Here is a 72,089-nt window from a genome sequence, read left to right as displayed (position 1 = left end):
TGTAAAGGGCCCCGATATTAAAATTTGAGGTAAGGTTCTCAAAAGACCATGAAATTAAAATTAAAATTAAACTTATCAATACCATTTCTTTCTTTATATATATAAACTACCGCTTAGAGTTTCTTTTATCACAGCTTTAAACTTTCATTTTATAGACTTTTAAGAAGTCCACTGGCGTGTAGAAATGCAACTATATTTTCTTCATTTTCATTATCCAGATCAGCACTAATATTATTTGTAAGACGCAACCTCTTTCTGAGGTCCTCATATATAGTACACTCTTCTATTAGATGCTTGATTGTCAGTGTTTTATTACAAACACCGCACATTGGTCTCACTTCGCCGGTTAACAAATATAAATTTGTTAATCGCGTGTGACCGATTCTAAGTCTGGTCACCGCTACTTGTTCACGGCGAGTCAACTTAAAGTCGCTTTTCCATTTATAAGGAGAAGGTTTTACTGAGTTTAATTTTGTATTTAAACTCCTCCATTCAGCGTTCCACTTGTTTCTTACTATGTTTGTTAGACGAATTTTAACATCTGCCACTCTTACAGGAAATGCATCCAAATCATCACAGACTGTTGCCTTTCTGGCAGCTTCGTCTGCGATTTCATTACCTGTAATACCAGCATGCCCCGGAGTCCATACAAATATGCATCGCTGTCCTCGTTGTTTTAGAACGTATAAAATGGACAGGATGTTTGCAATTAGGACATCCTTAATGTTCTTGTTCCAAATTGCGACAAGTGCACTTAAAGAATCGGAACATATTAGCACTCTCTCTTCGCAATAGTGTTCAGTGTAGCGAAGAGCTTGCTGAATTGCAGTGAGTTCTGCCGTGTAGACACTGGCCACATCTGGCAGTTTCCAAAAGTGGGCTTCTTCATTTACATATATTGAGCATCCAACACCATGTTCGGTTTTAGAACCGTCAGTATAAATTCTAATATGTTCTTCGTAGCTACTGACGGTTGCCAAAATTTCCTGCTGGATGATCACTGCTGGTTTCTTTTTTATTTCTCCTTGAGGAAGATCCAAACTTGTATTAACCGCTGGCAAGAGCCATGGCGGTATTTCTCTAGTAGAAATTGCCAATATATCTGGAATGGCAATTTCATATTTATTTCTTAATTCGTGGTACCTAATTCCGGCTGGTCTGGAATAGGTAGCACGACGTTCGTATAATGCAGTCATGGGATGATTCGTAAACAATTTATTATTTATATGAGCAAGGAAAGCCCATATATTTGCTGCATATCTTAACAAGAGGATCTCTCTTCTATAATGTAGTGGCATTATTCCGGCTTCAGACATCAGACTAGCCGCCGGACTTGTGCGGAAAACACCTGTTGCGTATCTTATTCCGCTATTATGAACTACGTCTAACTTTTTTAAATGCGAATTTCTAGCGGATGAATATACGATACATCCGTAGTCTAGTTTAGATTGAACCAATGTTTTATACAATCTCAATAATGTCTCTTTGTCTGAGCCCCAATTTAAGTTCGATAAACATTTTATAATCTTTAGGGCTCTTTTGCATCTATCACTCAAGTCCTGTATATGTAATCCCCATGTAAGGGATTTATCCAATACTAGTCCTAAATATCTTACATTGTCTTTATATTGTATTGGTTTATCATCAATTGTCAACGCAGGACTTTGATGAGGAATTCTCTTCCTACCAAAGTGTACACAGCACGTTTTTTCTGGTGAGAATTGGAATCCGTTATTTTTTGCAACTTCATTTAGAGCATTGATCGATCGTTGCAATTTGTACCTCACCATAGCAGTCTTGTTGCTGGCATATACAATTGCCAGATCATCAACATAGACGCTTTTGCTGATTTCTGCTGGAATGGCTAATATCAATTTATTAATGGCAATGGTAAACAAGGTACCGCTCAACGGCGAACCTTGTGGTATGCCATTTTCCAAATTTCTTACAGATGAATATTCGCTACTGACTCGTACTTGGAAAGTACGGTCATTCATATAGTTGCTCAGTAAGACTGGCAGGTTGCCACGAATGCCCCATTCATGTATCTGGAGCATTATACCATGACGCCAGGTCATATCGAAAGCCTTTTGAAGATCAAAGAAGACTCCAACACAATGTTTCCTTGTAATGAAGCTGTTATATATAACGTCCTCTAAGCTGATCATTTGATCAGTGGTAGAATTGTATTGCCGAAAACATCCTTGATACGATGATATCAGGTTTTCTTTTTCCAAAACCCAGACGAGTCGATTATTAATCATTTTTCCAGTATTTTTCCCATAGCACACGTCAAAGAAATAGGACGATAGCTATTAGGGTCTGTTAAATTTTTATTTTTCTTTGGTACTGGAACAACATGAGCTTTTTTCCACTGCTGCGGGTACGTTCCATCCCGCCATATTTTATTATAAAGTTCTAATAATCTACGCTTTGCAGTGGTATTCAGCTGCCTGATCATATTATAATGGATTTCATCCGGATCAGCAGCTGTGTTACCTGCTTTTTCCAACGCTTTCGCGAATTCTTCCATTTTAAAAGGTACATTATATGAGTAATTATACTCAGTTCTGAAGTTTAGTAGACCTTCAAGTTGTTCTTTTTTAGTACGAAAATCTTCTTCGTAGTTGGCCGTTCTGCTGGCCTTTTCGAAGGGATTGGATAACAGCTCTGCAATTTCATATGGAGTGTCTTTTATTTCATCTTCATCTTGAAGGCTAGTTATGGGAGCAAAATCATTACGCCCACAAATCACCTTCACTTTCCTCCAAACATCTGATGCAGTAGTAGTTTTGTCGATGGATGACACGTATTGCTGCCAGGATCGTTTTTTCGAGTCTATCATAAGACGTTTTGCATACGCCCTGTATTTCTTAAAGGCAACAAGATGTTCTATGCTAGGATGTTCTATGTTCTACGCCCTTTTCTTTCTTTTTATAGCTTCACTTATTTCATCGTTCCACCATGGAACGGGTTTCTTTGTAAGTTTCCCAGATGTTTTGGGAATTTATCTCGATGCCGACTCAATTATTGCATTTGTTATGGCGTCGACATCGTCTCCGATAACTCCAGTTGTTTCTGGGAGTATCGTTCTAGCTGTGAAGCTCGTCCAGTCTGCCTTATCAAATAACCATCTTTTAGAGATGGGATATGTTTTTTTGTAACATCAGTTACAATTTGCACCGGGAAATGATTGCTTCCATGCAGATCGTCAATGACATGGAAGCTGTACCTCGGTGCTATCGATCCGCTTATAAGTGCAAGATCTATACAGGACGTCGATCCATCTCTGGCATTGAAAACGGTTCCTGATCCGTCGTTTAAAATAATAAGTTCTGAATTCATCAGGAACCCTTCCAGTTCTCTTCCACGGGGATCTACTCGATCCGATCCCCAAAGAGAATTATAAGCGTTAAAGTCACCCACTAGTAAAACAGGTGGGGGAAGCTCGGAAATTAGTCTTGCTATGTCATCCTTATTCCAATAAAAATACGGCAAGTATATGCTGCAGACAGTGATCTGAAGCGGACGCTTCATTCTAACGGCGACCGCTTGTAAGTTTGTGTTTAGAACAACCGCTTCGGTGGTAGCTCTAGTCGATGTTAATATAGCTACTCCACCTCTAATTCTTACATTTGGCGGTTGATCTCGCCGAAATATATCGAATCCTTTTAATTTAAAATTTTCATTTCGGCGGAAATGCGTTTCTTGCAGACATATACAAATCGGGTTTACATCATGTACCAAGCGTTGGAGCTCATGGATGTTTGAAAAACATCCATTGATGTTCCATTGTACAATCGACTCGCTAATTTTAAATTAAATTATGACCTACGTTTTCCTTTCGGCCATCCTTTTTTTCTCTTCTTCTCCATATTGCGAACGGCATCATGTTCGCGGAGAAAGTCGTCGCCGGTGTAGCTTCCGGTTGCGAATCGGAGACCACCGAAGCCGCCGACGACGACGGGCATGGATCGGCGCTGGTTTCAGGCGCCGATTGAGAGGCGGCAACCTGGCCGCTCCCCGACACGGGGATAGCACCGGTCACCGCCTGTGGGAGGGGGGACACTCGCCCCCCCTGTGTGATTTCTTGTGGCCTCTGGGGTTTAGAGGCCAACTCAGTTGCAGGAGGCTTTGGAGCCTCCATAACAGTCTCTGTAGGTATCACCTTTTTCTTGTCATCAAGAATCTCACTGAGACGGACTTGGCATTCTGCTTTGGCGTCCGTTTTCTTCAGAACAAGAGCAACTTTCTGTGTTTTATCTTCAGGAGGCTGTACTAATATCTTTGGCTTTATAGGCTCTTTACTGTTGAAAGGTTTCATTTTATTGTCAATAATTCTTTCAATCATATTAGCCAAGGTCGGAGCAAGTTTACTGATGCCTTCATCGACAGCAACTGGAGCAGGAGCAGGAACAGCAGCCGCAGCCTGAGCATAGGTTGTCGTTGCTGTAGGCCTGCGGGCATTAACAATCTTCTTAGCATCGAAGTAGCTGACATTTTGCAGGGTTTTTACTTCCTGCACAGCTATTTCATCTTTGTAGACTGGACAATTCCTTGATCTACAAGAATGTGCACTTTTGCAGTTGATACATGTAGGAGGCTCTTTACACGGCTCTCCCTCATGCACCTCTTCACCGCACACGCAGATTTGCGGTCTTTCACATCTAAGAGCGGTGTGGCCAAAGCGTTGGCACTTAAAACACCTCATTGGCTGTGGAACAAATGCCCGCACATGCAAACGATGAATCCCTGCTCTTATCTTTTCCGGCAAAGTAGGCCGGTTGAAAGTGAGGACATGAGAAGCTGAGGGTAAGACCTCACCGTTCCTTCTCATGTTCAATCGTCGGCACTCTATTACTCCTTGTGCTGCCAGTTCCTCTACAATCTCTTGCTCCGAACAATTTAAAAGATCTCGACAGACCACAACACCTCTTGAGGTGTTGAGTGTGCCATGGGGATCAACACGTACAGCCAGATCTCCTATTTTCTTCAGTCCTAGGATCTTCTGAGACTGTATATCATTTACAGTCTCTTCATGAAGTCCCGTGAAAGTTTTTCTTATTTCCTTAACAGGGCCTCCAGCACATTTGTTTATTTCTCGAGCGACGAGGAAAGGACTCACCTTCGAGAAATTACCTTCTTCCTTTGTGATAACTAAATACTTTGGTTTTGGAATGCTGCTCTTGAAAAAAGCTTTCTGCAAGCTTTTTCTAGCCTCAATCTCAATCCTTCTAGTTTCCGCACTCTTTCGGCGTTTCGCCTCAGGCGAAACGGCCGGTTCTAGACGAGGGTGTTTACGTGAACCCTCTGCCACGTTTAGTTGTTCAGTTTCCATGAACAATTAATCCCTTCTGTAGTAAGGCTAGCCGCCGGGGTACACCCCCACTCCAGGACTACCAACCCTGGAGGTCCGTTCCGGTACTCCGGTGGAACCGGCATATGTCTTGGCAGAGAGCGGATGCGCAGTCTCTGCACTGACTCCAGGCCCTTACACACCGAGGCTTTCAGGGCTCCCATGCCCCGAACAACATGGGCACCTTAACTACATGCTTGCCATCGCGGGGGGCATGTGGACAACGAAAGGTCTCCGTTACACCTGCAAATAACTTCGACCGTGGCCGCCACATCGCCAGCTCTAAAGGTGGTATCATTCCATTTCCACAATCAGTAAGAATTTCGTATCTGCAGGTGGCCGTGAAATTCAGTCCTCTAATTCGGCCTGCAGATGAAAATCGGCCGAAAAAAAGTATATCCGAGAAACAATACTCGGAACCCCGTTAGCCAGCTATATGTAATGTACGTGAGTACAGCTGTTGCCGCTCTGGACGTGGAACGTAGATGTTGTGTTCCGGACGTGGGGATTATCTACCTCAGGGCATTATATTTTTATTTTATTAAAAATGAATAAGCAACATAATCATCACAACAATTTTAGTGTATTTCTGACTAATTTTTTTTTTTAATAAAAAACATTTATGCAAAAACGGATATTAACATCAATTACTAAATAAAGTTACATCCCAAACGGAGTTAATAAAAACCTTTACTCAAACACCGATGACCAGTTATTTGGATTGTTAAACAGTCATTATCAGTAGACACCACAGATAAAGTATATAAAAAAATATAATAAATAAAAGAAGAAAAAATTGTCAAGTAAATAGTACTTACAAAGCAGATATTTTACGAAAAACAAGTTTGTTTATCCGTGGGTATTTGAATAATGATAAATAATTGTTCTCGTTTTAGGTAATCTCAACAGGAAATGTAAATTAGCTTAAAACATTTAAACTAACTACAATTCAGATGCCGATCATGACATATCTATAAATCAAAAGAGGCTTATCTAAGCCTCTTTTGATATGTTGAATAGATAGACGTTACTTCAAGAAAGATAAATATATATGAACTTTAGACCAAAGAGATATCCCTTCCCAAAAACAACATTTTAAAGATAGAATTTAAATTCAAATTTTACTTTTTTTTATTAAAAGCTCTCACAAAAAACTTTTAGCAATTCTTTTTGTTTTTTCCTGGGCGCAAAACGAGGTGATGTTATCAGAGTCCGACACAAAACTACAAAGTAAATAATTAAAAAATAATAATTAAAATTTACCTTACAAATTAAAACGATATTAAATGCCTATTTGGTATGTTAAGTGAAAAATAAATGCAATATTAAAACTCTAACGTAAAACAATAAAATTGCCGAACGTGAAAAGTAAAGTTATATAATAGTTTTAAACAAATTTTTGAATCCAGATGTACGGCCTTAAGAAATCGTAAGATATTAAACAACATCGATACACTGTTGCCTAAGATATTTCTTATATTAGACCCTAGTTTAAACTTCCGATGCAGTGTACAGTAAACAGACGCAGTCCACAAGTATGTAGTGCATCGTCAGTTAGCGGTCGCAGCGAACACAAAACGGTGCATCGGTCCGAATCATGAGATATCCATGAGTTAGCCTAGTATGCCCCATTCGTAAACGGCAATAATAGTCTCTTCATGACGGTTATTCCTACTTGAAGAGCTTCATGGTGACACAGTATTTTTAACCGATCGAAGTTTATTATTGATTGTAGCACTCCATTCATTCTGTCACTCATCACGAACAGAAAGCTCAATTCTTCAGAAAACAGACAAGATCGTTCGCAAACAAGGAGGCTGCAAACAATCCTGTCTTGCCGCACAATCAGCGCTCTCATTGCCTGAAATTCCAATATCGCTGCGGATCCATCAGAAATACACAGTTGTATTACATTGAGTCATTTCAGAGATGAGAGGCTGTATATCACAAATGACAAGGTGTCTGGAGTGTATGTCACTAATGGCTTACAAGGTACTCATGGAATCTGAATACACAAGTACATATCGGAATGTTGGGCTAAGTATATTTAAGGCCTTGTCAATCACAAACAGCTCCGCGACGAAAACAGTGGCGTTGCTGGGAAGGCCAAACACGCATGTCCTATTATCAACCACAAAAGCATAACCGACAGAATTATCGTGTCTAGAACCGTCTGTATAAACAATAGCATCTGGATTCACAATATTTACAATATTAAAAAACTTTTCTCGTAACATAACCGAGTTTGTGTCCTTTTTTTGATATTAACCAAAACTAAAGGAATAATTTACGAGGGAAGGTCGGCAAGGGGAGTAATAAGTAACAGGAGGTACATGAGATAATTGTATATTTAGAGATACGAAAAGGCGATGAGCTCTGATGACTAGAGGAGCAGTAGATTTTGGCCGCTCCTCATATCGACTAACATGCTGGTTCGAGAACACCGTGTCAAAAGTAGGATGATTTGGTTACGCTTTAATGCGAGCTATGTAGGAGCAGATCATTTGGTTTCTTATATTCCAAAGAAATGGCTCACTATAGTCCGCTAGTAGACTTACCACAGGGCTTTTTGTTAAATTGTTTTAAAATTCTGTTTGCATTTTTTAGTTAATTTGAACAGACCAACAATATATATCGGTCCCCCTATAATTTTACAACTTACTAAAACTCTTCCAGTTAACTAATTCCTGTTTATTATGTACATTTTTTTTTAAATTGTCCTTTCAAATAATTTAATTTTGTGAATATTTTCTAGACATTGCTTAGAATACACACCTGATTTCTCCCGTTTTTAGTATTTTGTAATCAGCCAAATTCTTCTTTATTTTAGTTACAACTTTTTTTAACGTTTGGCCTGCGTATCCTAAATTACAGTTCTTAACTTCAGAAATTAATCTATAGTTGCCGACCTTTTGGAAAGGTTTAGATTTTTCTTTAGCATTTTAAAAGACAGAGGTAAATTTTCTAGACCTATCCACGGTAACGTTAAAGTTGTGATTTAAAAAAAAAAATTTCCTTCTTACAGTACGGAGGGCAATAGGCAATTTTTTTTTCGCAAGTTTTTGTTCTTCTTTTCTGTTGTTCTGAAGTAAGGATGTTTGCAACATTTAAATGCTTTGTCAAACATGGATGCAATATGTCACCAATTTTATTTAATGTATAAATTGATAATCTTTTAAAGAGATGAAATTAGTAAAGTACCGAAATATACTTATGATAACTCTATGATTTAAAATTTTCTTTTTCCATGTTGTTTGCTGATGATTTAATAATTGTCGCCAATTCGGAAGGCAATTTACGAATAACTCTATTTGAATTTACAAAGTAGATTAAGTAAAAAAATTCTATTTAAAATTCTTGGGGGAATATAATATGAAAGTGCTGCCTAATAAGAGAAAAGTAATGGCTTTTTTTTTTGGTAAGGAATTAGTCAGATCAAAAATAATAATCCATATTAGAATAACTGACCAAGTGTGTGTCATGCATTCAATATTTAGGATCAATATTTCGATGCGCCATCTTATGTTGTATTCGTGGAAAGAACTTTAGTGATACAACCAATAATGTGAGTTTATTTTTCCAGTATATTTTTTAATTTATTTATCTCTTTATGATTTATTTTTAAATTAAAAAATTGCAAAATCTTTTGAGTTTAGTTTTTTGACGTCATCATTAATTGGCATTGGATTTTTATAGTGTAATGATTCAAAGCTTTATATTATCCTTATACTTGAAGTATTTTTGCGCGAAAGTTTAAAAAAATTAATTGTAAAATTTACTGTAAATCATAACAAATATTTTTTCACTCCACTCAGCCTTATTTTATGCTCGTAGAAGCTTCTTATTCTCGTTTATCTGAATTTCGTATCATTTTTATCAAGATACGAATTAAAAAAAAAGATGTGCTAAACTGTTATTGAAATAAATTAGAAAACTAGAAAATTTTCAAAAACCGGTTTAAAGAATTGTTACTTAAAACTAAAAAATAAATGATCATTTTGATTTTTATACGGTTATCATCAATAGAAACTGAAAATAAAATAAATTAATAAAAAAAAAGAAATAACAAAAATAAAATAAATATTATTTATTTAAATCATAATATATGAATATAATGAATTATTTCGCCAAGTGTCATTTTGTATGGACACTTGATGTGAATGAAACCGAAAATAATTTTTGACTGTTTCAAAACGGAAAAGACAACACAGAATGGATAAGAGAGATTAAACAAAAACTGGAAAAAATGAAAACAGTAATTAAAGAAATACTGGATAGTGTAATTTAAAAAAAAAAAAAAAAATGTTGAGAGATTCTAAAAGAGAAAACTGGATAGAAGAAAGAAAATGAGTAAGATAATGATCGAATTTTGCAGAAAATGAAAGAAAATAAAAAATGAAGAAAGATTACTAAGATGGATAATTTTGAAAAAAATAAAAAAAGATAAAGATTATAAACAGCAAACAGTAATTATGAAAAATCTTATAAAACCAAATGTTTTTAGAATAAAATTTAAAAAATACAAACTGTTAGTTTAGATTACCATACGAAGCGCTTAAATCTGGTTTAAAAGCATCTAAACAACTAACACGTCAACTCTGATTATCAGCCTAATGCGAACCTCTTATAATTGTTGGATTATATAAAGATTTGCCTCAAGAATGATAAAGATAGCCAATCAAAATGTTACCCCTCCCATAAACAAAATTTAAGGGAGGAGATAATCATGTAATTTTCTTTATACTTGAGATTCTATTATTGTACAACAATGAAGTTTTTGCATCATTATTAATAAAATAGATTTCCCAAATACTTAATTCTTATTTATTAAGTATATTTATTTTTTAATTTAATTTTTTGATCAGTTTCCAGGAAATCTTTTGCTACAACCGATTTCTTTAATCTATATTTATAACGAGCTAAATTCTTATATATTTTCATTTCAAACATTTAAAAAATTTTTCCTACACGTAAATTTCAGTAAAAAATAAAAGGGATATTATTTTAACCTAAATTTAATTCCTGCAAATTTTCTTGAAATAAATCTTTACACTTAAGAATACAATTGAAAAGAAATAAGTTTAATACTATGTAAAACTCAATTTTTTCCACCAAATAGTTTGTAAGATATAACTCTTCAAGTTAAGTGTTTTCCTTTCGTATAAAAAATTATTACGTACAGATTTGCTAATTAAAAGATATTTTTAAATTTCTTACCAGAATTTATTTTTTTGTAATACAAAATATTAATTTTATAAAAAGTATTAAAACATACAAGTAAAACAAGCGGTCAAAGTTGTAGTTTAAAATATGATTCCGGTTTAGTGTATATGAACAATATAACGACTTTAAAGACGGTAGTAAGCATTATATTGTGAATTGCAGTACTGTCCTTGTAAGCTGTACAAGGGAATAGAAAGTCTAAACGGTTTTGTCAGTTTGGTGGCTTCCTTTCCTCTGTTACTCATACATCACTTTATTCTTTACTTTGCTTAACGCCCTCTTCATTTCTTCCATCAATTCTCTTTTCCCCTCTTTTTACTTATGTTCATCCTGCTGTACTTCCCCAAACATTTCTCCTACTCATCATTGTAATCTTCCGTATACTTAAACAGATGGAGTTTATTATGTAGACTTACTGGCAACCAAGTTTTTCCAATCCCTTTTACAAACAATATTCCTAATGCTAATAATTTTACAACTCATATTTGCATACTGTTTCGTAGGCTACAGCTTATAATTTACCATTTTAATTATCGTTATTTATATTCTATCGTATAAACGAGTGATATTTTATTATTATTATTTATTATACGTTTGTTTTCCATACGTAATCATTCTTTGTTAACTTTAATTAAATCTTAATCGTTGCCGAGATGTTTGTTTATTTGTTTTAAATAAAGATTCATCTATTGGATTAGTCGTTTATGTCATAACCGAACAACTGTTCATTTAATATCACTGAACCTTTGTTCGATTCCATTTCATGTTATATATGATTAAGATTAAATATTTTTATCGATATAGCTACATGTTTATTCTTTCCGTGCGGAAGGTTGTTGACAGTTCGAAATCAAGCCGGACTTGTTATATTTTAACGATATCTGTTTATCGTTACTATTTTCCCAACACCACTCGTTATTGGGATTTAATTAAAAGCATATCTTGTCTTAACGATTCGGCAGTGTAGTAAGGATACTTCTCAAACAAGAGATGCAGTTGATTACGAGCAATAATCAAACAAGGCTGCTGTAGATATCAGAAGACCCGTAATCACCATTTCCTGCACGGGTTAGGTCATTGACCTGTTCCGACGTTATCTTTTCCTCGGTCTGTCTCTATCACTTCTTCCACAACAAGCATAAACTAGAACCGGTTTCGAAATTCGATTTTCTTCCGTACGATTCAAGTGCTCTTCGATTCGTGCTCGATTCAAGAGTCACTGACGGAAAAAATATTCAAATTTGCTTCACTTTCATAAAGTATAATCGGCACTGCTGTTATTTTATAAACTTTTAAATGGCTTACGATGCTAGCCTTATTTCTGACACTTTCCGAATAGTTCCACACATTGTTCGAAATTTATTCTGCTTCTTATCTATTTCATTGTCTTGATCGAAGTTAAATAACAGTCCGAGTAAGTAAAGGATCGAACCTGTTCAGTGATTACCTTATTTAATAATAACTACCTCCTAACCATTTTTTCCCTTGAATGCCATTATTTTCGTTTTACTGGTAGAGACTTTATGGTTACAATCCACAGCAATCTTATTAAATTTAAACAAACTCATTTCAATTCGTCTTCAGATTCAACAAGGATAACCAATATCGTCAGCAAAAATAAATGATACAAAAATTATTATCATGTGGCGCTTATCTTTTCCATATAAAAATTAAATGGCCTAAACAAAGATTAAATATAATGGGCGATAAAGAACACCCTGTGGTACCCCTAAATTTATGATTAAAAATTTCGTTCCTTTGGTCATCCTTATTGCTGCTCCATTGTACAGAAGCTCTTAATAAATAATAGGTCTTAATAAAATAATAATAAATAAATAATAATATAAAAATAATATAATAATAATAAGTAATAGCTCTTATTAAATAATAAAGCTCTTAATAAGCTTAATCAAATATGGCCAAATTTGCCACAACAAACCTCTGTTTACATGATCAAAATCATACTCCAAATTTACGAAAGCAGTGTTGGTTTCTAACTGAAATTCCTATCTTATCACAATTATTAGCTGCAAACTAAAAAAAAACGTTGTCCATCCAACATCTCAATACGTTGTCTTGTACAGTCTCAGTTCGACCATTCCTGAGATGCGTGGTTAATTGAAACCCAACCAACAAAGAACACCGGTATCCACGATCTAGTATTCAAATCCGTGTAAAAATAACTGACTTTACTAGGACTTGAACGCTGGAACTCTCGACATTCAAATCAGCTGATTTGGGAAGACGCGTTCACCACTAGACCAACCCGGTGGATTTCCCCTACTAAAACCACTTTGTTCCTCCGACTCTCGAACCACAGTAGTCATCTGTACTCTAGCTGTAATGATCTTAGAATATTTTATATTCCGAGTTAAATAAAGATATACCTCTCTAACTTTCGCAATTATTCCAATTTCTTCTTGAATATTGGTATATTTCTATCGCAACGTATTTTTTATTTATTACATCTTTTTGTTCCCTATTTTTGTTTTTACTAGCCGGTCAGGGCTTCGCTCTCTGGCCCCCACTCTGTTTATTATTCTCATGCTTGTGAGAATAATACTGATGAATAGCAATAAAGCCTGTCCAATTTATAAAAAATCTTAGTGTATTGTTCGTTATTTCTTCAAAGCAATAGTTTGGTCAGCCCAGGACTCGAAACTTTGAGTGATTGAAGAATAGGGTTTCAGAATAGTCGACTTCCACCTTAAAAATAGCAGTTATAGCCGAAAACCGGCTATAAATTATTTTGCAAAAGAAAACTAGAAATATTACGTAAAAGAAACTATTATCATGCATGATAAAAAACACTCTTCAAGTAGTGTGTATTGCATTTTTAATTTAATTTTTTCAACAGTTTTCTTTAAATTTCTTGTTAAAATACTTTAAATATCAATGGTTTTTGATTATCTGCTATCATTACGTAATAAATATCCGGTTCTAATTGATAAAAACCAAAAAAAATTTTCTAGTCTATGTAATTATGTATTTTTTCTTTTAAAAAGTCTTTTACTTGGAAGAAACATATATATATTAAAATTACATCAAAAGTCTAAAATTTTAAAAGTTGGTAGAGTACTCCATGACTTTCCTGGCTACGCCAATTAAGTCATACTTGGACAAATTTTTCATTTCAAAACCTTTCCGATCCAGTCTTAATTTTATTTTAATAATAAAAGTTTAAATATAAGTAATAAAAACAAATTTCCTCATTTTTTAAATTTTGGGGTCTCCCAAAATGAATGTGGCTTTTTTGCTGGTTATAATGGTTAATTACCAAAGTAAGATTTAAGCATCAAGATTTCCAAATTTTAAATAACAGTTTTATTTCTATTTTGGAGGCTATCCTACTGTGTGGTACCAATTCAGAAAAAAATCTTTATAAAAAAGTAATCGTTAACAAAAAAATTAATTTAAAAATATTGTTAAAAATATTCAAAAACTAAAGTATAACTTTTATGATAGTAAGTTGATATTTTGGGTTCTGCGTATATTTTAGGGGCCAGAACTACTTTAATTTTAATTGCCTTTAAAGTGACAAAGAAAGATTTAAAAGATAATCTTTTAATAATAGAAATTAATCAAAAAAAGTCAAAGTCAATGTAAAAAAAAAAATAAATAAAAACCAACAAAAAACAGAATATTTTTTTTAGTGGTATATAATAAATTTAAAAAAAATCTATATAAAAATATTCATACACAGGTTAAGCTCAACAAATTTGCTTGAATAGTTTTCTTTAAATCTAACACCACCTCCAATAAAGGCTAAAAAAAGAACGTAAAAATTTTCAAAAAAGCGTTTCTTTGTTTAAGAATTTTAGAAAATTTTAAACATTTTTTGATCGCCCTATATATATGATGTATAAAATACGAAAATATTTTTTTCAAAAATATATTAAAAAAAAATATCTTTTATTAGGACAAGAGTCCTAAAAGTAATTTTAAGAATGGAGGTACTCCGAAACGCGGCAACTACGAATGTTAAGAGTGATAGTGCTAGGAAGGGCAGAGAATAACAAAATTTAAATTTTAATTAAATTTAAATCAATTATGATATTCCTAACGGATATATAAAATATTGTGGAAAAAATGCAGTGTAGGTATCAAATTTGCCAAAGTAAAATGTTTTCTTAAGTGCCTACAAAGTAAATCGAAATTGGTTTTTTCGCGATATTCCTCCACGCTCTGAACGAATTTTGAAAAAAAAGATAATCAGTGCCTCATAGATATACAAATAATTGAAACAATTTTGAAAAAAAAAAATCGGTTCGATCAATCCTAATATATAAGGTTAAAAGTAATGCGGCAGACATACGTACACATGAAAGCACATCTATATAAATAAAAATGTAAATGTTCGTTTGTCCAAAATCTTAAATCTCCGAAAGTTCTTTACCGATGGTTTTGAAATTTTGACACAACGTTGCATTCGAACACCCGCGTGTTTTATATATCTACTGTTTATATACCTAAAATGTCACAGTGTAATAGGTAAAAACATGATTTTTTTTTTAAACAGCGCTATCTGTTGGACGTAAAAGCAACACACGCTATTCAAAATATTTTACGATTCCATTTCAATTTTTCCGATATGTGTGTCCGCTATTATCTAAAAAATTATTGAACCAATTTACACAGGGAGAAAAGGGAGAAAGGGAAAAATTGGAAAAAGGAAAAAGGGAAGAAGGGGAAAGTGGAAAGAATAGAAAAGGGGGAAACGGGGAAAAGGAAAAACGTTAAAAGAAAATGGAAAGGGGAAAGGACAAAAAGAAAAGGGAAAGAAGGGAAATAAGGGAATATAAATGGGGAAGAAAAAGGAAATGGGGAAGTTGAGGGGAAATTTAAAAGGGAAAAATGCAATGGGAGAAGGGAAAGGGGAAAAGGGAGAAAGGGTAAAAGGGAAAGGTTAAATTTTGTGAAGTTCCGTAATGTTAATTTTGTTAATGTTTTATCAAACTTTCAATTGTGCTTATTTAATATATAATAATTATGTATATATATATATATATATACTCAAATCTAGAAATAGCGAAGCATTGCCGGGTCTGCTAGTAGTATATAAATAGATATGTTTTTTTGTTCTAGATCAACTAGTTGGTCCCTAAAACATACAAATTTTCAAAAACCCCAATACACCATTTTTGACACGACCACCATACTTTCCCCCCTTTTTTTATAGCTGTTTTAGCTATAATTAACAAGAAAGTAAAAACAGATTCATTAAAATCAGTCCATCTGGTCATTGTAGATGAGCATGATCATCCATTAAAAAAAATATGAAAGGAATTCAAATCCTCTTCCTTTTTTTGAATTTAGTTAATAATATCTACGTTCGTTTAATAAATAACAGATCAATTTTTTTTATTTTTGAAATCTTATAAAACGAAAAACATGGTATTGCATTCCCTAAAGTACACAATAGTTTATTTGGTAATGGAAAGAGGGAAGGAAAAATTGTTAGGGAAAGAAACATTAGCATAAATAAAAGCACGTAGCTGAACTTATAGGGTGTAATAAGTATGTTTTGAGATTAAAAGATTAGTGCAGAAGGGAAAATAATAGGCAATTACATCAATTCAGTTTCTAGTACTTGACTGATGAAAAAGAAAATTTATTATACCCTAGTCTACGTATATATACGCCAACGTAGGAAATAAAGTAAATTACTTCCTGTTAATAAACAATTCTTAATTCACTTTTAGTTAATTTATGACAATCAAATGTGTAACTTGTAAATAGAATATTTTGTGAGGTACATTAACATGAGTTTATAACTTATTTAAATCAATAAAATCTTTCAACTCTATAAAAACTACAATCACAACTAATAAATAGTTAAATTTATTAGCCCGACAGGGGTAGTTGACATATCAAACACTAAGAATAGTTTGACGATCTATTTTGTAGATCATGTTTTATTTTAAAATATCATGGGTATTTTATACGTCATGCTTATTTTTTGTATTTCCGTTGCTGTAAAAGGTTTATTTTATCATTTTAATGTTTTAATAATGTATTCTAGTCAAAAAAATTGATAAGTAGATGATTATTTTTAATGTACACTATTCTTAACTACATGTTTTATTATCAGAGATGTTTCTTTTTTGCAGTTGGTATTTTCATGCATCAATTAATAAAATAATGATTGCTCCTTCTCTGGATTGTTTTTATATTCAGATTAGGTTCGAATAAATTACTAAATATTTGTGTTTTTGAAATTTCAGTCATTAATTTTTGTTGTACTCTTTATGTAATATGTACACACGAGTGCAGTTGGGAGATATTTAAATATTAAGCTTATACATGCTCGGGGGAAAATTGGAACCGATTAATCATGCGTAATATATGTTGCCCTTGATAAATTTATATTATAACAAAAAATACAAAGTATAAAATTAATGAAATATTACATGTAATATGCCTCTCTCTTGATTTGATAAATTCTAATTAAAGTTGTATTAATTTAAATGTCAAATGATTTATTAATATTATTTATTTATTATTTTTATTTTATTTCTTGTAATCTATTTTTTCATAATTTATGGAATTTAATTACTGAATTATTTATTTCTGTGTTTAATTATAATTTCCATTACGTTTAATCGATTAAATAGATTTAGTGTTTATTGAGTATTGTATGATTTGACAAATTGTTTTTATTGCATGATATCAATCCTCTGATTCGTCTAGAATAGACTTTGTAGATACTCAAAAAGTATATCTTATTCTTTATTTCTATCTTTTAAGAAAACTGAGGCATTGTGATATTGTAAAAATATCTGACACCGAGATAAAAACAGATTTAAAGCAGCTTTGCATTGAAACAGCAATTTTACATAAAAAGTGATTCAGTAGGAAACAGAAATAATTTTGGAACTGACTTCTAGAAAAAAAAAATGAAAGGAAAAATATTCATACAAACATATGTCCAAAAACGATTTGTTACTGAGCTACAGCTAGCGAAAAATTTCACCAGTATTTCAGTTACCCCAGTGAAATGAGATCGTATTGGAATTTTTAAGGCGTTATATGTTATAAATTTTTTTTCTAACGTGCCTATGACTTGATTGTTTCTTACGTTTATTGACCTGAAAAATCGAATAAAACAGGACGCACAAGTTTATCTCATGTAGTTTTCACGATATCCAACGTAAAACAGAAAAATTCGGTGTCGAAAAGCACGTATTTTTATAACCTTTTATTTAACTTGCTTTAGTTATAATCAAATCTTGCAACTGCTATATCTTTTGATCTATCGTATGAAAATCAATGAAATTTGGTACACGTATGTAACTTCGATGACAGTACAATACTACGGTGTTAGAATTTGGATATGACCAACCCCCACGCCCCCACGCGCTACCCCTACGCTAAATTCATGCGTTTAGTTGAAAATTTTCATTTCTCATGAACTATCGTATGAAAATGATTGAAATTTGGTACACGTATGTAACTTCGATGTGTAAAAATAAATATTTTTACTTTTTAGTCTTAATAAACAAACAAAATTGAACAACCAATAATATTCAGATATAAATATTATTAAGAATATTTATTTTGGATGTAAAATGTTTATTATTAATTAAAACTAAAAAGTAGAACATAAAAAAAAAATACAAAAAAAAATTACAAAAATATATTTGACTAGCTCCCAGTCGCAGCTTCGCTCGCGCTATATGGTTACTTGCGTTTCAATCTTGTGGTGGTCAATCTTTTTATTTTATATTTAATAGTCAAGAAACCGGAGGCAGATGCAGTCAAGTCACACATATAGTAACGGTGGCATATCGCATTTCCCGTTGCTCAGTTGTTTCATTCGAACGGGAATGGGCTGTGTGTATTCGGTCGCTTTCCAATCTTGACTGTCTTTCGTCTTCAGTCTCTGCCGCACGAACAGTTATCATCATACGTGCTTTTTTTGTATTTCTACCAATTGAAGAATGTCTTTTAGGCATGGTATGATGTTTTGAAAAAAGATCACAGAATTTCAAAGATTGCAGTTAAATACTTTACACACTTTAAATTAGTAACACACACATGATAAACAAAAGCAGCTATTTATTTGTTTTTAAACAGCTGTAAAAAATTGTAAATGAATGAATCGTAAAAATTACATATGCATGTGCGCTAAATCAGTTGAAACTTAGGAATAACTGTACGTTAAAACCTCAGCCCTTTTCAAAATTAATCAATTAAAAAAATGTTAGCTAAAAATTAATTTTTTTTGAAAATCAAGGTCATTTTGAAAATTAAATAAGCTTTAAGGACGAAATAAAGTGTTTTAAATTTAGTTGTAAAATTTCGTTATGTCGGAGATCCAAAAAAATTTGCCTATGTTCATCGCAGGGCTTCAAAGTGTAGGTATGCAAAAGTTTAGACAAATCTGTCTCGTAGATCTGGAGTTAAGTTGGGACAGACAGACAAATAAACATTGATTTTTATATATATAGATTACATATAAAAAATTATCTTTTAAAAAGCTTTTATTTAACTAATATTAATATTAACATTAATAAAAAAAAGGAAACAAATTAGAAAAACCCTCTAAAAAGTAAAAAATAAGAATTAAATCAAATTGAGAATTTTAAACAAAAAAATATAATATATTAACAAATATAAAAATGCATTGAAAAGTAAAAAAATAAATTATATAAATATCTAATAAATAACCATTAAATAAAAAATAAATAAATGTAATAACTATTAAATTTTAAAATTAAAAGTAATGAAAATATTTAGTTAAATAAAAGCGTGGCGCAGTTTTTATAAAAATCTTTTCGAATAAGTATTTATAGACATTTGCTATATTTTAAAATATATTTTTTGTTTAATGAGGTTGTTTAGTGTATGTATATACTTTATTTATCTGTAATAAAATAACTCAAGTTTTAATTCTTTGATGGTTCAAATTTGCACCGAGATGACCTTTAAGGGTTAACAAGATTAAAAATAAAAATTAAATTTAGAAATCTTGCACAAAGTTATTACATTTTGACCGTAATCTGAAAAAATATATATTATTATCATTATTATAATTGTAATCGTAATTATGAATTCATTAAATAAAAATTCATAATTAATTAAAATGAAACTTTTAGCGGAAAGAGCGCGTTCAATTTGGCTTAGATTACAAGCAGAATTCGAAGATGAACTTCAACTATGTGAGAACACGTACAAAGAAAGCGAGTGGGTGCATTTTCCCAGATTGTTACTTGTAGCTAGTCAGTCTCAACTGGTGAGGTTCCAGCAGACCTTTCCGCCTCCTCGCGTCGTTATTGAAAATGAAAATGAAGATTAATTGTTGTAAAAATAAATGTTGTGTTGTTTTAAATAAATTATAAAAACTGCGCCACGCTTTTATTTAATTAAATATTTTCATTTACTTTTAATTTTAAAATTTAATAATTATTACATTTATTTATTGGTTATTTATTAGATTTTTATATAATTCATGTTTTTACTTTTCAGTGCATTTTTATATTTGTTAATATATTGTATTTTTTTTGGTTAAAATTCTCAATTTGATTTAATTATTATTTTTTATTTTTTAGAGGGTTTTACTAATTTGTTTCCTTTTTTTATTAATGTTAATATTAATATTAGTTAAATAAAAGCTTTTTTAAAAAATAATTTTTTATATGTAATCAAATATATTTTTGTATTTTTTTTTGTTTTATTGTACTTTTTTCTATTTTTTTTAGTTTGAAGTACAATAACTTTGTTAAATAACTAATAAATCCTTAGATTTTATTATCAAACCTTATAGATAATTTAATTCTAAGAAAATTGATGTAATAATGTCAATAAAAAATAAAATAAAAATTCAACATTTATTGTTAAAAACAAAACAGAAAAATGTTATGAATTTGTAAAAATTAAAAATACCTTTTTCTAGTACAATAAATTTTTAGACCTTTAAAAAATTAGATCGATAACACTAACTCTATGCTTTGAAATTAATTTTAATACTTCTCATTGTTGCCATAAAATCCTGATTACATTTACCAGTTTTAGTTGTTTTTGATTGTGTTTAATTATTGTTGAGAATCGAGTTGTATATTTCTTTATATTTTATACAAATTTTCAGAGAATTAATCAGGAAGAAGAAGGAGAAGCGGAAGAAGGAGTACATTACTGGCACCTTCAAAACACGTGCAATCATATCAGTAGGAGGCTAACTTAACTGTGAACAAATGCAAATTTTTTTTTAGCGTAAGGATTTTATTATTTAGTTGACCTCAAAAATAAATTCTATATTACCTATTTTATCACGACCCTTGCCAGGAAGCAAACTAGAATAATCAATTTAACAGTCAGTGATGTTATTGGTTGTATCAGTAAAGCAATCATGATATCGATGAATGAATTTCAAACAATTTTCAGAAAAATTATTTCTGGTTTAGGGCTTTTAATTTTTTCTTTGATATGACTAAAAACGTTTTCTACAAACTTGAGAGGACAGTATTTACAATCATAACTTGAGACCTGCGGATTAAGGGATATAAGAAGCCTATCTATATGGGATATTTAAAGATCTAAATCAGCTGAAACTGGTGCATGTTTTGAGCCACACTTCTTAATTAAATTCTTCTACATTGATATAAACTGTTTTTGTAGATAAAAGCAAGGTGAAATAAATCCATGCAGAGTATTATTTTGAAAATGAACGAACGTTTAATTAACAAGTTTAGTTTTATATACAAAAAAACAGTTTAATACATTAATGAACAGTTTAGAATACATTAGTAAACTGTTTAAGATATATTAATGAAAGGTTTATAATGCAAAATGCAATGATAACATAAAAAAAAAATATGTGATATTATTGTAGCATAAAACTTATGATATTAAAATTAGTAATATAAACTCAAACATGCCGTCCTCGTTGAAGTCTAAGACTTCAAGGAGCAGGAAAAATATACAATGTAGTGGCTGCACGTTATATTAAGCCTTTGGAAGTAAGTACAGTAGCAAGTCGAGGTCAGATCGTTCATCTTAGTCAAAATGAAGCTCAAAAATTAGGCCCATCTCTAATCTGAAAAGGTGATCGAAAAGAAATGGGCAAAAGGAATTAAAGAGGGGACCGACTTATTGAATTTTGCACGAAGTATAATTTAGTAATTGCCAGTACCCAGTTTAAAAATCATAATAGAAGAATATACATATGGAAAAAGCCTGGTGATACTGCAATGTATCAGTTAGACTATATCATGGTTACTAGAAATAAACTAGTCGACTGCAAAGCATATGCTGGAGCAGACATTGATAGCGACCATAATTTAGTAATAATGAAATGTAGATTGGGGTTTAAAAACCTGAAGAAATGGTGTCAGATGAATCGGTGGAATTTAGAGAAGCTTGAGGAAGCTTTAATGGTAAAGAAGATTTTTGAAGAGTACATCGCAAGAGGTCTGAGTAAAAATGGTAAGGTAAAAAATATAGAAGAAGAATGGGAGAATGTTAAAAAAGAAATTCTTAAATCAGCAGAAGCGAACTTAGGCGGAACAAAAAGAACTGGTAGAAAGCCTTGGATGTCAGTGGATATATTGCAGCTGATGGATGAACGTAGAAATTATAAGAATCCTAGTACTGAAGAAGGTAAAAGAAACTATTGACAATTAAGAAATACTATAAACAGAAAGTGCAAATTAGCGAAAGATGATTGGATTAAAGAAAAGTGTTCAGAATATAAAGGGAACTGATAATTTGTAAAATAGACGGAGCAAACAGGAATGTTAAGCAGAATTTTGTGGTACATAAATTAAAATCGAATGTGTTAAATAAAAATGGTACACTGATTTATAACACGAAAGAAAAGGTCGGTAGGTGGCTGGAACATATTGAGTAGTTTTCCGGAGGTAATGAATTAGAGACTGGTGTTATACAGGAAGAAGATGAAGTCGAAGAGGATGAAAAGGGAGATAACAATACTGAGATCTGAATTTAATAGAGCATAAAAAGATTTGAATGGCAGAAAGGCTCCTGAGATAGATGGGATACCTGCAGAATTACTACGCAGTGCATATGAGGAAGCGATAGACAGATTATACAAACTGCCGGCGCAAGTGGTAGCGTCTCGGCCTTTCATCCGGAGGTCCCGGGTTCGAATCCTGGTCAGGCATGGCATTTTCACACGCTACTTGTCATTCGTCTTATCCTTTGAAGCAATGCCTAACGGTGGTCTAGGAGGTAAAGAAAAGAAAAAAAAATTATACAAACTGGTATATAATATTTACGAAAAATGGGATGTTCCGTCAGACTTCAAAAAGAGTGTTATCGTCATGATACCAAAGAAAACAGGAGTAGATAAACGTAAGAATACAGAACCATTAGCTTAACTACTCACGCATCAAAAATCTCAACTAGAATTCTGTACAGAAGAATTAAGAGAAGAGTGGAAGAAGTGTTAGGATAAGATCAATTTGGTTTCAGGAAAATTATAGGGACAAGGGAACAATTTTAGCGCTCAGATTAATAGTAGAAGGAAGACTAATGAAAAGCAAACTAACATACTTGGCATTTATAGACTTAGAAAAGGCATTTGATAACGTAGACCGGAATAAAATGTTCAGCAATTTAAAAAAATGTAGGGTTCAAGTATAGAGATAGAACAATCGCTAACATATACAGGAACCAAACGGCATTAAATTAACAGTAATAATCAAAGAACATAAGAAAGAAGACGTAATAAAAAAGGGAGTCCGACATGGATGTTACCTATACCCGTTTACTTAAAAGAACAAATATACTTAATAATGTTAAAGAACAATTTCCGAAGTAAGGTAAACAAATCCGAAGTAGCAGTGCAAGGTGAAAAGATACTTTTGAAATATGATGCTATAGGAGAATGTTAAAAATCAGATGGATAGATAAAGTGACAAATGAAGAGGTGTTGCGGCAAATCGATGAAGAAAGAAACATTTGGAAAAATATATAACCTGCCTTAATATGTGGCATATTAAGGCATCCTGGAATAGTCGCTTTGATATTGGAGGGACAGATAGATGGAAAAAATTGTACAGGTAGACAACGTTTGAAATGTATAAAACAAATTGTTAGGGATGTAGAATGTAGGGGGTATACCGAAATGAAACGACTAGCACTAGGTACGAAAAATGTGTCGTTATATGTAGTTTTCGAATTTTAAAAAGATTTTTAAATAATTATGAAAAGATTACAAATCCCCGTAGCGGCGAGAGAAATTTTTGTGTTTGCACATCAATATTCTCTTGTGCTTACATTTTAAATCGGCCCATTTAATATTTAACGAAGTTAAATAAGGACGAGGTTAGCGAGCGTTTTGTTATATTATGTGGATATCGTACGAAGTTTAGTATACGAAATTATTAGTTACCTAACGTAACAAACTGCATAACTATGAATTTTTTGATTTATTAATTTCGGTGAAATTTATGACTGTTTCAGTTATTGATATATTGTAATGAAACGTTAACGCGATTAAATTGCAAAAAAAAATGAAATTAAAAGAAACTTCATACAATATCAACAAACATAACGAATCATTAATTTTTCGAAACACGAAACATAACTCCTTTAATTTTTCATTTATTGCTGTAGTATTCATATCTTTCTGTAATACGATGTTGGGTATGTACGACTATAAAAATAAATTTTTGATGACTAAGTATTTTTTAATTGAATCTCTATCAATGTACTTAAGAAAGCTGTTGTAGACGGATTTAAAAATTGTTTTTTATATAACTAATATATTATTCAATGGTTTTTTTTTTAATATTTTTAATATCCGATTAATTTTTTAGTTCATATTGTTTAACTTTTTCTATTTTTTCGTTGTCTTTCTGATAAACTAACGTAAAAAGAAGAAATATTCTCTAAGACTAATGTCTAAGTGAAGTCAACGGTTTAAGAGTCGTATCGCTGTCAGCTGAGATTATTTTTTTTAGAGTATCAACAATGCTGATACATCTAAAAAAAATTAGATAGTGAAAATTATCTATAAAATTGAAATTTAACTATTTGATTGCCCCGTCGATTTTTCGAGTCCTCTTTAACTGGCCATGAGATCCCAATTGGGGGTTCACATAATATTAAAATCAGACCGTGAGATCTCATGTACAGTTAATTTTTAGGACACGGAGACTCTTTATAGCAACTAATTTTGCTTTTATTTTTCTATGAACATATGTTTTTATGTAAGTACTTAAATTATTTGTGAAAATTGAGCATTTATATATCACTAAGAATAGAGCAAACATAAATAAAAATCAATCGCATAGCAACCGACCAGCAAGAATCTCATAGCAACATTTAAATTTTAATCAATTTTAAGTAAGTAAGATATGATTAACCGAAAAGATACTAACATCTGCAATTTATAAACTATTTTATATGCTGTACTATATTGCTCTTGTATGGATTTAATAATAAAATAAGAAAAAATATCCGCCATTGAGAGGCCTCGAGATCCCATTTGAGATCTTATTTCCTAGGATCTTATTTATGTAGTTTTTGACTTATAAAAGTTTTAAAATGATTATCAAATAATTACATATTCCTGTAGCGGCGAGATTAATGTTTGAATTTGTTTCAATATTCTCTTGTTTTTACATTTTAAATCGGCCCATTTAATGTTGATATCGTACGAAATTCTGTACGCGTAATCATGTTATCGCGAAAATCAGTTATAAGATACTAAAAATAACTACGTAAAATATTATGATAGTATTTACAAAAAAATATATTTTATAAAAATTAGATTTTTTCGTGTTCTCTGATATTAACAGTAGATTAGACGCCATATGAGGTCTCATGGCAGTCGGGTTGTTAAAGGCCTGTTATATAATTTACATTAAAACATTTTTCCGCTATGGAATTTAATTATTCATTTACTATTATAATTTGATAATATATTTCAAAATGAGAAGATTTTGAAAGGAATTATAAAGAATAAAATTTTATGACGTAATTTAATAAAAATAAGAACATGGTTTTGGACCGCATATAGGACATGCACGGTTAGTAGATTGGTTCTGAGCGAAATGTAAATGGAAAAAATGGTAAACAAACAATAATGGAAAAAATATAGCACCTATGTAACAGATAATTGAAAATAGAATATTAACGTTGCCTTTAAGAAACTGGAAAACATTTTAAAATATGGAGAAGTAAGATTAAAGCAGAAACAGAAAATAAGAATTACGACTTGATAGAAAGAAAGAAGATTTGGAATTAAATACTAAAATATTGAAACACCTTTGTTTTATTTGTACCACATAGTGTAGAATGTTTGCTAGTTAAGTAGGAAAATTAGTAAAAATGACGGAAGACATCAAAAGTAGAATGAAACAAGGAAGGAAAGCTTTCATACAGAAATGATATCTTGTATTATTAGACAGAAGGTATCTAACAATATTAAATATTTTATTTGGAGTGTGATGTTCTACGGAGCTGAAACAATGAGAATGGCAGACAGAAACAAATTGAGGTTTTTGAGATGCGGGTGTGGCGCAGAATGATAAATGTCAGATTGCAAGATCATATAACAAATGAAGTAAGTATTAAGGAGAATCGAAGAAAACAGAAAAATGGTAAACGTGATTGAATATAGGAAAAGGAACTGGCTAGAACAGTGTATGAGAAGAAGAAGAAGACTTAGTGGATGCGACAGAAAGCTTGGTGAATAAGAAAGAGGAAGGAAAAGATTTCAAATGATGGAAGGAATTATTGAAAAGGGAAAATATGCGGAAACAAAGAGGTTAGCAAAGAATAGAACAAGGTGGAGACAGCAGCCGTGACAGGACCTGCCCTAATGGCAGAACATTATGACTAAATGAATAGTTTTAGTTATAAATGTACGAATTAGAAAAAGCATATTGGAATATAATCCTTCATAGTACTAAACGATTATCAATAAAAAAAAGAAAGGAAAATAAGAGAGAAATTTTAATCTAGTTGTTACAGAAAAATTAGATAGATTGATACAAGTAAAACTTAAAGAGATCTTAAAATATATAGGAAACTAAAGAAATTTGAAAAATCTTATTTTGTAATAAAGGTGTTGTGTTGTACATTAAGATTACCAGATTTTGTTAATTTGGTAATAAAAATATTTGGACAGGTTAAAAATCCTACAGAAAGACTATGATAAAAATACTTAAGTTGAAATTAAACTGAAAACTTAGGTTTCATTTGATAATATTGTGGTTAAAAGCAAACAATCGATAGGATTAGGGAATAACATAAACCAGACAAATAAAAAAAAAGAAAACTAACAATTAAAGGTATTAGAAAAGTATACTGCAGTTAATTTTGTTTAGAAAATATTTATCAACTTTATTATTTTATTTGTAATTCGTTTTTTAATTAATGAAAGAAAAAAAATTTATGATAATGCAAAACATTTTTCTTTCTCGTTTAATAGTACAGTAATTATTATTTGTTGAAAAATGAATTCATTATGTAATTGACTTTCCAACCGATCCATTGTTTTGTTAATTAAACAGCCCGTATTTTGTTATTCAGGAGTAAATTATCCTGCATAATAGTAATGTTTAATTAAAATTGCTCAGAACTCTAGATGAGAAATCGATATAGGCTGCTGTATTCTATTATTTAACTTAAACAATTACATGTTACTGTATATAGTTGTAGTATACTCTCTTAAATTAATTTTATTGATTAAATAAGTTTATTTTGTAGACTTAGAGATATGACAAAATTGAAAATTTACATTTCAGTTAAGTTCTTTTTTTATTGTTATATAATATTTATTAAGACTGTGTTGGTACAATTTAAAAAAAAAATCATTTTATAGATTTTCTTTACGGTGCAATTAAAATGCATTCCCTTAATAATTATTTAAATATTAATTCAACCCTTGTTTTCAAGTTATTGTTTTTATCTTTCTTTACTGCAAAATTAGAATTTATTCAAAATTATATTAAACAATAAATAATTGATTTAAAAAATAATATTTATTTATTTTCCTAATATGTACGTTGCAATCTACTCAATTAGTGAACAATAAGCAACTCCCCCCCCACCCGGGCCAATATGTATGTCATATAATTGAAGTGTGACCTTGTTGAGATTTAGGTCGACCATTCCTGAGACGTGTGATTAATTGAACCCCAACCACCAAATTACATCGGTATCTACTGTGTAGTATTCAAATCCGTAAAAACGCAACCAACCTTTATTAGGACTTGAACCTCAGAACCTTTGAGTTCGAAAATCAGCTGTTAAACAACGATTTGCGTCGACGAGTCAACATTAGTGAACTAAAATAATAGCAATAATAATAAAAACAAGTAAGTGAAAGTTAGATAATCAAAAATGATTAATTAACTTATCGATTGCTAATCGATCATAAATAATTTTTATTGAGGTAGTTGACACACATGTACCCACAAACACAAACTAAAGAGAAAATAATTTTAAAATGTGTAATATTACCTGTAAAAATTTGTATAACTTTAAGGTATTATATTTAACATCTTGAAAATATACAAATGCCTAATATATTTAATACCTTAAATATAAGGTATATTTTTCATCATATAATATAGAATTAACCTTATCATTTCTCTTACCAGTTCAAATAGTGCAGTGCAAAGAGAAATTTTATTTCCCTAATAATGTAGATTGAATATTAAAGGAGGAATTATATATGGTAATCATATCAAAAATTGGGTATAAGATTTTTTGCAAATATTTACGTGTAAGGATTCCACTAGTTCTTCTAGAACAAAAAATATCTACGTATGTTTTTAGATACATATCTACATAAGTTAAATTTCTTCAAATTTGGCTTAAATATTTCTATACACGGGACATTAGCCACATAATCTCTTTTCAAAATTCGTTGAGGGGTGGGAGGAAATCGCGAACCATAGTTCAAGCGGTTTTAATTCGAGCCCGAATGCCAATGTTTTTTTTTTTTTTTTGTTTCGCTGGCAAGTTAAACAAAAATATAATTGACGATGGCGCAAATATTACCGCCTCAGAAATAAATAAAAACATATCTTCGCGCAACGATTTACTCATGATAGATGAGGATTTGGGACCACCCCAGAATAGAATGGGTAGCTGGACTAATGTGATTTTAAGAAAGAAAAAATCTAAACCAGTTCATAATGAAACTGACAATGAAATTAAGACCTTTCAACCGAGGAAGTCAATGACGAAACCAGTTAAGGTTGGTTCAAATGTCTCCTTTGTTGCTTCTTTCTTCCTCCAGGAAGGCGGCCTTGTTTGTCTCGAGATTTAAACCTTCGGTTTCTGTTGCTATGGTTAAATAATGTGTTAAAACTCCTAAAACTTACTTAATCTGAATGCATTCGATTGAAAACAAAATTTGACACCCATAACTCATTTCGAGTGCTTAAATCAAATAATACTAATAGTTATTATTTGATTTAAGTTTTTCTCTTTAAAATGAAACGTTTCTGATGTTTTATTCTTTATTTTATAGAAGTTCTAAATTTCGTCTCTGTTTCTTCCAGTTAGTTTAAGTGGAAGGTTTTTTTTAAACAGTAAATTACATCGATTTAATGGACAATTTATTAATATATTTTGTTTGTCCTTATTACAGTTTACTATTGGATTGTTTTAGCTTAATGATATGATGTCATTCTTACATTAACTAATTTTTAACGTGAAAAAAAGATTAAGGTAAAGAAATAACAAATACAAATATTTCCAGAATTCTTAAAATATTTTTATTCCAAAAATGAATCTTCTCTCATGCTTAACAGTAATTACTTAACGTTGTTTTTCTAAATTTCTTTTCTGATTTTTAATAATCAGGTTTCTTACCTTTTTTCATAGGCTTTTTTGAATTTATCTGTGATGTTTTATGTAAACCTATAAAATTTTTTATTAAGAAAAATAAACAGTAAATAGTAAAACAGACTTCAAAAATCCACTGTAAGTGTGAAAATAAATTCTTAGAGTTTTAACTTTTTGTAATCGGTGCTAAATTAAGGTGGGTAGTTTTTTCTTATAATGCTTCTAAATTCTAGTCAAATATCTATGAAGAACTGAAAAATAATTACTTGAGTTTTTTTATTTATTTTTTTATACTTTTATTTATTCAAAATGTTGGTGTGTCCCTTTTTTTGTATCATATCGACTGTTTCGTAAAAAGTAAACATCATTTACTTCTTGCGTATATTTTTAAGCATACTCGTATTTAAGTAGAAATAACAAATTAAAAAAATATATATATATATTTAATATTTTAAAAAATAATAAAAATGAATTTCAAATAGACATACTAGAAAGTAAAAATTAGTAGATATTCAATTTTTCTTTAAATTTCAACATTTTAGATCTGTGCGAAATTAATAAATTATAAATTAGCAATTTTCGATTTCCCACAGACTTCAAGTCGAGATTAGATGAAAATTGTAAAAAAAATGTTAGATGCGGTTTTAATAATATTAGTGTTATTTATTTATTACCGTTTTAAAATTTATAAAGAAGTTGTTTAATTTTTTATCGTATCAAAAGGACCAAGTATTTGATTTTAACTTTAAAACGATATTTTATAAATATATTTTTAAAAAACTGAGGTTTTTAAACTAAAAACATTTATAATTTGTTTGTACTATATTGTTATAACAATGTAACTTTGACGAAATTTATAAATCGATATTGATGTAAACTGCAACAACCGCCTTAAGCATAGAAATAAAATAATTATACTTCAACTAAAATATTGACATCAGTATTAAAATTCTCTGTTCTTTCATTTTATCAACTTTTTTTTCTTCTGTTTCTTCAGATCATTCATTATTTCTTCCTTTTCTTATTCTATTTTACTCTACTCCTTATGTTGTTCCTTTCCTCTCTTTATAACTTCTCCTAATTATAGGCGTAACCTAGTAAGATAAAATTAAAATTAAGGAACGGTTTTCCTTTTTACAATTAAAACAAATTTCAACAAAGGTTATTAGAAATTTTATTTATTTTTTTTATTATAAATAAATAATTTTTTGCTAGAATGCATCTCCTCTGATTAAAAAAAGAGCATGGGAATCGAAATGACTCAATTTCCAGTAGGAAAGAGTAGTATTTTATCCCTTTTGCTTTTTAATCTGTATATGGAAGAAGTAAGAAATAAATATAAGTACAATTATAGTGTGATTAAAAAAAGAAGAAAAATTCAAACTGTTTTGATTTACTGCTGGTATTGTAATTTTGGCTAAAATTAAAAATTAATTTATATTACGTAATGCATGTTAACATAGACTCATTTCTGGGGAGAGACATTCAGATTCAAAATAAAAAAATTAATGAAATGTGATAGAAAGAAGAATGTAATGAAGCTAAATATTAAGATCAAAGTAGTCAATATACAAGAAGTTTACAGAATTCTGTCATTAAGGAACTAAAATTATAAACAATAGTCGAAGTAAGCAGAATTAAAAAAAGCACCTCTCTTAACCCAAGCTAAGAGCTTTCATGCAAAAAACATTTTTGGAACATTATTGAATATTGATTTAGGAAATATATATATATATATATATATATATATATATATATATATATACTGAGGGTAGTGATTTATGACATTATAATGTAAAAAGTGTATGAAAAACTTATAAACCATAAAACAAACAAAAAATGTAAAAGGTTTTTTGATTGATGAATTAATTCACCACAGAAACTCAGAGAGAAAAGATAATGTGAAGAAAAAAAATTATGAGAAAAAATAATATATAACGGATTAAGTATTATAGCGTCCGGATTGTAACCAGATTATAGTAACTTGTAGAAACGGATTGTTTCAGTGTTATAGTGTCCTATAACACGCTTTAAAATAGAATTTTCCTTTGATTTTTACCGGTAATCGATGGGAAACGTAAAAATATTTTTTGAAAAGGTAACAATTTTAACGTTTCTTTGTTCTTTTTTAAATATTTATCTTTTGAATTTGTCAAATTATTTTCTGCAAATAGTGGAAATCTGGAAATGGAATATTCTAGGGAAAAACTGAAAAACAAGAGATAAATATTAAAAATTAAAAAACACAACTGCCAAAAAGAAAAATATTGCCCTTTAGTATAGGATAATTTGTAACAGGGTGACAAATTTTGTATATAGTACAGTTTTGTTTTCAATTTTATTTAATTTATTAAACATATATATATATATATATATATATATATTTATATACACGAAGGATATCTCTAAAGTAAAGATCGCTGGAAAAGTTCTCTCTTTAAGGTTGGCGAACCTGTGTCGTTCTTGGCCACGAGAAGTAATGTACACACTGCATTGTTTTCTGTAGAATGTCGCGTTGTAGTTATCTTATATTATGTGAGTTATTACGTTATAAAATAAATAGGAAAATCGATGTTGCCGCCGACTGTGAAATACGTGAAGACATACGTTTTTTAAACCACCAAAACGTTAAACCGGTTGAAATTCATAGGCATTTGTTGCTGTGTACGGTGATAATGTAACGGACGAAAGAAACATCCGAAAATGTTGTGAAAGATTTAGAAATAACAGAATTAATGTGCATAATGAAGAACATTCGGGGAGGCCCTTGATAATCACCTAGAACTTGTTGAAACGCGTCGATGATGAAATCAGAAAATATCGTCGCTCAGCGATTTCCGACCTGGCCCTTCTTTTTCCTGATGTTTCAAGAGCTGTTATCAGTCACATTGTACATGACCATTTAGGCTTCAGAAAGGTTTGTGCACGTTGGGTGCCGCATGTCTTAACGGAACGTCACAAAAAATCCGATTGGGATATCTGCTTTGGAATTTTTGATACGCTACACAGAAAAAAGGTGATGAGTTCCGTAAATAAATTGTTACCAGCGATGAAACGTGGATTTCGTATAACACTCCAGAGAGAAAACGGCAGTCAAGTGAATGGCGTCATCTCAATCATTAACCAGACCAACAAAAGTCAAGCCACAGCCATTTGACGCAAACTGATGGCCACAGTCTTTTGGGATCGGTTTGGTATATTGCTGATTGATTTCATGCCACGTGAAACGACTATAAATGCAGAAGCCTACCGCGTTACTATGTAAGTTACGGCACGCCATTCAAAATCGGCGGCGTGGGCGGCTGACCGACGGGGTCTTCCTGCTACACGATAATGCACGTCCACATGTTGCGGGTCCGACACGAGATTTACTGAGAACATTTGGATGGGAAATTTACGACCACTCACCATATAGTCCGGACTTTCGGGAAACAAATAGATAATTCGGGAAATTTAAAGAAATTTTAAGTGGTAAACAATTTGCGGTTGACGATCAACTTAAAAGTGCTGTTAATCAGTAGCGAAATGGACTGGCGGCAGAAGAATACGACGAGGGTAAATTGAAGCTGGTGTATCGCTACGATAAATATCTTAATTCATGTTGCGATTATATAGAGAAATGGTATAAGGCATGTAATTTAAGAGAAATAAAAAATATTTATAAAGTTTTCAGAATAAATTCATTTACAATATAACGGTCTTTACTTTAGAGATCACCTCTCGTGTGTGTGTGTGTGTATATATATATATATATATATATATACATACCTATTTATATAGTCTACGACACTCCCGGTAAATGATTTCACCCCGGCGTCATACATATAAATCGGTTCAACTGTTAAGCTGCTACGGTGGAACAAACATACATACCAAGGTTCAGCACCTCATATATAGGAAAAACATATGTATAAGTAATGCAAGTAAAGATCAACACTTCAACACAGCACTAGAAATAAATCACAGGTAGAAAAGAATAAAAATTAAAATAAAACCAATGTAATCAATACCAACGTATGAAAACAACGCTATAAATAAATCAAATGTTCGTGGTAAATAGAAGTAGCTATAATTCGTGGATTATCAAAGTGACGTTCAGTAAACAGTGATAGGCTCATCCTGTGTTCCCCTCCTAGGTTCCTTCTCCAGATCACTCATTTAGTTACATTTCCCAGGTCAAGCATTTGGGACGTTTCATTTCAATTACGTTATTTCCTCGGTACTGTCCACATAATTTACATGTGTTTCTAACTTCAACTTGTACCGCGAATTAATTTTTTGCATCACTTCGTAAACAAAAGGTAATCCTGGATAATCATGAATTTCTCTTCCCCCTAACAAACTACGACGCCTCTGTTTTGGTCATCAATTTATTTTGAAATCTTTAAAGTATCTCAGTATTTTTGTTATTCGTCGTTCCCCACAGCTGGATTCCATACGTCCACATAGGTTTCAGTCTACCTTTGTAGATGAAAAGTTTATTAAATAACGATAACTGTGATTTTCTACCACTGGCCCTTCTATGTCAGGAAACTATTAAGTGTAGGCCAAACACCGTACTAGATCCGTGTGAGGGATGTAGACACCATTCAGATTAACCCGTGGTCAATCACTTCTCATCGTAATTGTCACATGACTCGATTTTTTCTAAAGCTGAATTGGGGAAAAAAGAAGTTTGTGCTAAAAAATTATTTAAAAAAATACAAAACACGCACACAAGGAGCAAAGTATAAGATATATAGAATTCGTGAATTTGTATAAGAAATAAGAATTAAGGATATAAATAGTAAAATAAGACAAAGATTAGAATATATGAAACAAATAATTGATGAGTAAGATATAAAAAATAAATATAGAAAATAAAAGACTAGCTCAAAGTAATAAGGAATGGAGAATTAAAACTAGTCAGACGAAAAAAAAATTATTCAGATAAATAATCTCCAACAAGAAAAGTAATTATATTGTTAACATACTATATTTATTTTTATTTTTTATTGGTTATAAAATAATAATAATTTTCATTATTTATTTCCATAATAAAATTTTGTAGTTATTAAAATTAACTTATAAAAGAAATAATGTCTTCTTGTAAAATTAGTATTCTAAGCAATCTATTTTATTAATTATATTCTATTTGAAAAATTTGTATTCTCCAATTTATTAGGTTTACAACTTTTTTTTTCCAAGTTATCTGCATGATTAGAACATATCAATATGTGAACCAACACTATATTATCTTCTATATATATTTATATTATGTGCTTGTAATAATTTTATTTATATGCATGGAAAAAAAATACTATTATATTAAGATTTTTATCGACATAAATTATGAATGTTTTGTTAATAATAAAAAAAAAATATCGAAAAAATCATCAATTTACTGGAACATTTTATTACTATTATTATTAAGAGTACTGGCTAACAAAGATTATTGTTTATTTTGGCATTCTGTGATTTGTTACGTATGGCATCTCGTTCACCTTGATTGGGTCATTGGCATTAGTTGCTAAGCTCTATTGCCGTCGTTAGCTATGTAATATTTTCTCAGACTGATGTAGATTAGATTTTATTTTTTTTAATAATATAAATTATTATTAACAAAAAATAAAAAAAATATTTATGGATGTATTTATATATATTGTATAATGTATACAAAACGTTTCCTTTTTTTATTTAAATAATATTAAATTAGAAGAATTGTAATTTTAATTAAATTTGATATTATATTAAGGTTATGTATGTATCTACTCCATTATATTAAATAAAGAAGTTTCACTCGTAAAAATAGTATTAAAATTTAAAGAGTTTTTTTATGAATGTTTTAATAATACTTAATGAAGGCCTGTATACTGACAAAAATTTGACTATTTGTTTTAGTTTTATAATTGAAATAATTTACTCGAATATTTATACAGCTATCCTTTGTTACATTTTCGAAAATTGGGTATAAGTGAGAATTTTATTAGGTTATTTCCCGGAGCGAGCTAAGGCCTGCACAAAGTATAGATTTAAACTATGCAACCGAAAGTTACCCTACATAACTCAATAGATATTAACTGAATTATATGGCGGTAATAACTAGATTCTACAGAAGATATTTTAACTAAAGTAGTAACAGAACACAGTTTGAAATATCCCCCAAAAACTTTAAACAATATTATAACTTTATTTCTGTCAAACAGTAATTAAATTCTTGTACGGGCGAGATAATATTTTCTTCCTCTTTTAAACGCTTAATAATTACTTAAAATAGCCGTAATTTTTTAAAGAAAAATAGGCTATTTTTAAAGCAAACCAGGCATTCTACAAATTTCAATTTTTTACCGCATTTTATTTCTAATTTGCAGCAATAGATTGGTAAATAATTTAATTTAGTATACTTCTATCGTCTACAGTCGACGCCAGTTTTCGGGATGTCCAACTACCCGGACTGCCCACATCCGCACTAGGCAATTAAAAAAAAAATTAATGCACTATTGATAAAATCTAGAATACAATTCAAATAAAGCTTTGTTTCAAAAGTAAATATTTTTTTATCGATCTTTGTTTTTATTGGATTTATTAATATACTTTTTTGCAACTCGTAAGGCACAAAAAATATTTAAATTTAGGCTTATTTAAACTGTATAAAATTAACTAGTGTAAAAATTGATAGGACATGTTGATTGATCAAACATGATCTCAAAATTTTTCATGCATTTTTACGATCAATGAATCAAGTGGTTTTAATTTCCCTGAAACGCCTTTACCGCAAAGAACTGAGGAAAAAATCTTTCGGATAATAATAAAGATGTAAGCGATTAGAACAATCAAAGACAATTATTTTAAATACTGCTGTTATATGGAACATTGGTAAGAGCGTGGAATAAGATTTAAAAAAAAAGCAATGCCTAGCTAGACTGATGTAAAGTATCGTGAAGTTGAAAATATAAGGAAGTTCACAGAATAGATTCCAGGCTGTGTAGACTACGACTTCGAGAGTGTCGGTGAATGGATCATCAGCGAGACAACGACGCAGGGTACCAAATTTTCAGCGACAACAAGATCGTAGGGGCCGTATGAAAAGATGATCAATTGGCACCTGAAGGAGAGAACGACGACTTATATCCTGGGCCGTCACACGAAAAAGCTTATGAATGTTGAACTATCGCTATGGTCTGGTTGTAGCAACAAATTGTTTTTGTCACAGACTGTAACCTAACTCAATTTCTCTTCAATACGTTTTTGTAAGTTTTTTCTTAGAAGCTTTTTAAATAAATTTTTTTATAAAACAGTAGGGCATTTAATTTTAATTTCTTTCATTGTAAATCCTAATTCTTTCATTTGTAAATGAAAGTTTTATAAATCTTGGTAACTCATTGGATTTTTTGTAAAGCTATATGTGTTTTATTTACATTACATGTATGTTTCGAGTATCTTTTTAACTTTACCGAAATGCAGTTTTTTGAAATATTTTCGCCTTTTTACACGACTGTCCAAAAAGGGTTGTATGTAGGTTGTACGGACGTATGTTTGTTTGTTTGTTCCACTGTAGCTGCTCAACGGCTGAACTGATTAAGATGTTTGATCCCGCGTTAGAATCCTTACGTTATCGGGAGTATCATAAGTTATATAAATATGTGTATGTTTGTTTGTGTGTGTGTGTGTGTGTATTTATATACAAAAATATGAGTAATACATACAAACATGAGTAATATTACAAAAATAATAGAATTAAATTTATGTTAAATAAAATAAAACAATATTAAATAGATGTTTAATAAATAATGGGCTTCCCGTGGGAACTGCGTATGAGGCTAGATTGGTGAGGTGATGCGAGCATCTCGTGCAAGGCTAGACCAATCATCACCATCAACTGATAACAAACGGGGTGCCCCTCGGGTGCTGTTTTAGGAGGTGCAATGGGGTGCTCTTATATTTCTGCAAATAGTCGTCCGACTTTAAAAATTTAAACGGGGCATTTTTTAGTAGCTTGAAGATTAACTTATTTCACTTTTTTTTTCTCGCAGTTTCCCAGGGCCGGACCAGCATTTAAGCATAACTCAGCCCTGGGAGGTCCCACGCCTCTAACCCGCAGAGCAAGGATTCTACAATCCCGGACCCGACCACCCCAACACAGTAGCCGGGACTCAGTCTTATAGTGCCTGCCTCTAACAGGGGCGACCTGAGGGACGCCACCGCCGAGATTCGGTCATTTAGTACCTGCCTCTAACGAAGGCAACCCGAAGGTCGCCTCCGCCGGGACTCGGTCTATCTAGTGCCTGCCTCTAACAGAAGCGACCCAAAAGTCGGTCCGGCCGGGACTCAGTCTTAACTGCTCCGGAGTGCCAGAGTGCCCGTGCTTCATCATCGGCGCCCAACCGCACAAGTGCAGACGGACGACGATTCCACAGGGGACTATCTGACACCCCGTCGCTACCCCGCCCTTTCACCACCAGAGATGCTCAGTGGCAACCAGCACCTGCCCGTATCGCCAGGATAAAAGTTCATGCCCGGCCAGAGCACTTATCCGTCCAGTGGTCCTCCTTCCCGCAGATCGCACATACGCGCGGGTGAGTGCATTGAGCCCGCTTATGTCTGACCTTCCCACAATTAAAACAAAGGCTTGATCGGTCAACACCTTGACAGTTGAAGGACATATGACTACACCCCAACATTGGAAACATTTGTCCTCGGGGTCCCTCATACGGGCCCAACGATACACCCACCCAATGGCAAGGTGTTCAACTAGCCTCTAACTACTCGCTAATTTTGGCATGCATCAGGTACACTCTCGATCTAACAGATCACAGTTATTCGGAAATATTAAGCCTTCGCAACCGATCTTCCAATTTTCAAAATTCAAACGGTTTATTTGCTAGTATAATACAAAATCACAATGAACGAAACCAAAACATAAACAGCAATGTTTATCAGCAATGATTTTTTCGGCAGTCATGTTTTTTAATTTCTAATATTTATCTCTTGTGCGATATCCGTTAAACATTAGAATGATACGTTCAGTATGTATGATAAACCTTTTCTAATTTTCCAACTATCCGGATTCATTTTTACAAAAGTTAATCCAGATTACCCGCGTTCCAATGGTCACTCTCTTCTCAGATAAAAGTTTATATTCCCTCATTACGAATTTTCATATATATTTTTAAATGCTCGTAGATATATTATAAGTAAATATAAACTAATATTTTATGAAGGAAATAGGAGAAATAGCAAATTAGTTTTAATATTTTTATTATACGTGGGTGGCCCATAAATCAAGGGGTTGAAATATTTCTTTATTTATTTTTTTGTTAATATTTCTTTATTTATTTATGATTATAATTAAAACCTCATAATGGAGGTTACTTAACGCTATGAAGGGAAAATTTTATCTTTTAAATGTCTACCCTATTTTCGAATTCGCATTTACGGTATGTTCCATAACAGCTGTAAGTTCTGTGGCTGTTGTTTTAATAGCTGTTGTATCTATCATTTAATGCTTTCCTATAGATGTGGAATTGTCTGGGGTTTGTTCACAAATACCCTTTCTTTTAGATGTTCCTATAAGAAAAAAGTCAGGACCGTCAGATTTGGAGACCGTGGCGGCCAAACCACTGCAGATTTTCTGGAAATTATTCGTACGCCAAAAATGTTTCATAAGATTTACATTGTGGCATCAGTTGTATGGCTACTGGTTCCATCTTGCTGAAACTACATTCCAGGTCTGTTTTCCAGTGCAGGTTTTACTAAACTTTAAAGATATCGTTCTCCACTGACTGGCACAATATCCGTTGTCATTTTCAAAGAATAACGGTTCAATGATGCCCTGCAATGTTACTTCACACCAAACCATGGACATGGACCCCATGGTCCATCTGAGAGGGTACAAATCATGTTTTTACATAACTCTTGGATGTTCGGTGCTCTAAATTCTATAGCTCTGCCTATTTACAAAACCATTAAGGTGGAAGTGTGCCTTATCGGACATAATCAAATGGTGAATGAGCCTGTTTTCTTCCCTCACCAATTTTTGAAATCGGACTACATAATTCAGCCGTCACAGAAAATTTGCATGTTTTATTTCCTGTACCAGCTGAATCGTGTAAGTGTAAACCGTGTAAGATGCACTGCAGTGGCGTATGACGAAGTTGAGTAGCTCGTATACGGGTCGACGACTCTGATTTTTCTTCGATATTTTCTCGCACATAATCCATATTCGCCTCTGATCGTGATCTTCCGATACGTAGAAAATCAGTTACTGAGTCCTATTGCTAGAAACTATTCATTAAGTGACGAATCATTAATTCCGAAAGCATAACTTTAACATTAAAATGCTGAAAATATACTCGCTGCATTCTAAAAATTGAATGTTAATTTTCAGAGTGCGGTGCGTTATTGGGTTATGAAATTTTCCACGGTTAATTTTCAGACTACTAATCAAAATTTCTACAAGAAACTAAAAGAAATTATTAATCAGAAAAGTTATTACCGGTCCAAACTCCGTCATGACTTACGGGCCACCTAGTTTAACTAAATTTGTAAAAATCATGCACATCCATATCGACATTAATAAATAAAAATGGATAAAAATAACATACCTTGGTTTTCCTTAGCTATGGATCAATTTCTAGCCCGAAATCTTTTACTGATAGTCATGATGATTAGTTAATGATAGGCATGATGTTACAGGCAGTAAAATATGAAATATCGTTTTATTTGTGCACGTTTAAATTAGTCTATAACTATAAAAATCTTTTGCATCGGTTCAAATTTGGACATGTAAAACAGAAATAAACAAGCCTAAGTAGCGTTGAATCATCAATGTTAGATAGTACAATCTTTATATAATCATATTTCTCTTCAAAAAAAAAACCGTTTGCACAGTTCTGCACAAGCATACCGACTTTTCGTTTCAGACGCCCTTCCTATTTCGCAATCAGAAACGCACTGACACTCAGAATAAATCATATTACATAGGTTCGATAAATTAAGTCCCTACACACAAGCATGAAGTCTCAACTCACTCACCAACGTGACACACTGCATAAGCGCGTCTGAAAAAACCAATACACACCCCTCCACCAATATAAACTCAATTGGGATATTTTTTGCCTTAAATTGAGGTAACTAATGAACGACTGAACCAAACTTCATCAAATGTTTACATGCAAAACTTCAGACACACTATTACAGCATATCTAAATTTCAATAAAATTGATGAAGTAGTTTTGGAGATTTTCCTGCCACAATATTTAAACATAGGCATAAAAGGTCTGTAAATAAAGAAATGAGACTGATTTAGAAAAACTTTTTATTTACAATTCAATTACACATGGACTCGACCACCTTCGAAATAGTTCCCTTGGGATGCCACGCAAAGCTTCAAACGGTTTTCCTACTCTTCATAGCAGTGTTGGAACTTAGAAACCGGAATATCCTTCAGATGGTCAGTTACATTTTTTTTAATGCTTTCTACTGTTCCAAAATGGTGTCCTTTGAGGTGTTTTTTTAAAGTCGGGAACAGGAAAATGTCGCAGGGACTCAAGTCAGGTGAATAAGGTGGTTGAGGAACTACCGAATTGTTTTTCTATGCCAAAAACTCATTAATTGAGAGTGCAGTGTGATAAGGTGCATTGTCAAGATGCACCATCCAATAGTCTTTGATGGCTGGTCTCACGCGGGAACTCTTTTCCGCAGTCTTTCAAGAATTTCTCGGAAAACATATTGATTTACAGTCTGCCCTGTAGACCAAAACTCATTCACAATGCCATTACTATCGAAGAAACAAATTAGCATGGTTTTGATTATTGATTTGTACATTTTTGTTTTTTTGAAACGTGTTGTGTATAAGTGTGCCACTCCTTGTTCTGGCGTTTTGTTTCTGGGTCGTACTCAAATATTCAAGATTCATCACCGGTAATAATATTTTTAAGAAAATCAGGATCGGTTTCAATTCGACCTAGAAGATCGCGGCACACATCCACCCTGTTGTTTTTCTGTTCAACAGTGAGGTTTCTTGGGACCAATTTTGCACAAACCTTTTTCATGTTCAGTTCTTTTGAAAAAAATTTGATGGACTGTGATATGGTTCAAATAGAATTGTTATACAATAATTCTGACAGTAATCGCTGGTCGTATACCGTATTAAATATGATTCGTTCAACATTGTCGTCACTTTTTGACCTTAACGGTCTTCCAGAACGTGAATCGTCCGCAACTGATTCCCGGCCATCTGAAAATCCTTTAAACCACCTAAAAACTTGAGCTCATGACAGAGAGTCATCTCCATATGCCCTTTGTAACATTCTCACCGAGTTTAACAGAAAACCTGATTGCACAACGTTCCTCATAATTAGTATCACTCATTTTTGTAACGTACAAAAAAACTCGTTTCGCGAAAAGTTTGTTTACGTCTCATGTGCAACAATAGACTAAAAATAGTAATACCTAATATAAATCAGCTGTTCATATAACCATATGTTTACTAGTAACTTTACAGTGTTGCCAGTTTTTCTGCGAAAAATATTGTCCCATTACTTTATTTACAGACTTCGTGTATATATATATATATATATATATATATACACATATGATATAAGGGAATTCTACTTTAAGTGAATGGTATTTTCGTACTCAAACCTCAAAACGTAATGAAAACACAATTTCACCTCCCAGTCACACCGTGCGACTGAAAGTAATAGCCTACTTTTCTTCCAAAAGTCGATAAAAAATCTTGTAATTTTATAATCGTAATGTAAAACTGTAATGTGATGTATAGCATCTATAAAATTATCATAGAAAAATCTAAGGTATATGGAATATAGTGACGTAGTACTTTATTTTAAGTTAAGTCCAAGTTAAGGTAATTTATTTATTTTTTTATTACTATTACAGTAATTATTTTTTTAAATGTGTTTAATTACTTTATTCTAAGAAGATTACAAAAAATTTACTTTTAATTTATATAAGCAAAGAATTTAATTTGATGCAAATATAAAGAACAAATGAATGTAAGTTTTTTAGTATGAAAAAAGTTAAAATAATAAAAAAGAATTCGATTAAATGTTGTACGATACATGACTTCAAAGTCAAGTAAATATTTTTGTACATAAATGAACTTTTAGTTCCATTTAAAGTGAAGCAATTCAGAAATAATTACAGGTTATGCTTTGAATGTTGAATAACGTATTAAACTTTACATAACAACATTTTTTAAATAGCTTTTACCTTTAGAGAAAAACAAAAAAATACTGAGCTATTTAGATTAAACAAAAATTTTGTCTTTATTTAAATTACACAGCAGTTGGTTATATGTATATATATCGTCAGTTACCTGACTGGTTGATACAGTTTTCAGTTCCTTTCTATTTTACGTTAATATTTTTACCTCAACATACCTTCTACATTTTAATCCACTATTATAATTTCCATATATTCTGATATTTGTTTTCCTTTAATGTTTTGCTTTCAATTTTTTTTTTTTAAGAACCAAATTAATTAAAGCTTAACATATATTCCAGCATTCATTCATCCAGTCCTTCATTTTACAAGATTCTGCCATAAGTTTCTCTCTTTTCCTGTTTGTTTAAAAATCTTTCATTTGATTTCATATTAACTCACCTTCATTAAAACCTACCTTAACATGGTAACATCATATTTAAAAAGACTGAATAATTTTTTTTTTTTATAATATTAAATTGTCTGTTTCTCAATGCTTATAAAAAGAATTTATATTCAGTAAAAATATTTTATATTTATAAATTTTTCTTTTGATAATATTTCTTTTCAGTTTAGAAATTCTTCTAGCTTTTTAATTTGCCTTTACTATTTTCTATTCATTTCATTCGTCATTTATAATTTTACAACCTAAGTATGAAAGTATTTCCATTAATGATATTACTAATCGGTTAATAGTTCAGTTTGATTATTTTACATGTCACACAATTCCGGGAATGGAAGTGATTATGTATTCTTAGATATCTCTTTCATTTCTGTAAAAAAATAGATGTGTGTTGCATCGTAGACTGTATTTAAACAAGCCAATATTGTTGGTTAGAAATCCATATTTCTTCCATTGAATAAAGTGTTCCGATTTCCGAACCCCCGATCTTCATCCGGGTGTCTTGCGTATTACCATTTCCTTAAGGTTAGATTATCTTTTCTTCCATCCATTCCTTTCTTTATAATTAATTACTTTTACATTATAGATGTAAATCCCTCTAAATTATTTCAGGATCTGTGAGCTATGGGAGTTTTATTATGATCTGCTAGAGCGGTAAATATTTTTAGATTGATCTGGGATATTTTTTTATCGACTGGTTATAAAATAAACCTAAAAGCCCCAATAATGCCGGCAACAACTATCAAGCCGATGTTTTCCGGCAACATTTTTCTCTGTCTGGATGCAAGGAGATAATTCCTAGTGATACTGGTTGCTCAAATACTGGCAGATCAAATCGATGTTTCTTGCAATCGGTGTACCTTATTTCAAGTGAGATCGGTTTGAGATTGCTTTGGAATTTTAAATAAGATCGTGAGTCTTTTATACGAGTCTACTGAAGCTAAATATTGAACAGTGGCGACCAATCTTGTTGATGGAATTTCCAAGCGGAAACGTCTTTTCATAATTTTTGGATTAATTGGTTCAAGGACTTGTTTGAAATCCGATTTTCTTAGGAAATAACAAAATGAAACTACCTATTCCAGACCAGCCGGAATTAGCTACCACGAATTAAGAATAAATACGAAATTGCTATTCCTGAGACACTAGCACTTTCCACAAAAGAAATACCGCCATGGCTTTTGCCAGCGGTAAATACAAGGTTGGATCTCTCTCAGGAAGAAATAAAAAAGAAGCCAACAGTGATCATCCAACAGGAATTTTTAGCCACCGTCAGTAACTATGAAGAACATATCAGAATTTATACTGACGGCTCTAAAACCGAACGTTGGATGCTCCATATATGTAAATGGAGAGGCCCACTATTGGAAACTGCCAGATATGGCCAGTGTATATACGGCAGAACTTACTGCCATTCAGCAAGCTCTTCGGTACACAGAACACTATTGCGAAGAGAGAGTGCTAATATGTTCCGATTCTCTAAGTGTACTTGTTGCAATTCGGAACAAAAACATTAAGGAGATCCTACTTTCAAACATCCTGACCATTTTATACGTTTTAAAGCAACGAGGACAGCGATGTGTATTTATATGGACTCCAGGGCATGCTGGTATTACAGGTAATGAAAGCGCAGACGAAGCTGCCAGAAAGGCAACAGTCTACGATGATTTGGATGCATTTCCTGTAAGAGTGGCAGATGTTAAAAGCTGTCTAACGAACATAGTAAGAAACAAGTGGAATACTAATTGGAGGAGTTTAAATACAAAATTAAACTCAATAAAAACTTCTCCATATAAATGGAAAAGCGACTTTAAGTTGACTCGCCGTGAACAAGTAGCTGTGACCAGACTTAGAATCGGTCACACGCGATTGACAATTCATATTTGTTAACCGGCGAAGAGAGACCAATGTGCGGTGTTTGTAATAAAACACTTACAATTAAGCATCTAATAGAAGAGTGTACAATATATGAGGACCTCAGAAAGAGGTTCCGTCTAAGAAGTAACATTCCTGCTGATTTGGATAATGGAAATGAAGAAAAGATAGTTGCATTTTTACACGCCAGTGGACATTCAAGAGCAGTGAGTCGGGGTGTGTCCAATGATGGCATGGGGGACCCTCAAGGGTAAAGTGAGGGCGCGAGGCTATGGGAAGCGCAATGGATGCATGTAGCCTGTTTATAAGGAGTGCTTGGCATAAAGACTGCCACAGCATCCTGGCGCGACTAATACACTGCTTCACGGCGGTTCTTGGCGCCCCGAGGGTGCTTAAACAAACTATAAACGAGACAGGTAGAAGAAAGAAATGGTATTGATAAGTTGTATTTTTAATTTCATGGTCTTTTTGAGAACCTCATCTCAAATTTTAATATCGGGGCTCTTTACACCCCGTAAGTGTTGTTTTGTCTTGTTGTTGTTGTTGTGTCTTAATGTTTTTTATGTTGGTTGTGTTTTTAAATAAAATGTAAGAGCCCTTTACACCCTTACATATGACGACCCTGATGGTGATACTAATTTCTTTTAAAGAATGTGACGAGGGCTAATGACCCTAGCAGTCGATGCCCGTAAAAATTTAGGAAAAAAAAACAAAATGAATTTTCATCATTAAGCAGTAGTAATTCTGTCATAAAATACTCATTAAGTTCACTAATACTTAAAAACTTCTTTTTCACCAATGCCTTTTCCATTTTGAGCTCAAACTTATAACAATATAAGCACCAGAGATGCACCAACTGACAGCCGGAGATAGAGTTAGAAACGTTATTCCTGAAATAGATACGAAACATCTGTGTTGTACTCTCCGGATATAAGTAGCTGTTCTTTCATTAAATGATGTCCAAACTTCAGGTTTCAAGTTGTTGGCGATTACTGTCCGGTCTGTTTGGAGCTTAATAGTTAAGTGCCTGTCTTTAAAGCGTTGCCTCTTAATCTCTTCTAAAATATAAATAAAAACAAATAATAAATTTCTTTTACCACGGGTTGAGTATATTATTTTTATCTTTTATTTTCCTTTCTCTCAAAATTTTATTATTTCGATTTATTCATATTTAATCTGAAATTAACTGTTATTCTCAGCAATAAATCTACACGCTTATATTTTTTTATATCATTAATGAATTTTAACATTACAGCCATATCTTTTGCTCCTGGATTGTTACTCCAACTTCAAATCTCTCTTTCAGTTCGTTTATTACTTCATCCGTGTAAAAATGAAAAAGCGCTGGAGATAAAAATCTCACATCTTGGTTGTCTCACCTCTTTTTTAAATAATCTTATTGCAGCTACCTTTTTTAAATCTTTATTTAAATCCTATTCTGTTTTATTGCAGCCTCCTTGTAAAATTATTAGCATAGCTGAAATTGAATCTAATGTGTAAATAAGAACATGAAGAGAAAAATATTACATAAAAATGTAAAAATACAAACAATACTCGAAAAAAGATTTTTAACAGTAATACAGAAGAAAAAGATATCTATTACAGTATTGGTATATACAAAATTAAATGTAAATTCAATCCAGCTGGCACTGGATGAACGGAAAGAAAATTAAAATTAAGATATAAGGAACACATGAGAACTTTTAAAAATCAAAAACAAGATTCTAATTATGCAACGCATTTAATAAAAGAAGGACCAAGCCCAATAAAAATGGAAGAATCAATGAAATTAATTCACAAATGTAATAAACATTCTAGAAAATTTAGAAATCTTTAAATTAAAAAGTAACAATAATACGATCATAAATGAACAGATCAACAATCAAGCGGATGTCCTTTACAAGAACCTCAATTTGTTGAAAACAGGAAACAGATAAATAAAATTAAAAGATAAGTATAACCATTAATAACAAATAAACAAGAAGAAGATCAGAAAAGGCATGACGTCAAATAAAGGGAAGCGTTAACCAAAATTTATATAAAAATTAGCAGAAATCTAAAAGTTCCAGTACAATAAGTTTTGTAAATTGAGTGTTTCCGAAACGCATCAACACAATAGAAGAATGAAGGTAAACATTACTCAACATAGAAATTATTCATATTAAATGTTCTTGGGGAAATCACGAATAGCAGTTTAAAGTTCTTAGTGGGTATTTCCTCGACAAACATTGCTTTTTTCATAACCCCAGAAGTAAAAATCAGGTGGGCTTAAGTCCGGAGAACGAGGTGGTCCCCAAGCCCTTAGAAATGATTCTACCTCCGAATACCTCTTGCAGTAACTTAATGGACTATCTGCATGGACTATATGCGTGGTCGTGCGTCTTATTGGATCCAAGCATTATTTATTGCTTCCTTCGTTAGCTTTCATATGAACTACGAGTGATTTCACATTTCACAATAACGAAGTCAATTTATTGTTTCTGCGAAGAATATAGGGCTGACTATTGTCCGAATATTCTCTTGAATATTGCAATCCACACCCTAGTCTTCTGGTCATCTAGAGAAATTTCATGTACGGGTTGTGGGTTGTTGGCAAGACATTAAGTGAATTCTGTGCTTGTATATACCCTGATAAATGGAACCTCATCGGTATATAAAACAAAGTCCAAAATCTTGTCCCTAAAAACTGTTGAAACCATCCACATTATTTAGTTCGTTTTCCAAAACCTGTCGCCGATAACGATAATCTTTCAACCTCTTTCACTTTATATAGGATTAGACTGAGCTTCTTATGAATTGTCTTATGTGCATTTGCAACTACCGATGTTTTTCTATCGGACCAACTTTCGCATTGGCTTGTTCCATAGAGTCTGATATGTCGTGCAGTTTTTTCTTCATGGAGTACTGACGGTCTACCGATTGGCTCATAGTCCTTCACCGATCCCGTCTTCCTAAATTTTTTCATTAACGTTCTTACATTACGTCGATTAGGAACTAGTATACCTGGAAATCTAACGGAAAACTGGTCTTTTATTGTCTGAGCGTACTCACCATATTCACTGAATACTTATTCAAAGACAAATATTTCCTTTTCTAAAATTAATACCGTTCTCAGCGCACACGGAAAGACAGTTTCAGTCGTTTAAAGACGATTAACAGTGAATGAACAACAAAAAACCAAACTCACCTTCTCATCACAAGGTCACCACCTTAATTGGCTCAAGAAAGCAAACTGCACACAACGCAGGATTACCAACTTTTGCAGAAAACATTACTCACAGCGCACGGAATACAATTCCTTAACGTTTAATGATGTTAACAGAGGTATATAGTTACTTTACGAACGTACCTTATTACATATTATGCATGTTCTCGTTTTTAAAACTGTATTTAAATATTTTTCGTCTTGTAATAAAAGTTTAATTGTAATTTATATAAGGTTATATTGTTTTCAAATAATTAAAATTGTATCGAAACAATTATAAACTGTTTAAAATAAGCTAAATTACTGAATAAAAATGTATAAAATTAAACTAATAATAAACAACCTAAACCGTTACACAAAACCTTTCTTGCTAAATTTATTAAGAAAAGTGTTATTATAGTTACGCAACATTATTTTTATATTTCTCCTGCTTGATAGAATCATTATTTCATGACAGAAATCAGTATATATATATATATATATAAATCAACTTATCATATCATATGATATGATAAGTTGATTTATAATATTGTTTACAGTAATTTTTTCTTATAATTGTAATGCGTGTAATGTAACTTAAGTAAACGAAATAGCAGTTAGGATTAAACAAACTGAATCAGCTAAAGTAGCAAATAAAATATTGCTGATCTTTTCATAGATAAGATAGAATTCATAGATAAGAAAATAAGTAAGAACTTAAAAGTCATTTACAGAATTGTAAATAAAATCTAAAACTAGATGGCCACTTCGAATGAGAAACAATATCACTCTAGTGATCATAACTTAGAATATATTGAGGAAACAGTATATTTAAGTAAATAAATAAATTAATTAAGAAAATTATAATAAATGATATTAACAAAAAAGAATATGTTTGAAACACTACAAAAAAAATATTTCTGACGGTATTATCCGAATAACAGTATAAAATAAAAAATATATATTGGTGTCGTTTTAGGAAATCTCAGTCGAAAGCGTATATTTAACTTCAAACTCTAAAACATTGAAACTCTAATTCAGATTGTCCACATTGACCCAAAACTCGCCTCTCATATTCATCAAAATTTACCTGAAGAAAGTTAGTAATATCATGAAACTAAAATAACTTAATTATAAAGGAACGATAGGGACCAAAAATAAAAATTAAGTGTTATCCCTTCAACTAATTTTTTTTTTTCGTGCGGGGATATCACTTAATTGGTTTAAGGTGTATTTTATCTTCAATTGTCTTGAAACATACAAATATCTTAGTCAGTCTACATAAGAGATGTTGTGCATTACGTCGTCGAGTGCTATCCGAGTTAAGGTTTCAGGTGGTTTAGATGTACGCTTCTACTGTGATTTCCTAAATCATCAAATCGATTTTACTTTTTATGCTTGTTAATAACACTGTTAGAATTATTTTTTTTTTTTAATATTATTTTTAACGTATTATTTGTTAACTAATACGTTTCTTTAACATTTTTTTTATATTATTCTACAGTTTCTACTAATGATGATTAGTTAACAATCGATCTAGTTTTAGATTTTTAGTATACTGTACTTTTTGTACCTGTTTTGGTTTTCTAATTTAAAACCGATTAATATAGGTTCTTATTTGTATTTAAAATTAATTACTTTCGGACTGATAAGAGTATAAAAAAAATTATTTCCCTTTTGACATTATCATTGTTCAAATTTATTTTCTATTCTTTTACGTTTTCTTATTCATAAAAGATTAAGAAAATTATTTTGAATTTATTTAAACTTTTTTAGTAATAAGTTACAAAAATTATCGTAAGTTTAATCTAGTGTTAAAGCAATCTATCCGGAAAAATTATAAATGTTTATAATAATTCAATTTTAAAATACGTAGAACACACTTTCATGCGCGCGCGCACTTATAAATATGTACATCCATCTACATGTAATACATCTACAGAAATTTTGTAATGATTTCAAAGTAAAAATCCGTAATTTTGGAAGTAATCATTTAGAGATTGTATTAATAATTTTTGCATGTTATGTAAAACAACATAATAGCTGACAGGATTAGTTGTTTGTTTTTTTTTTTACTGTTTAAACCTATCGACAAGAAATATGAAAAAAAATTCTTCGGTAAAAAATGAACCATACTAAAGTGAAAACAAATTTTCAAAACTTATATGGAAATACATATATAAGGGAAAAAGCATTTTCTTAAAAATTAATTTTACGTTAAAATAGCGCAAAATTGATGTATTTTTAACAACGTTTCATTGTTATTTTCATTACTTTTAAATAGATTGTATTTTTGTAATTTTTTACCGGTTCAAGATATCAATAGAAAATAAAAATTTTCTTTTTTTTACGTTAATTTTCAACTGTGTTATCGGGTAATTGTTATTTATATACAAAGACTGGGAAAATAAACAACATTATTGGTAGAATTTAAACAAATATTAAAAATTAACTCAGCGCCTGTTATTTTTTTCTCGTACAGATCATTATTTTTGAGAAAATCCATAAAAGATGTGCACTTAATATTTTAAAGAGCAGTAGCATAAACGGTAAAGTTAGAACGGTCCAGTTAATGGTAAATTTACATTTATTAATTTTAACATAATTTATTAATTTTATAAAATGAAATTGTAAACAGAACAGTACTGGAATAGGTTATTTTCGAATTATTTTTTAACATGCAATCACGTTTTGTTTGATTAATTATTATATTCATATTAAATTCGCTCCATGCGTATATCGATGATTAAATTATTTATTTAACTCGTCGGGTTAGTCTAGTTGTTAAACTCGTAATCGCAAAATAAGTTGATTTTCGAAGTCGAGAGTTCTAAGGTTCGAGTCCTTGTAAAGGCAATCGCTTTTATACGGATTTGAATACTAGACTGTGGATACCGATGTTCTTTGGTGGTTGGGTTTCAATTAACCACACGTTTCAGTAGTCCTGAGTCTGTTCAGGACTACATGTTTACCGGTACATTTTCAGCTGTAGGCCTGGCAAGCCGGTAGCAGTAAATTGTATCTGCTATACATACACACCCAGATCTGGCTGCAAGCTGGAAATTACAGGTTGAAATATAATAAATAAATTATTTATTTGTTGTATTTTTTTTTCGTTATTTTTAAAAAAATAATTTTTGATAAAGTAAAAGGGATAAACTAAAAATCAACAAAACTGTCTAGGCTTTTTATAGTACTTAATGGTAGAATTAATTTATATTTTAATACAATTTTAATAATTAAATATTTTGAAATTAATTATTTTTTTAATTAAAAAATGTAATTTTAATACTGTGTTTTTTTCGTTTTGTAATTGTTGTTTTGTTGATGTGGTTTACATTTATAGTATTATATTAGATTTTACCCAAGGGTAAAATAAAATAATAAAAATAAAATATATATTATAGGAAAAGAATAAGGGAATAAGGTGGAATAGAAAGGAAAAAAGTGAAGAGAAATAAAGGAAAGGAAAAGGGAGTACATGAGAGAGTGAAAGAGAGGGAGCGCATGTAGGAGGGAGATAGTAGATAATATAATAAAATAATAATAGATATAATAGTGATGTAATGCAAGTTATGAAGAATTTAATCGGCGCGAAGAGGGCAGCATTTTGTAATGTTTGACGCAAGTCTACCAGTGGGGGAAAGAAAATTGAATGTAAGTGGGGGTCTACAAGCAGCGTGCGTGGTGCTACAACCATCCCGCTTGCATTCGACAAACAAGTTACGCGGTGTTAGCATCGTTGTTATCTATTTGTCGAACATCGTTCTACTTGATTGTTAGTATTACTACTATACGCGCGCGTTTTCAAAATCTATTAACTATCATGAACTTTATATGTGATTAGTGGAGCATATATTAATTATTACTAATTGTATCAACTTACGATTGATTATATATTAGTATTAATATTATATCTTATCAGTGTCTCTCTTCAATTGTACTTTACACACCAATTATCAGAGTGGAACTACTGGGGTATCCTATCGGCTCCTGCGATAACATGGAAGCCACCTATTGTATTGGAAGCGATGTAGATGTGTGCAGGATGTTTGATCAGTATCTCTATAAGGTAGGAAATTAATTGTTATTCGTTTATAAATCATAATTTTTGTTTATTACTTCTTCTAATTGTGTTTTTTTTTCTTTTTACCAACACATGGTTGTTTACCTCGCACAAAACGATTTCGTTTTCTTGAACACCAGTTTAACACAAGTTTTTTTTTTAATGCAAGCCTAACAAAATAATGTTTACTACATCATGTCCTTGACTTTTTTGTGATAGAACAGACACTGTTGTGTCTGTGTATAGTAAGTAGTCCGCATTCAACAAAACGTTTGTTTACTGAATTAATATTATTCCAATTTATTGGTTCATTAGATACATACTGTTTTATTCGTTTAATAACTATCTTAATTTACATGCTACCTTAATAAAATTAAATCTATTGATATCGGCTTTCTACATCCGACTCCATTTTATTATTTTTGTTATTTCTATTTTCCGTTGTGGGCGTTACTTCCACATGGCATCTGTTCACCCGACCTTATTCGATTAATTAATTTTAATAATTTACTTTGTTTTATTTTTTTAAATATATATTCTAATAATTCTTGAACCACTATAAAAAAAATTAATTAATTACATTTTGTTTTTATTTTGAAATACTTACAGTAATAAGGATTTTTTTGTTATTCAAACAATAAATTATTATATTTAAGTAATTATTATTATTACTATAAAAGTAGATGAAATGTCGATTTTCCCCCGAATACCACAACCTTTTTAATAAAATTATAACCAAAATAGATTATAAAAATTTAATCTGTTTAGACGTGTTTTTTTTTATTAATTCAGGGAATTACTAGGAAATTTCATAATTTTTTTTATTGTTTTGTTATGCTAATTTCGTATTTACAAAAAATAGGTTACTATTGTTTAGAACTTAAATTAGTTATGCAAAACATTTTGTTATTTTTTTAACGATACTACAATTCGTTTATCTGAACTTAGATTAATCGTTATTTGGGTTTATCCGTAATAATTATTTGAAAAAATAAAGATACTAATTTAGATGTTTTATGACTAGACTAAATTAATTTTTAGTGTTTAAAATTTATTGCCAAATTTTGAAGGTTTTTTTTGTGCGGATCGGTGTTTTAATTCAGTGAGCCTATTATGCTTTTTTATATTTATAAAAGAAAAAATATTATTTATTTTATTCCAAAAATTTCTTGTAACCATTAACTCCAGGTGTATCTTCCGTTTTGTTCCTTGCATTATCAAGTTAACTCTATGTTTACATAAATACTAATCAGTATCGTTATTTTAATTAACTCGTAACTTATTATCTTAAGGCTATTTATATTTAAGTAGTTTATATATATATTAGTACAATCTGTTTTATAATTGTTATTATTTAATTGATTTCCAGTTTTATTCTTATTTTCTAAGATTTTTTTCTGAGGTTGGTATGTGGGAATTGGCGAAATATTTTTAGCTGGTTGCCTTTTCCTAATACCGATATACCAGAATGTGGGAATGTGGATTGCAAATTTGTAGCGCGTGAAATATGTAATTTGTAACGGATACAATATAAATTAAAATTTTTTAGTTACTGTGAACTGCGTTGTAAACTACACATGAAATATCAGATGTATGCTTTTTCAGTTTGTTCTACTTCTTTAACGAACAACCTGTTACAAAATGTTCACGGCTAATAGAATACTGCCCATGGTGACTCATGTAATTCTAATCAAAATAATTCATTGTTCTGTTAGTTATTTTTTTCATTATGTCGTATTTTTCTAGTACCTAGTGATGAAAGAAACATTTGTGTTCGTTTCTGTTTACTGTATACGTATGTATTTTTTTAACTAAAAATTAAAATAAATTCTGGAATACAGTAGAGATTGGGTTCGATTATCCGATAGTATTTATTAATTAAATATCCATCTGTCATTTTACTAACATTTTATTTGTTTACGAAACTTATTCAAAGTTCCCCCATCGACTACGAATTTAAAAAATACAATATCGATATAACTATCGACTGTTAGAAAACTACTGTTCGATTAGTTAATTTATTGGCATTTTTCTTTGTAATTTAATTATTTTTATTTAACTTTTTTATAACTAAAAAAATTTTATTAGTTTGACAGATTTATATTTATTCTGTCTTATCACTGTACATCGTTAAAATTATTATTTTTTTTTTATACAAAAATATTGCTGAATTTTTAAAAAAAGGCCCAGTAGGTAGCGTCTTGACATTTAGTGCGGAAGTCCCGGGTTCGAATCCCGCTCAGGCATGGCATCTTTTCATACGCTACCAATTTCCGCCGGGCTAATGACCGTAGCTTTTGATGCCCGCTCTTTCTTAAATAAAATCCCTTCTGATTATATGTGTGTTGTTGTTTTTAATAATAAATAATACATTTTTATCCGATAAAAAATAAATATTAATTAAAACAGAATTAATTAAATTTGATAATATGGATTTTCTTATTTATTTTTATTTTGTAAAATAAAAATACTTTTTTTTTAAATTCTAATTTTACTATTTTAATTATGTTTATTTAAATTGGTTTAGTCTTTACTAATAAAAACACAAAAATAAACTTTTGAAAAAAAAATAAATTGAGTTTTTGTTTTGAGATTTACTTTGTTGAATTCTAACCACGTAGGCTATTTGTTTTGTATGTGAAAACGTGGTTGAAATTCATTCAGTACGCTCTCACTCACTCCGCAATACCCCCTTTCCAGTCATATAATGCAGTTAGGTACGAGGAAAACTCATTATCGATCGTTGTGTTTTTTTCTTTTACCATTAATTGTAATTAATTTGTAATTAAATTTATTTAATCAAAATGTTTAATTACAAGTATACTTTTTTTTATATAGCTTAATTTATTTAAAAATATAATACCTAACATTAGAGTAAGGTATTTAAATTTAAGCCTTCTTTATAATTTAAGTTGTTACTTAACAAAAACCTTTCATCGTTCGTTTAAGCCTCTTATTAGTTATAATGTTATTTTCAAATTTCTTGAATATATTTATAATTTTAAGATCTCTGTTATTTTTACATGTAATTTTAGGGAATTAAAATTTTATAAAATATTTATATATATTTTTTATGCACCATCTTAAAATTTTTTTATTCGTGTTTTAAATACTTTTTTCTTCAATAATTATTTAACTATTTTCTTGCTAAAGCTTTAATTTTAAGTTTTAGTTAATATAGATTGGTTGATTTAATTATATTAACCATTTTTATCACAGAATGATTTTAAAGAATGCCGTTAATTAAACCTCAGCGACCAAAAAAATCACGGATATTTCAATAAAAAATATAAAATTGTATATTAATAGAAAATAATCCTGTGCTCTGTAGCATTATAAAACAATTATTATTAATATGAATGTATATTTATCCGAAGAATAATTTGTATATATTTAATTATTGATTACATACTATTATTATATGTTACTAAATCAAATTATAATGACAAACATTAATTTGTAGATATTTTTATAAAAATATTCTCTCTTACATGACGGTCGGCGGTAAACGTTAAATAAAAGATTTTTGTCCTTAAGGAAGATCAGAATATATTTTCCATTTGGTTATGATATTTTTAACAACGCACGAGGACCGTTTATCATGATCGTTTTATGTGGTTATTGATAATACTGTATTCAGTCCCATTTCAAGCTGAAATTATTTCTTATTGATTTTTTGTTTTACATTAAGAAAAATAAATCAAACTCCGGACTTTGTATCTACTCTACCACCAAAATTAAATATATTGATCAAAAGAATGGCCTATAAAATAATACATAATTGTACTATATTAATATTAATATGTACATCCTAATTCTACTTATGTTCAGAATTTTTTTCCATTGTAAAACTATTCTACAGATTAAGGACCGGATATAAGGGCTTTAACTGTTTATTGGACTGGTATCATTGGATTATTGGGATAAGCTGAGCTATACAATGGTCTACACACGTTTAGTTTATCGTTATAAACAACTTACGGAATTTTTTTTTTTAATAACATATTCCAGATATTTCTTTTGTAAATTATCCTGAATATTAAAATTTGTAAAATCTATAATAACTAATTTAATTGAAATTTATTTTTCCTAACTTTTATTCTAAATTTAAATTATATTATTTAATTATGGTTAAAAATTGTTTACAAAATTTAATTAATTTTTTTTGTTCATAATTTAAATTTATTTTATAGTTAATTTATTTTCTTTTATTATCTTATACATCAATTGATTCTTCATCTAGTTAAATGAAAAGATGTTCATCCACGTGTAAGCAATTTTCAGTACTTCAGAGAGTGGAGAAAATGGATTAATATAATGGTAATCATGGGTTCGATTCACGGTTTAATTTACTACTTAATCTCCAACTTTATGATATATATATATATATATATATATATATATATATATATATATATATACACACATACAATAATTTTTATTTTAGGAAACATCCATTCAAAACAAAAATAAAACGTTGTATTTATCTTGTTTATGATATTACTCATATTACTCATACTTTTATTTATATAATTCATTTCACACAATGATTTATGCTCATATGGTTATTACTATTCATAAACTTCAATTTTTTCTAGTTTTTAAGCTTCTATGTTAATTAAGTTATAATATATTGCAAATATACTCTTTGTCTGTTCCAGTTTCTCTTATAACTGTGTTGTATATTAAAACACTATTTTACTTTCTCTAAAAATTTTTTTTCAACATACACAATCTTCGTTGTTAACATATTTATATCATGTATAATATCAATGTATTAATTTTAATCATGCTGTAAAAAACCTTCCTTCTTATTACAGGAAATCATTTATTTTTATTTGCTTGTAGTAAGTCTGGAATGGTAAAATTTTTATTTTTAATAGTTGCATAGCATTTTTTTTTTTAAGTGACATATTTCCTTTTAGATCATTTTACTTTCCTACTGGACATATAGCCTTTAGTCTCCGCCTTTCATCCGGAGGTCCCGGGTTCGAATCCCGGTCAGGCATGGAATTTTCATACGCTACAAAATTGTAATTTCATCTTATCGTCTGAAACAATACCTAACAGTGGTCCCGGCGGCTAAAAAAAAGACATCGCCTTAAAAATTAAATGTGAATATTCGGAATTTTATTTACCAAATATAAAAAATAATACAGTAAAAATTTCAAAAAGAATCGTGCATTATATTTTGTAAACAGAACAATATTTCAAAATTAAGTAAACTTATGGCACAATCAGCGAAAGAAATCTTTTATCCTGATGGCAGTACTAAAGTTTACTGATTGTTTCTTTTTCTTTTACAATAAAAAAAATCGTTCAATTGATTTTAGTTAAAAAAAAAAAAGGCTGGAATTTTTATACTGGAAGCTTACATTTTTATAAAAACAATGTTTATTATCTTTCAAATAATAATATCGATTTTAGTAATCTCTCATAAAGTCTTCATTCAATCTTGTTTTATAAATTCACAAGAAGTATTTAACTGTTTTCATTATTTTACGTAACTCAAGGATGAAATTTAAAAAAGTTATAATAAATTCCAAAATAAGAATATTAAAATACAAAAAAGATAACTTAAAGTTGTATTACAATACAAAAATTAAAAATTATAATACTACATACAGAAATACGATTAAAAACTTTGTGTGTATTTCAAAAGAATATATTTTTTCGGTTTTCTGTAAGTTCAAAATCTATTTATGTATGGAATTGTACTTTTGTAAATTTTATCAGTTAGAAGTTTATATAAATAAGTTTTATTGCTTAAATGATAGGGCCTGTTTTGAACTGGTTAGGAAATTCCTTTAGTATGAGTCAGATAATATAATTATTTAATCTCTTTTATATTTTGTATTTCCTCATTAATTATTATGTTTTTATCAAACATAAAATGATATTAACACGTACATGCACTACATCAAAATCACAGATAACACAAACACTACATGTTTGTTGCCATTTAGTGGACATGTTGCTGCATTATTTCTACAAACTTTTCGAAGAAAAGTACGGTATTACTTTCGGTTGCATGATTTGAGTGGAAGGTGAAAATTGATTTTATTATGTTTTGGGGTATTAGGAATACTAAAATACCATTCGCTGAAATTCTGATTTCCTTATATATTTATTTACATTATATAAAATACAGTCGAACTTCTGTATAACGAAGAACCACGGGACCCGCGAAAAAGTTTCTTAAATGGAAAATTCGTAAAACAGAATAATACAGTACTACTACTACTGTAATTTTATTTACATAAAGAAATTTACAAAAAATAGGTACTGTATTTAAAAACTAAACTATAAGTTGTGTATTTAAATAATGTACTATAACTTCTTTCTCTTTTATAAAAAAAGTAGAGTATTATATTAATCCAATAGTATTTTTTTAATTGGGAATAAAATAAAAAAAGTAAAAAACAATAAAAAATTAATAAAAACGTTAAATTAATGAGTACAGTATGTTTAAAAGTCGGTAAAATAACTCTCTAAAAAGAAGTTTATAATTTTTGTTTGAACTGATTTGTTTCCAAAGATAATTTTATTTTCAAAAAAAAAATCTAAATTATTCAAACAATTAAACATAATATCCGGTACATTTTCAAATGAATGAAGGCCACTTCTTATCATATCGAATGATCGCAATAACTCATCATTTATAGGCTCAACGGTCGTTACACCATCCGTTTCATCTACGTCATCTTCAATTTGTGGGTCCACTAATTTTTTTGCAACTACGTCTCTGATTATTTCCTCACCGTTAGAACACTCTGCTACCATTATTTCATCATCGATCATTAGGTATTCATCTAACTGGAGTTCTAATTCCGTATTGCTTTGCAATTTGCCCCAGTTATCGGTAAGAATTCTGGAATTCTTACTTAACCCGGCTTTTTTAAAACATTTTCAAATTGTTTCGGGGTTACATCATGAGACGGTGCTTTAGATATTTCAACAATGCATTCTTTTAAAGTTATTAAATTTTTAACCAGAACATTGTCATCGACAGCTTTTAAAAACTTCATTACAATTCGTTTTCTGTAGTGAACCTAATTATATCCTAGTCCATTGGTGTTGAAATAATACCTTCTTTCTTTTTCCTGTTTAATCTCCGGGAATTACCGTTCAGGTATTACTTCAAAGGATGAATGAAGATGATATGTATGAGTGTAAATGAAGTGTAGTGTTGTACAGTCTCAGTTTGACCATTCCTGAGATGTGTAGTTAATTGAAACCCAACCACCAACGAACACCGGTGCCCACGATCTAGTATTCAAATCCTTGTAAAAATAACTGGCTTTACTAGGAGTTGAACGCTGGAACACTCGACTTCCAAATCAGCTGATTTGGGAAGACGCGTTCACCACTAGACCAACCCGGTTGTTGAAGTCATACCTGGCGGAAAGTAAGCAACAATTACAGATTCCATGTTTACATTTACATGGCGCGGAGATGGGCAGGACAGTTATCAATAAGCAAAAGAATTTTACGTTTTTGTCTTTACATCTCATCATCAAGTTTTGTTAACCATTTTGTATAAATTTCAGTTGTCATCCAAGCTTTTCTGTCGTAATCGTAATCTGTCTCTAATGATTTGATGCCTTTAAAAGTACAGGTCCCTTAAACTTTCCGATTACTAGAAGTTTAAGCTTCGCAGTACCGGTCATGTTGGCAGCTACCATTACCGTAAATCTTTTTGCTATACTTTCCACCAAAACATTTTTCGTTCTTAGAAGCTAATGTTTTGTCTGGAGGCATTTAAAACATAGCCCGGTCTCATCGGCGTTAAAAATATCATTCTCATTGTAATCATGTAGTAGGTTAGGCAAGGTGCTTTCCTCCCATGATATATATTCTTCTTTTACATCAGGACTCTCACCCCATAAAACCCTTTCGTACAAGAGCATGACGTAATATAAACTTGTCAAGCCAACCAGTACTAAATTAAAAATCAGGACAGTTTAGTGTTTGGCGAATTCTAAAGCCTTTTCTTTAATAATGCTTCCCAATACTAGTAATTTTTTTTTCACGAACTACAATTAACCGCTTGATTACAGCCTCATCAGTGTCATCATAAATACAAGAGTTAAATCTTTCAATTATTGTTTAAATTTTCTGCTTGTTTTGTAATAAAATTTTTATTTTTTAATCTTGTGGAAAGAGGATTTGCCGGTATACCGAAAAGAATTGCTATGTCTTTTTTCTTACTTTCCTCTTCAACTTCATCGATTATCTGCATCTTTTTCTTCTTTTGAACATTTTTAACAAATCACATACACGATAACACCAGTACTTGGAAAATACAATTTACACCAGTACACGGTACAGTACTGGACAGTACAGTACATTACTTTGAAGAAAACAAATACTGGGAAGTACGGTACTCAAAACAACAAAAATGTAATGTCTACTGTACGTACAGTAAGAAAAACAAAATCATTAGATCTGTATCGTATATCTTAAGATTAGGACTGAATAGCAGTTCACTTACGCATTAGGCTTACGTTTGCAGTAGCTTAAAACAAAGATAAGAAAAGAATGCGAAACAATTTTAGTTGCCGACCTACCGACGCCGGCAACTTCCTGTCGGTCATTCAGTACACTAATTGACAAAAAATAATCTAGGCCTACATAAATTCAATACAGTACTTATTCCTTACTTTTATCCAATTTATTATTTTTGTCATTTTCATTTATTATACACAGTGTATATTATTATACACATTTAGTATTTACAACATTACAAGTAGAGGCAATTTGTAATGTAATAATGCTGCATTTTCACCGTTCTCCAAAAAATTTCACTAAATGGGAAAATTCGCAATTTAGACGTTCGTAATATAGGAGTTTAACTGTATATATGTATATTTAACCCACCGGGTTGGTCTAGTGATGAAAGCGTCTTCCCAAATCAGCTGATTTGGAAGTCGAGATTTCCAGCGTTCAAGTCCTATTAAAGGCAGTTACTTTTATACGGATTTGAATACTAGATTGTGGATACCGGTGTTCATTGGTGGTTGGGTTTCAATTAACCACACCTCAGAAATCATCGTTCTGAGAATGTACAAGACTACACTTCACTTACACTCGTACATATCAACCTCATTTATCCTCTTAAGTAATACCTGAACGGTAATTCCCGGAGGCTAAACAGGAAAAAAGAAGCTATTTGTATATTTATTTATTTTTAGGCCTTCTTGTAAAACATTGTGGAGAAAAAATCTCCAAAACTACTAGATCAATTTCATTGAGATTTAGATATGGTGTAGTAGTGTTTCTGATCATGTGGATATGAAAATTTTATGAAGATTGGTTAAGTCGTTCTTGAGTTACGCATAACTTAAAGTCGTAAAAATTTATTCGGGGTAAATGGTTAGATGCTTTAAGTTGGAATGTTGACGTTTCTTTATCTGCTCCATCTATTGTTACCAAAATTGTTCGCCGTATTCATGTAGTGTTCTTTACTACGAGGGTCATGAACGAGGTGTTTGAATCGCGCAGAAGGAAACAAAATAACCAAAAGTCGGTCTTATTTATGTTTTAGTCTAAATATACTTATTGTTTATAGTCCTCATACTTGTTATTATTTGCTTTCTTATTTTTAATCACTGTCCACTCTTATTCCTTTGTACAGTTTTTCTTTCTCAATTTCCTTTCATTATTAAATTAACCAATCCTGCGTGACTTTTATATTTTCTTATTACCAAGTTCGGTTCTAGTAAAAATTTTCAACAGGCTTTTTCTTCGAGTCATATTGAAAGTTCTTTCTAAATCAGGCTCGGTATTTATAAAACAGTTTGGCTTTCCTACTGACCATGTTTCATCGCTCTATATTGCTATTATAATTATTATTTATTGTATTACAGATTAAAAGATTATTGTTAATACTTAAATTTATGTATGATATTCTATAGTTTTCCTTTTGAATAAAAACTCTTCTTCTATGAACCCAGTACTTTTAATATTTTCTCTTGTTTATTCTTTGTAATTTTAATATATTTATCTTTTATCTTCTTTTTTCATTCTTATTTATTTTTAAGATTAAATTTACTTCCGATTAATGATTAAAATAACTAATTTTATGGTTCACCTGAAAGAAAAGTATCATAGGTGAATCCTTTTTTACTTTAAATTATTGTACAAATTATTCACCTTTTTTATATAAATTGAAAAGCAACTAGATAAGATGGGATCTTAGTCTCATTTCTTTTCATAATGGAAATACTAATTGCAGTATTAAAATTTTAAATATAACGTAAAAATTCCACAGACCTGACTTTATGTAGCATTAAATATTCAGAATTTTATAAAAATGACAACCATCTCTGAAAGGTTTTTCTGGTGGTATGTTTTCAAATATTTTTTAAATGATTTGTTTTTTATTTTGATTATGGCTACTTTATGACCGCGTTCCAAACTCCTTCATTTCTTTTCCCAGTACCTTTCCATTTTTTTCCGCATGTTGTTCTTTGTATTCAACCGATTATTACATTTTCGATTTTTGTTTCCTGGTCTTTTGTTTTTGGAAACTCTGTAACATAATTTTGATTTTAAGCTGTCTTAATATCTTAATAATATCTTAATATCTTAATATAAGCTGTTTTTAATATCTTTTCTGTTATATTTTTTTTAATTTTAAGGCTTTTAACTTGCTTAATCCAGTTTATTTCCGGCTTTCATCCCGCTTTCCTACTATAGAAGAAATTCAAAGAATTTTTAAAATTTATTTAATCTTTTGTAAGGAATTTTATCATATTTTTAATTAAATTGTATTTATAAAATTACAATTAATAGCTGTTAATTAATACAGCTATTAATTCTATAAACGCAGTTTTAATCTTAATAAAGAAACTAGTGGCCCCTTGCTGCTCCACAGCGTTATTCTTACAAAATAAAATTATATATTTAAAAAATCGGCTAAAAATCTATTCCGGTTAAAACCTAGTTGACCCGTGCTGCTCCGCAAAGTTATTATTATAAAGTAATGTTATATATTTAAAAAACTGCTAAAAACCTATTCCATTTACAACACATCTCCCCATTAACCACCTTGGTTTTCTCTTTCCTTTCCAACCGCACATAAAATACAAGCTCAAAACCTATTTCCAGTCCATCTATTCGTTCTACTGGACTGAATTTTTTTTTATTCTGCTTGGAATAGTCTGCAGATATGTCATCAAGTCTGAATAGAATAAAAAAATATCAGTCTAATCTGGCCAGTAGCCCAATCAATTTTTTTTAATATGTATAATTAAATCAGTGTCAAACTTATATAAAATTTCTATGTTTATTTAGATAAAGGAGTAATGTAAAGTTAATTAAATAATAAAACAATATAATAATCTATTACAAGTTATAAATTTCTGAATCGCAGATTTTTTTTTATAAGTAACCGAATCAGTTTATGTGAATAAGAAACCGCTTAAAAACTGATTACAAAAAAGTTTATTTAAAATCTAAAACTAGGTTGGTTATTTTAATTGTTAAACAATTATCAACAGTATATACTGGAAAAATAATATATAAAAAACAAATAAATAATATTATAAATAAATTAATATTAATTAACAAATAAGGAACAGTTAGGAAATTTTTAACTGTGTATATAGAATAAAAATATGAAACAGAATATAAGATCAACTTTTTGTTATTTTATTTTGTATAATTTTTTTGCACACGAAACATACAAAACATAAATTAAATTAGAAACTAAGAGGTATAATGTTTTTTTATTTAATATAAAAAAAATATTTTTTGTTTATAAGAAAATGTTATTATTATAACCGTAATTTGATGAAATAATTAGAAACAACGAGACCTTACACGTACGCATCAAGGTAAACTCTCATTGATCACTCACCACTCTTAACTTGCTGCAAAAGCACGTAAAGTTTTCAAATTTTTTGGAACAATTGAGAATAACTCAAGAAGGACTTGACCAATTTTCATTAAATTTTCACATGCACAGTTTCAGATACACTACTGCAGCATATAAATTTCAGATAAATTGATTTAGTAGTAGTTTATTAAATTTTTGAGCCACAAAATTTTATACATAGACCTATCAATTTATATTTTTATACATAGACCAATATTAGGAAATTACATTCTAAGTGTATAGTATTTTTGTACTTCAAACGAAAAAAAATTCAATTTCATCCCCCTAATCCCATTATGCGATCGTAACTAATACCATACTATTCTTCGAAAAGTCGTTAAATATACAAGGTTATTTACGTTTTAGTAAATGTGTTAAATGTTGTTAATGTACCAAAAACATTAAAAATGTAAACTTATCATTGACTTTATGTATATGAATGTGCAATCTTTCCTAAAAAAATAGGCACTTTTTGAAAAAAATAACATCAACCATTATGGAACCAGAATGCAGTTGTTTCTTCGGCTTACGAGAAAGAGCCTTATTATGCTTCCGTTGCCATTTTTAATAAATTATTAAAACGTTAGAAACGTTTTTCACCAATTTATTTAAAATACAATTAGCCGACCAACCGTACCATTTTGTGCGGAAGTCTCGTGTTCGAGTCCCGGTCAGGCATGGCATCTTTTCATACGCTCTTATTTTCACTGGGTTAATGATCATAGCTGTTGATGCCCGCTTCTTCATTAAAAAAACAACTCTTACTGGGTCGATGAGTTTGTTTCTCATGTTTTAGGTTTCCTCCAGTTACGATTACGCAAACTGATCTTTCCATTTTTTCCTCGGACGTCCCAAATGTCTGCGTCCTGTTGGCTTATATTTGTATATAGCTTAGATATTTTCTCTTCTGCCGTTGTTTCAGCATGGTTTGTCTAATTTAGTCTGTACATTTCGATTCGCTTATTTAGGTTATAGATATTTAATTCATTTCTGATGTCAGTGTTCCTCTTCCTATCCCGCAAATGGTACCCTGAGATATTTCTTAAAAAGTCTCATTTCTTCGGCCTGAATTCTTTTTTCCATTTATTTTCTAAGACACCAGGTTTCTGCTACATAAAGAAATGCTGTTTTATAGAATTTTAGTAGGGTTTCTTTCTGAACCTTATTTCTCAAAACTCTTTTTATGGTACCATTATAGTAATTGAATTTCTCAATTTTGCTTGGAACGTCTGATTCACCCCAGAATGAAACTTTACATTTTAAATAATCTACCGGTAATTTTTGTTCTATGATTTCGCTATTGTATGTGATTTTTGTTTTGGTGATACTTTTACTGTTTTCTTCGGTAAAAACGAAATTACTTTCGTTTTTCTTGAGTATACTTTCACGTTATTATATTCTTTTGCTACTTTATTCAATTTAAAGGAGACCTTCTGTAGTTGATCTTCGGCGTTGGCAATAATTGCTAGATCATCTGCAAATAGAGTGGATATAACAATTTTTTTAGAAATAAATTCATATGTAAATCTGGCATCCCATCTATCCATTCCCACAGAAGACAGTCTATGTATACGTTAAACAATATTGGCAACATAATACAGCTTTGTCGAACTCCTAAATTTATCCTAATTCTTTTATTTCCCTCCCCTGAAATGGCTATCTGGAAAATTCCCATTTCTTATTTTGTTGTTCCCGGCAAATATTCTCGGTGATGTTTCTTTGTCTGTTATATTTTTCTCTGTCTTCTCTATCTTTTGTCATGAGCCAACTCATATACGTTTCTTTTTTCTTCTTAACGGCTTCTTGCATCTCTTCATTACAAAAATGTAGCTTTTTCTTTACCGATCGTCTCCGATACCCAAGGGCTTTATATGCTGTTCTATTTAATATTTCCTTTATGTTATTCCATTCTTCGTTGATATCATCACTTAATATAATTCTGTTGTTATGGATATCTAATATATTATTATAGAGCAGTTTTACTGACTTTTCCACAAGGAGGTGGATATTGTATTGTAAGTCCATATTCTTCTTCTTTCTTTTTCCATTTTAGCCTCCAGTAATTACCTTTCAGATAATACTTCAGAGGATGAATGAGTATGATATGTATGAGTGTAAATGAAGTGTAGTCTTCTTCTTAGTGAGGTTCGTATTCTTCTTTTGTTGTGTCTTAACCCAACGCGCTTTGATATTAATTTCTGCTCTTAAAAGGTAATAATCTGTTTCTACTTCTCTCCTCTAAGAAACCTGTGTCTCTAAACAGTTTTTCCATCTTCTAATTTATAATTAAGTAGTCTTACATATTCTTGACCTCTTAACTGCCCATGTTATTTTATGGATTCTTTGTGCTTAAAGTATGAATTCATTAAAGTACTACCCAGGTTGATAGCTGGGACATTGCCATCTACTCCAGTAAATCTTCCCAAGGAGGGAATAACCTTGGGAGGGGCAGTTTTTTTCTACGGTGGGTATTCTATTTCTCTACTATCCTCCAAATTTACACTTGCAAAGCCGGCGAGAATTCCCGATCCGCACGAGACGCACCCGATGGAGGTGTTTTTAAAAATATGCAAGGAAATTAGATTTGAATTTTTAGTTGAATTGAATTTTGTAAATATTTCTGTTTTTTTTTCAAACATTCTGTATTTCTTTTATGAATATTTTGTATGGAAATCTTTTGAATAAATATTTAAATTTTTAGTTTACTGGGAGATATCTTTTTTACGCGTATTTAATTCAAGCGATATATACTGATAATCATTAATAGCTTTATTTATGTTTTTAATTTATACGTAATTTTCCAGTCTGCCAATTTTAATAATTGAGAAAAAATTAAATTGACAATTTATTATTTTTATGACGTAACTATTTTTAATTTTAATTTATTTATATAGTCTGCTATTTATTAATTAAACTTTATAAAAATAGATATAATTTTTTTATTTGTGGTTGGTTAAATAATAATAATCACCGACCGTTTTAGTAACGACATTTTATACTATAAAAAACAGTATTCATAGCAGGAGAATGGTTTGTTGTATTCTGTGTATTTAGTACAACATAGTTACTGTTGCTGTACGTTTTCTAAAGGGGAATGAACATTTTATTTTTTATTAAAATATTGATTTCTTTTTCCTCTTTGTAAAAGAGAGAAGCTCGTAGTCATAGCTTTTGATTGTATTAAAACCCCTATGTGATATTAAATTTATCTTTTATTAGTTTCCCCATTTTATCCTCTCTCAATCTGTCTCTCTCTACTTACTTCTCCTTTACCAACATCTACTCATAACAGTAAATTCTTCGTAATATTTTATCATTTTAATTTTTCCTCTTTCTTTTTATATTTTTATTTTTATTATTACTCTTTTCTTATTTGAGATTATATTTTCTCTCAAAAGGCTTTAATTCTAATTAAAGTCCTTTTTTATTATCCACTCTCATTTAAAATACATTAATTGAATCCTTACGAAAAAATTAAATTACATAATAACAATAATATTAATTAATTTATAATTAATTCATTTTTCTTTAATGAAGACCATTGCAGTTGTACCTGTATTTTATTATTATTATTATTTTTATTGATGTTTTATAAACCGTATAAAATCCAATATTGTGCGTGAAGATGTGGAATGTCAATCTTTATAGCTAACAAAAAATCCCATGCCTAACCGGAATTCTAACCTGAGACTTTCTGAATTAAAATGAGGTAGAGACTCCTCTACCTCTCCGCCTGCAGGTCAGCAATAGTAGTTGTAGGAGTCTTGGTTTTGCAACATTTCACGATGCTTATAATATCCGCTAATTATTATTGATAATAACAAGTAAAACAAGTTATTGGTTGACTTCCAGTTTAAAGGTTAAATAAAAGAGAAAAGATGGTAATTAATTTACTATTTTAGTATCTAAAAAAAGGTTTAATAGATTATCGGATTAGTTAATTTTCATTTTTACTCGTAAAACGAAACTGTTGTGCTTTTATCTTTTAAAGTAACGTGATAATTAGCTATATTGGGTTATTGATAATCATGCTTCATTGACGTCATTCCAACCCCCTACTCATTACCATACCAACCTTCGCTTTAAAAAATTATATTATTTAAAGCTAGATCTATATTTTATCATGATTTAGATAAGTCTGATGAGAACTTTCCAGAACTTTCCACTAAATTAAAATATTTAAACATGTACTAGATTAAATAGTTACTTTCAACAAAACGAAGTTCTGTGATGCAGATTAAAGTGTTGATGTGTCTCTGTATAATTATATCTTAACAAGTTAATGTACAGAGTTATGATTGGTGGATGGTTCGAATTAATATCTTAAGATGTAATTGATAAAGCTACGTAAAGAATTTAAGTAAAACAACAACCTATAAGTGAACTGGGTACAAATGTATAATCTGGCAAAAACGCAACACTAAAATGATTCTTTACTACAACCAATACATACTATTTACTATCTTACATACTATTGGTTGTTCCTGATTATTCTTTCTCCTCTGTTTGAGCCAATACGTTTACTTCTTCATGTCATGTTGTACCAAAATGGGTAAAGCAATAAAAAAAATTCAATTTTTGTATAAATTGAGCTCCATAAGGTTCAATATAATGCCGTAGCATATACTTGATTTTAATTACATTTATAGATTTCTATGTAATATAATAAATTTAATTACAACCGTTCTTATACTTTAAGGAATGTTAAATGGCAGAACCAAACTATACTTATACATGTCATGAAAATAATTCATTCACGAAAATACCGTAGAAATAAGCTACGCTATGCGTATTGTGGACTGTACACAGTCGGTTCCTTAATAATGTATACCACGCTAGACTTGCTAAATAAAATGGTTTCGTCTGCCGTTTGCATGGAGCGAAACACACTGATGTCACAAGATCGTGTTAAACATTTCATAATGAATTTAATACTCAGCCTTACAAGTGATCCTTTACTCTATTCACGTACTGGTCGTATGACGAACATCATTACTCAAGTCCTGTTGTATTGAACATATCTTAAACGCATAATAAAACGTATTAAACATTGGTCATTAAATTTGAAGTTATCATTATATTTGTGAAAATGTATAATCTTTCATTAGGAAATTTTTCTCTTTGAAAGTAAAAATCTATCTTATTTGTATACAATTGATTAAATATTTCGGTTGAAATTAAATATTCCTTTAATAATAAACCAACAATTTTATGGTGACATATACAGAATGGATAAAAGTAGATTTTTTCCTGTTTAGCCTCCGGAAATCACCGTCAGGTATTATTTCAGAGGATAAATGAGGATGATATCTATAAGAGTAAGTAATGGGTAGTTGTACAGTCTCAGATTGACCGTTTGGAATGGTCGGAACAGTTTGGAACAGTCTCACACCTCAGGAATGGTCGGTCTGAGACTGTACAAAAGACTACACTTCATTTACATTTATACATATCATCCTCTAAAGTAATGCCTTACGATGGTTCCAGAAGCTAAACAGGAAATAGAGATGGAAATTTTTAACAATATGATATAAAATTAAAAAAAAAAAAACATATTTTAGTCGTACTATTTATTTATTTAGGTAGATTATACTTAAGATTATATTTAAAGTTATTAATATTAATGAAAAAAAGGATAAAAGTTTTTTTATTACTGTTATATTATTATTAATAATAATAATTACTATTACTTATAAAACAAACAAAATATCGTGAGGTCAATTTATAAATAAAATAAAAAGTTAGCTTATTATAGATGTTTTAACTTTTATTTTTAATATGTTTACTTTTAAGTTTATCCTTGAAAACTTGAACTATCATGAAATTTAATTAATTTTGTACTACGTAACTACATTTTTGTGTAACTTGCTACCAAAGATAAATATTGTAACTGAAGTAATATAATATTCAACCAAGGATAGTTTACTAAAACTTATAATAATAGGTTATTTTTTTGGTTTGTTGAAGGAGTTTAAATAATAAAGCAACTTTAATAATTATCCGTTTCAATCGAAATGTATTATACGTATGTAATATTTAACAGTTAACGGAGGTAATTATGTTACTTATTAAACAATTAATCTGATTCATTATGTATTTATTGCATTGAAATAAATGTTTTGAAACATCATACAAACATATGAACGAAAATGCTTTATTATCGAGTTACGGCTAGCGAAAGACTTCGTCCATATTTCAGTTCTTTTGGAAAATCTCCAAAGCTACCGAATCAATTTCATTGAAATTTAGGTATGCTGTAGTAGCGTATTTGAAGTTGAGCTTGTGAAAATTTGATGAAGATTGCTTTAATCGTTCTTGAGTTACGCTAAATTCAAAGTTGAAAATTTCAGAGGGGCAAACAAAATAAAATACGAAAAGTCGGTCTTCTTGCGTGGAAATGCCCAAAAGTTTTTTCTATTTCATACAAGAAATTTATAAGCGACATGTATATACATGTTTTTTACTTACTAACTTGTTACTAGCTTGTTTGAAAGTACAAGAATGTTGTTGATATTAATATCTAACTTATTCGTATTTACTCTGTTGCATTTCTAGCCACTGGTAATTGCAGCAATTCAACATAACACCTTTGCTCATCTGCAAAGGTGTTATCTATTTGCATGATTTAGAGGCAAATGATTTTAATATTTTTTTTAATTTTCGTATATTTATTTGCATGGTAACGTTTTATCTCGTGTAATATTACATGCAAAAAGAACAGTCGTTTTAAACAAAGATATATTAGAAATATTGAGGATATTTTTTTATGTTCTGAAAATTTATTTTTATTAAGAAATAAAAGTTGACTTTTTTCATAGAAAAATAAAATTACTAATAATGCAATTTTCTAGTTACAATATCTCCAGGGAAGTTTTTTAAGAAATAATGTACTAAATTGTACACTAAGTGAGTTGAAGTTTTGTTCTTGTTTGCTGGAACTGTCAACCTAACTATCGGATGGCAGTCCGGGATGGGCGAGCGGGGTTTGTTGTACTGTCTAACCAGATGACATCATCTGATTTCTAATAACCTAACACATTTGTATATAAAATCCAAACGGAACAGACTAGTACAATACAATGAATAGTACACTAGACAGAGCAGTTGGCGAGGGGCAAACTTTCAGCTCAGGGTATTGTAGCTGTCTATGAAAAAAGAGTACACACGTTAAAATACAGGTGTCCAAAAAATTTGTTTAAAAAAAGTATTACAGTTCCATCTATGCGGTTTGTGGCAAAAGAAAGAAAAAGTCAAGTTTTTTTTACCATTTCAATAAACTTTAATATGTACGACTTTTGTCGCTCGTAGAGTATCCAGTTTCACGCCATGTGTTGGTCAAAATTTCTTTGGTAACATATTTGCAATAGCTTCAGTTATTCTCCGTTTAAATGTACGCAGATCAGGTACGGCTGTTGCATAGACTCTGTCCTTAACATAATCCAGGAGGAAAAAGTCTTAAGGGAGTAGTTATGTCTGGTGATCGTGGTGGCCAGGGAGTGGGATCATCGCGCCTAATACATCTGCCATAATATTGATTGATTCAGAAAATCTCGAACTAGTAATCCCCAATGCGGTGGTGCGCCATCCTGTTGGAAGACAACCGAAAATAGGTTGCAAGTCATTTAGTTGAGGTATAGCAAAGTTTTGCAACATATCCATGTAAATGTTTGCTGTTATTGATCGCTCAATGAAAAAGAAGGGACCAATGATTTTGTTGCGCATCTAACCTCGCCACACATTCACTTTAGGGGAATCTAGTTTTTTCACTGGTAAAGTACGGATTTTCTGAGCCCCGTATCATCACATTATTCCTGTTTACTTTCCCTGAGGTGTGGAAAGTAGCCTCTTCTGAAAAATACACACGCTGCAGTTATTCATTGTCATCAATCGGTTGCAAAGGCAGCACGACAAGGGCCGTCATCTGACTGTAGATGTTGCAATATCTGAACTTTATACGCGTGAACAGCCCTGTTCGCGGAAGGTCGACTACACTTCCATTTTTCCTAAACTTTGAAAACCACGCAACGATACTCTTATCATGTGCTGGTTGTCCATATACTCTTCGCTGCACATAAAATTTCGCTGCACAGTCACCGGTGATTTCGACTCGTGATACAACACACATTG

The sequence above is a fragment of the Lycorma delicatula genome, chromosome 4, assembly GCF_047948215.1.
Source record: "Lycorma delicatula isolate Av1 chromosome 4, ASM4794821v1, whole genome shotgun sequence".
In the NCBI taxonomy this organism is placed as follows: domain Eukaryota; kingdom Metazoa; phylum Arthropoda; class Insecta; order Hemiptera; family Fulgoridae; genus Lycorma; species Lycorma delicatula.
The sequence above is the reverse complement of the archived record's forward strand: the minus strand, read 5'-3'. Positions refer to the sequence as shown.